The sequence below is a fragment of the Mobula birostris genome, chromosome 26 (genome assembly GCF_030028105.1).
Source record: "Mobula birostris isolate sMobBir1 chromosome 26, sMobBir1.hap1, whole genome shotgun sequence".
Classification (NCBI taxonomy): Eukaryota; Metazoa; Chordata; class Chondrichthyes; order Myliobatiformes; family Myliobatidae; genus Mobula; species Mobula birostris.
In genome coordinates this window covers 43,954,399-44,026,487 of record NC_092395.1, presented here as the reverse complement: position 1 = coordinate 44,026,487, position 72,089 = coordinate 43,954,399, and the positions used below count along the sequence as shown (strand labels likewise).

Genomic DNA, 72,089 nt, shown 5'->3' with positions numbered 1-72,089 from the left:
ATAATAAATGGTGGTGCAGGCTCAAAGGGCCGAATGGCCTACTCCTGCACCTATTTTCTATGTTTCTATGTTTCTATTAAACAGTCCTTACAGGTTTGTTTTCAGTTTTGCAACTCTTTTAATTTTAAACAATTTAAGTTGTCCAGCTTTTTATATCAAAATTTTCTATTTAAACCATCAATAACTGATCCCATTTTTCTCTTATGGAGAAATAACTGGATCTGTTCTTTTGCAGATTTATTTTGTGGTGGTCTATTGGTAACTTTTGAAGAGTTAATTAGCAAATATTCTCTCTCTTAGCCACACTTGCTGCGATATTTTCAGGTCAGACATTTTTTACAAAAATACTTATTTAAATTTCCATATATGCAAGAATCTGATTTTTTGGATACTATTTTAAATATGAATCCTTTAGTGAGAGGTTCCATTGGTAAAATTTATAATTTATTTTTTACTATATAAAGGTAACCTCTCACTAAAGATTAAACGGGATTGGGAGAGAGAACTTAACATGACCTTTTGTTAATGAAGATTGGTTGCGAGTTTTGATAATGATCAATTCTTCTTTGATATATGCCAATCACTGTTTAATTCAATTTAAAATTGTTCATCGTTATTACTTAACAAAGGAGAGACTATCCAATATATTTCCTAACATTGACAACTATTGTGATAGGTGTAAAACTGAAGTAGCCACTTTGTCACATACGTTATGGTCATGTTCTTCATTAAAATCTTTTTGCAAATCTTTATTTTCAACAATTTCTAAAGCTCTGATAATTAACTTACAACCTAATACATTGACTGTCTTATTTGGAATAGTTCCGCATCATTTTCAGAGTATTTCATCTTCAGACTAATATGTAATTGAAATTTGTCACATTGTTCGCAAGAAGGGCTATTTTACTGAAATGGAAAGATACGTCTGTCCCTACATTAATTCAATGGTTTTCTCAAGTAATGTTATGTACTAGCTTGGAAAAAATTAGAAGTAGGACTTTTGATCCTCGATTTGATTTTGAGAGAAGATGGGGCTCTTTTGCCAAATATTATCAATTAATTTGAATTAATTTATCTGGTTTCTGTCCAATCTTATTTTATATAAATGTGAATTGGCGGTTGATGATTTTTCTTCTTTATATATACAGGTGATTGTAAGATGTATTGCTCTGGGAATTGGTTCCCAATGGTTTTGTTTTTTTTTCTCTCTCTCTTTCTTCTATTTTTCTCTCTCTCTTTCTTCTTTTTTTTTCCTTTCTCTTGTAGTTACTGTTTTTTTTTCTTTTAGTAGTTGGGGTTCTCTTTTCCTTCTTTTCTTTATAAATATTTTTAAAATTATCATATATTACTCTTGATATTTTTTTCTTCAGCTTTATTAACTGTATATATGTCAATTTGCTGAAATCTTGTACCATTTTAAAGCTGTAGAAGATTATGTATCAATAAAAAGACTTCAAAAATGAATAATGGATGCTGTCTTTCAGAGGCATCGCTCCTTGAAGATGTTTTGTATACTACAAAGGCTGGATCCCATGATGGAGCTGACCAATTTCACAACTTTCTCTAGCTTCTTCTGATCCTGTGCAGAAGAACCCCACCCCCAATCCACAACCCCCACTCTTGACAATGATGCAGCCTTTCAGAATGCACTCCACAGAGCATCTGTAAGTGTTTTCAAGTGTTTTAGGTGACAAACCAAATCTCCTCAAACTCCCAGTAAAATACAGCCAATGTCTTGCATTCTTTATAGTTGAATCGATGTGTTGGGACCAGGTTAGATACCTAGGAACTTGAAATTGCTCAGTCTCTTCACTTCTAATCCCTCTATGAGGATTGGTTCATGTTCTATCGTCTTCCCCTTCTCGAAGTTCCAGAATCAGCTCTATTGTCTTACAAAGGTTGAGTGCCAGGTGACTGCTGCGACACCACTCATTTAGCTGGTATATCTTGTAATAGTACGCCCTCTCTTCTCCATCTGAGATTCTGCCAACAATGGTTGCATTATTAGCAAATGTATAGACGGCAGTTGAGCTATGCCCAGTCACACAGTCTGTGAGTCTGGAGAGAGCAGAGCAGTAGGCTAAGGATAAATCCCTGAGGTGTGCCAGACCTGATTGTCAATGAGGAGGAGATATTATTACCAATCTGCACAGATTGTGGCTTTCCAGTTATAAAGTCAAGGTTCCAATTGCAGAGGTAGGTACGTAGTCTGAGGTTCAGTAGCTTTTTGATGAGGGCAGTTGGAATAATAGTGTTAAACACTGAGCCATAGTCAATGAACAACATTGGTGCTTGTATCTTCCAGGTGATCTAAGGGTTCGTGCAGAATAATTGAGAATGTGCCAGCCATAGACCTATTGTCCAGGTCCTTACTGAGGCAGGAGTTGTTTTTGGCCATGACCAAGCTCACAACGCATTTCATCAGGTAGATGCCAGTGCTCCCGGCAGGGCTGATTCGAGATTCTGAGATTAAAGACAGATGGAAGACCATGATTGCCTACATCATACGACACATCATACATCGATGATAATGACACTAGTGGGAGATGTAGTCAATTGGTCCTGCTCCAATCAGTTTACATTATTTTAAATTAGCTTGCACTAAGTTATGAATGGAAGGGGAGAGTAACTAATACAGTGCAAAAGAATTGGCCATTTTCAGCCATGTTAACATGGGGGAAAGAAACCATTTTTATAACCTAATTTTAAATATAAAAATTACTTCATCATTTAAAAAAAGTAGCCTTAGTGCAGTTCACACGTGCAGCCATCTGGGTGAGAAAATAACAAACATCTGCTGCCCCAGGAGGAAATGAACTGTTATTTTGAGGAGCGGGACGGTCCAGAGCTGAGGCAAGATGTTTATGCCTGCGTTTTATATCACAATATCCAAATATCATAGTTTCTGTTCTACCTGATGTTACTTGAAGAATCTGTCAGACGCCTGACTGTTTAAAGGGACATTATCTCATGTGTTGTTCTGTTGTGGCAGACAGAGCAAGAATTTTCTCACAAATTATGCCCTGTTTAGTTTTCTGAGTCAACTCACCTTACAAAGTTTTCATTGAATACTGAGAAAAAGAAATGTTAAATAAATCTGATGGCTTAGCTTGCTGACTGTGAATTCAGTGATCTCTCCCCCCAACCCCCGCAACAATCCACTTTCTTTGCCAAAGCTTGGTTTCCTTTCCATTGAAATCAAAGTAATAGAAAGGTAAACTAAGATGTAGGGTTGGACTTCATTTCAATGTATTTTGGCAAATTAGTAAATTGTTTTATAGTCTATACGAACACATATACTTATATAGGAACTCATTGCACTTATCTGAATACCCTCCACTTACTGCATATTCTCCACTTCAGTTGTAACAACTCCCAAGAAGTTTAACATCATCCTTGGCACAACAACCCTCTTGATTACTACCATCTGGGATAATTCCTCTATTTACTCCCTCCACAACCACCTCACTACAGCTGCAGTGTGGAACATCTTCAAAATGCAGCTCAGTTATTTACTCACCCCTTCCGACTGCACCTCCCAGACCACCATCTTGACCACTAAAGCAGGGGTTCCAAACCTGGGGTCCACGTACCTCTCGGTTAAAGTAAGGGCATTCTGTAAAAAAGGCTGGGACAAGTGTCGAAGATTTACAGGAACACTACCACCTGCAGGCTCCACTCCAACTGGCAAACAATGTCGACCTGAAAATGTATTGCTGATCCTTCACCTAAGTACAGAAACATCCTCCTTGACATCACTGTGGGAGCACCTTCCCCAGAAGGACAGCAGCAGAGCAGTGCAAGACCACAGTTCAGAATCCCTCTCTCGAGGGATGGACAATTGATACTCTCCCTAGTGATGCACATATTCCAGAGATTAGTTTTAAAGAATCAGCAAACCTACTAAGATTTGTTTGAACATTTACTGAATCACTTTTCAATTTGTTTCCTAAGTTTATATCATAAAAGTAAGATATTGAAAGACTGACTTCTAAATATTGTACATATTTTTACATAGAACATAGAGAATAGAACAAGACAACAAAATACAGGCAGAAAAGCAAAGAGAGAGCAAATACGATTGCAAAAGTTAGCAGGAAGTTTGAAGATTTGTAGCTTTGAAAAACCAACAGCAGGCAATTAAAATAGACATAAAAGTTCAATGTACATTTATTATCGAAATATGTATACATTATACAACCTTGAGATGTGTCTCCAGCCACAAAGGAAGAAACCTAAAAGGACCTAATGAGAAAAACATGGAACAAACATTCAATATTCAGAGACAGAATTAAAAGTAAATTGTGCAAACAATTAAAGCAAGTAAACAGCATTAAGAAGGAAAGTGAGTCCATGGACACAAACCCACAGCCTCAGGTTCAGTTCATCACACACCAGAGCAAAATATTGCAGAGGCTGCAGTCATGAAGGCTGGAGCTGCTGTAGAAGGCCCACAGCCTCAGTCTTTGAGCAGCAATCAGAACAGGCCCAACCCATACCTCCAGTTTGATGATTAAATCTTCTTAACATTGGGGCATCCCTTGCTCGAGAATTCAGGTCCTGTCGCATCAATACACTCTGGGCCTGGGCCCCGCTGCCACATTCTATCCCATACCTAACCTTTCCATCGATTAAACCACACTCTCGATTTGGATGGACAGGCTTGGAAACTCCTCTGCATGGACTTTTCCTCACTGGCTCACTTCAATTCCCTATCTGACTCCAGCCACTACTCTTCAACATGTCTTGATCCTTGAGTCCTCTTCAGCCTCGCTCGCCTCTTTGCTGTTTGCAGAGATTGCTTACCATGATTTTACAAACATAAAGTGTTATTCGTAAATTATTTAGTTGTAAGTCTTCCTTTGAGAACCATCAGTAAGTTGTCGCCCAACTTCAGATGCACCATTTTTAAACAGAAGTTTTAACATTGGAGCAGAAAGATACATTGTGAATGTAAGCTAGCCAATAATATAAAATTGAACACAAAAAGTTGTTTCAGATATGTAAAGAGTAAAATAGAGGTGAAAGTGTATATCCATAAGACCATAGGACATAGAAGCATCATCATGGCTGATCCATTTCCCCTCAAGCCCATTCTCCTGCCTTCTCCTTCTTACCTTTCCTGCTCCAACTAATCAATAGCATATCAACCTTTGCCTAATGTACATCCAGTGACCAGGCTTCCACAGCCTCCTGTGAACAAATTCCGCAGATTCAAATCCATCTAGCAAAAGGAATTCCACCTCCTCTCCATTCTAAATAGGCATCTCTCTATTCTGAGGCTGTGCCCTCCCGTTCTAGACTCTGTCACCAGAGGAAACATCATCTGCACATCCACTGTTTCAAAGCCCTTCAGCATTCAAAAGGTTTCAATGATTCCCACCCCTCATTTCAACAAACAAGGTTCAGAGCCATCAAGCACTCCACTTCCTTTAAGCCTTTCATTCATGGGACCTTTCCCATGAACGTCCTCTGAATCCTCTCCAATGTCAGCACCAGTTTTCTTTAATAAGGGGCAAAAAACTGTTTGCAATACTCCAAGTGAGGCCTCATCAATACCTCATAAAGCCTCAGTATCACATCCTTGCCCTTATATTCTAGTTCTCTTGAAATCAATTCCCACATTGTGTTTGTCTTCCCCATCACTGTCTCTACCTGCAAATTAACCATTATGGAATCCTGTACGATGACACCCAAGCCACTTTGCACCTTGGATTTCTGAATTTTCTCCATGTTTAGAAAATAGTCTACACTGTTATTCCTTCGACCAAACTGCATGACCATACAATTCCCGACGCTATCCTCGATCGGCCATTTCTGGGTCCTTTTTCCTAATCTGTCTAAATCCTTCTGCAGCCCTCCCTGCTTCCAGAATGCTACCTGCTCCTCTACCCATTTTACCCATTTTTGTATTGTCCACAAACTTAGGCATAAACCCATCAATTCCATCATACAAATCGTCGACAAACAATGCTAAAAAGGAGCAGACCCAACACAAACCACTGCGGAAAACCATGAGTCAATGGCAGCCAATCAAAAGAGGTTCTGTTTTTTCACACTCTTTGCCTCTTGCCAATTAGCCAGTGCTCCATCAATGCTAATATCTTTTCTGTAATACCATGGGCTCTTATCTTGTTAATCAACCTCATGTGTGGCACCTTGTCAAAGGCTTTCTGTAAATCCGAGTACACAACATCCATCAATTCTCTTTTACCTATCCTGCTATTTCTTTCCTCAAAGAATTCCAACAGATTTGTGAGGCAAAATTTTCTCTTAAGGAAACAATGCTGACTTTGACCTATTTTTTCATGTGATTCCAAGTACCTGAATCTACATCCTTCACAAATTACTCCAGTCATCTTCCCAACAACTGAGGTTGGGCCAACAGGTCTGTAATTTCCTTTCTTTTATCTCCCTCCCTTCTTGAAGAGTGGAATAATATTTGCAATTTTCCAGTCCTACAAAAGCCTGTAGAATTTATTTTTTTTTCATGTAAAATCATTACTAAAGACTCCACAATGTCTTAGCTACTTCTTTTAGAACCGTGATGTGTAGTCTGGCTGGTGCAGGTGACTTACCTACCTTCTGATCTTTCTGTTTGCCAAGCACCTTCTCCCTATTAATCACAACGACACTCACTTCTGCCCCTGACTCTCAAATTTCTGGCATACTCCTAGTGCACTCCACAGTGAAAACTGAAGCAAAATACATATTCTATTCACCCACCATTTCCTTGTTCCCCCATTACTACCGCTCCAGCATCACTTTCCAGCAGTCAAATATCTGCTCTTTTCTCTCTTTTACACTTTAAATATCTGAAGAAAAACACTTTGCTATCCTCTTTAATACTACTGCTGAGCTTACGTTCAGATTTGATCTTTTCCCCCTTTTGTATTTTGAGTAACTTTTGTTGTTTTTTTTTAAAAGTTTACTAAATATCTTTATTCCCACTAACTTTTGCTCTATGATATGCCTTCACTGTAGCCTTTATGTTGGCTTTGTCTTCCTTATCAGCCATAGTTGTGTCATCATCCCTTTAGAATAACTTTGCATATTTGTGATGTGTCTGCCCTGTGCCTTCCAAATGGCTCCCAGAAACTTTTGTATTTTATGCTCTGCCGTTATCCCAGCAAGGTCATCTCCTCTTTGAGGCCTTTACTACACTGTAATACTGATTCATCTGACTTTTGCTACTACCTGTCAAGTTGCAGTGTGAATTCAATCGTATTATGATCACTGCTCCTAGGGGTTCATTTACCTTATGCTGCCTAATCAAATCCCGTTCATTACTCACCACCCAATGTGGAATAGCTGATCCCTTGGTGGGCTCAACAAGAAGCTGTTCCAAATAGCTGATTTGCAGGCATTCTACACAATCTCTCTTTTTGGATTCAGTACCAACCTGATTGTCCCAAGTTACCCACTTATTGAAATCCTCATTGACTGTCACAAAATTGTCCTTAGACATGTCTTTCCTATCACAGTAGAGGAGGCCATGTATGGACATATCTGAATGGGAATGGGAAGCAGAGTTGAAGTGGGTGGCTACCGGGAGATCCTGTCTGTTGTGGTGGATGGACTGAACGAAGCAACACCTCATATACCATCTAGGTAGTCTCCAGCCCCTTGGTATTAACATAGAATTCTCCAACTTCCGGTAATTCCCTTTCCCTCCCTTCCTCTATCCCTATTTCACATCACCTCCTTCATAGTTCTGCCTCCTTCTCCTATTGTTCTCCTGCCAGTCACCTCCCTGCTTCCCCTCCCCCACCCTTTGTCTTTCAAATTACTGCTTTTTTCAACTACCAGCATTATTCAAACCCTCCCCAAAGTTCTTCCTTCGGTCCTGACGAAGGGTTTCGGCCCAAAACATCGACTAATCTTTTCAACTGATGTTGACTGACCTGCTGAGTTCCTCCAGTGCATTGTGATTGTTCCTTTGACAGCAGCATTGGTAGATTATTTTGTGTTAACTATAATCTTCCTTCAGGCATGACTCAGTGATGCTAACAATGTCATATCTCTCAGTCTCTAATAACGGCATGACAAGATCATATACCTTATTCGTATACTGCCTGCATTCATATATAACACATTCAGTCCTGTATCCAGCACTCTTCTTGATTTTGTCCTTCTTTTACTCTACAACTGATCCCATTCACTGCAATCATGCCCTATCCTCTGCTCCTCCTTCATGACAGTCTCACTGCACACTGCTTTTGCTTGACGAACAATAGTCAATAACAGTCTGGTTCCCATACCCCTGCCAAATTAGCTTAAGCATACCCCTTTAGCTCTACCAAACCTTTCAGGAAGGATATTGGTCAACCTCAGGCTCAGTTACAAACCATCTCTTTTGTACAGGTAACACATTCCCTCGAAGAGATCCCAATGGTCTAGAAATCAGAAACCAGCTCCCCTCACGAGCATCTCAGCCATGCATCCATCTGCCAAATCATCCTATTCTTATCCTCACAGGTGCATTGCACAGGCAGCAATCTGGACATCTCTACCCTGAATGTCCTATATTTCAGTTTTCTACTGAGCTTTCTAAATTCTCTCTTTATGATATTCTCACTTTTCCTACCTCTGTCATTGGTACCAATATATACCAACACATATGGCTACTCACTTTTCCTCTTTAGAATGTCAAAGCCACAACCTGAGATATACCTGACCCTGGCACCCGGAAGCAAGGTATCATCTGGATGTCTCTATCGCATGCTCAAATTCTTGTGTCTATTCCTCTCACTAAGGAATCAACCTATTATTACTGTAGTTCTCCTCTCTCCATTTTGGTGCTGGGACTGCTTCCTTTCAGATTATTTGTCAGGGATTTGGATGAGGAATTGATTGCTATATGTTCAGGTTTGTGGATTATAAGAAGACTAGTAGAAGGGCAGGTCATCTTAAGGAAGCCGAGAGTCTACAGAAGAACACAGACAGAATAAGAGAATGGGCAAAGAAGTGGCAGAGGAAATATGGTGCAGGGAAGTGTATGGTCATGCACTTTGGTAGAAGGAGTAATGGTGTAGAATATTTTGTAAATGGGGAGATCATTCAAAAATCAGAGCTGCAATGGGGCTTGGGAGATCTCGTGCAGTATTTTGTAAAGTTAACTTGCAGGTTGAGTCAGTGGTATGCAAAGTAAAAGCAATGTTGGCATTCATCTTCGGAGGACTGGAATACAAACACAAGAATGCAATGCTGAGGTTTAAAAATCATTGGTCACCTGGTGCTTGGTGTATTATGAGCAGTTTTCGGCCTCTTATCTGGGAAAAGATGTGCTGTCATTGGAGAGGGTCCAGAGGAGGTTCACAGTTTTAGGAGCCGTGTATCTATTTATTGCCTGTCCGTGTTGTATTTGTGTTGTGCATCGTCACTCTGGGTTAAGGTACTTTGACGCGTGTGTTTGGGTAACAGTAGAAATGAATGAACCTGTGAATGAATGAACAGATGCACCTGTTCACCTGCATGGCAGCAGAGTGAGTTGGCTGAGTTGGGAATGCATATTTTTTTGTTGACCAGTCATCTTTGTTTGATTTGTTGTAATTACACTCATCTTGCTCATCGTTGTTTGAATTTGATATTACTACATTTGTCTTCTATGACTTTGTTTTACATAAATTAAAGAAGAGTCAAATATTTTTATTGTTGGTTTGTCAAAAAGGATTAAACTTGATTTTTTGAGGTGGTATTCAATTATCTGGAAACATAGGGTACAATACTCCCTCGTGTAGCCACTCAGCAACTTTCCAGTTTGTTTTCAAGCTGTCATAACAATGAAAATGATTCCAGGAATGAAAGGGTTAACATTTAAGGAGTGTTTGATGGCTCTATGCGTGTACTCGATGGAGTTTTGAGGAAGGAGTGGTGATCTCATTGAAATCTATCAAATATGCAAAAGACTGGAAAGAGTGGATTTTTAGAGGATGTTTCCTAAATTGGAGGAGTCGGTGACCATATGGCCCAGATTCAGATTAGAGTGACATCCATTGAGGACATGGATGAACAGGAATTTACTTAGTCAAAGGTAGCTGAATCTGTGGAATCATTGGAACAGAGTGTTGTTGAGGACCACTCATTGGGTATATTCAAGTCAAATATAGATAGATTCTTCGTCAGTTATGACGAAGGGTCTCAGCCCAAAATGTTGACTGTACCTCTTCCTATAGATGCTGCCTGGCCTGCTGCTTTCCACCAGCATTTTGCATGTGTTGCTCGAATTTCCAGCATCTGCAGATTTCCTCCTGTTTGCGGAGGCAGATTCTTGTTTGGTTAGAGCATAAACAGTTACAGGGACAAGGCAGGTTAAATCCTGCTCCAATATCTTATGGTCATGGTCTTATTTTGGCCCACAATGTTCTGCAAACCTTTTGAATTCACCTTCCAAAGTGGATCACCTCACATCTTCTGGGTTGAACTCCATCTGTCACTTCTCAGCCCAGTCAATGTCCTATTGCCAGCTGTGACAAAACACCACACTCTACACAAGTTCACTCACCTTTTTGTCCTCTGCAATCTTATTGCCCCACCATTTCACTTCCTGATCCAAGTCACTGATAACAATCACAAAGGGCAAGGATTCCTGAACAAAACCCTGTGAACCACCACGGTCACCTACATTCAGGCAGAAAACTCTCCATCTAAAACAACCTTCTGCACACCATGGGCAAGTCAATTCTATACACACATGGCCAGGTTTCCTTGGAACCTGTACCTCCTGACTTTCTGAATGAGCCTACCATGGAGAACCTTAACAAACACTTCACTATATTCCAGATATATTTTTACTAAAGTCCATCCCCACCACATCCATTGCTCTATCTTCAACAATATGCTTTGTCACAGCCTCAAATAATTCTTCCAAACTCATGAGAAGTGACTTGATCCTCAAAAAGCCATGCAGGCTATCCACAATCAGACTATGCTTCTCCAAATGCTGTCTTCAATGCTCATAAATCCCGATTCCAAGAATCTGACCAACGTGCAGAGTTCCTCTCAGTATACAGCAAAGTGCAGAAATGCAGTGACAAAAACTGCTTTAATGGCACCCAAATCAAAATAAATAACTTCAATGTTCAGAATTTAATTTTATAAATACTGATTTACAACTGCAGTTTTTAACTCATTCTGTTCAAAACTTCCCTTTGAAATATAAACTCTAAATGGCTTACACAAGCATTGAAGAACATCTTTTGGTCAATATACACAAAATGCTGGTGGAGCGCAGCAGGCCAGACAGCATCTACAGGAAGAGGTACAGTCGATGTTTCGGGCCGAGACCCTCCGTCAGGACTAACTGAAAGAAGAGATAGCGAGAGATTTGGAAGTGGGAAGAGGAGGGGGAGATCCGAAATGATAGGAGAAGACAGGAGGGGGAGGGATGGAGCTAAGAGCTGGAAAGTTAATTAGCAAAAGGGATACAAGGCTGGAGAAGGAAGAGGATCATGGGACAGGAGGCCTAGGGTGAAAGAAAGGGGGAGGGAAAGAAAAGAAAGAGAGAAAGAAAGGCAAAAACTAATAAATAAATAAATAAATAAATAAATAAATGGGGATAGTGTAAGAAGGGGAGGAGGGGCATTAATGGAAGTTAGAGAAGTCAATGTTCATGCCATCAGATCGGAGGCTATCCAGACCGAATATAAGGTGTTGTTCCTCCAACCTCTGTGTGGCTTCATCTTGACAGTAGAGGAGGCCATGGATAGACATATCAGAATGGGAATGGGACGTGGAATTAAAATGTGTGGCCACTGGGAGATCCTGCTTTCTCTGGTGGACAGAGCGTAGGTATTCAGTGAAATGGTCTCCCAGTCTGCGTCCTGTCTCGCCAATATATAGAAGGCCACACTGGGAGAACTGGATGCAGTATATCACCCCAGCCGACTCACAGGTGAAGTGTCGCCTCACCTGGAAGGCCCTTTCTGGGGACCCGACGCAGACTGGGAGACTGCTCGCTGAATTTCCAGCATCTGCAGATTTCCTCGTGTTCGCATTTTGGTCAATATTACATGTTGCATTTAATTCCAGTCACTTATAACCTATTAATCTTTTATTCTTCTTCTTGTGATCAAATAACTTTTTAAAACTGGATAACCCATTAGAGGTCCAATCAGAAACAAGAGAAAATCTGCAGATGCTGGAAAACAAAGCAACACACACAAAATGCTTGAGGAACTCAGCAGACCAGGCAGCATCCGTCTCTCATTCCTTCCTCCACCCCCTCTTTATCTCTCTCTCTCCCTCTCTCTCTCTCGCTCTCTCTCTCTCTCTCTCTCCCTTCCTCCATCCCCACCTTTCATTTGTTTAATTCAATCAGTTTGAACTCAAACTTTCCCAAATTTCTGCAAAATTTTAAAGCCACAAATCATCTTTGATTTCAATGGAAAACAAACAAACAGTACAATGGGGATGAATTCATTGTAACCCATTTAAACAATCAGCCATAATCAACATTTCCTTCCCCCAGATTTCAGCCTGTTTATGTATGGAGTGAAGTGATTCAGACAACTGACATGGCACAACTTGTAAGGCAATTGTTGTTCTGACTGCCACAGAACGAAAGCTCCAGAGATGATGTCCGTTTAACAAGCAAGTGTCTTAATGTAACATCGGCTAGAACAGAAACTGTGATATTTGAGCAGAAAGACAGATGTAAATGTCTTGTCTCAGTTCTGGGCCATTCCCCTCCTTAAAATAATATCTCATTTCCTGTTGAAGCAACAGATGTTTGTTAATTTCACACCCTGAACTACACAAAAAGGTCCTTTTTCAATTTTTGTTTTAAAATTGGAAAATTAAAATTATTTGCATCTCCTATTTTAACACGATTGAACAATTTCCAATTTCTCACGGAGGTCTTTCTCACTGGATTAGATTCTAGTCCTTTTCCATTCCTAATTTAATCCAAATTGATTAAATTGATGTGTATATTGTCAACTGATTGGGGCATGACCAAATCTTTGGACCCTTACACTAAAAATGTTTTTTCTGTACTAAAATGAGTGCAGCTGACCACTAACGTCCTTATTTTATTTGAAGTAGTCGATAATCTCAAGGTAAATTTTATCTATAGATAGGATATAAGCATATTATTATTCTACTGTTCATTGATAGGAAGTTTGAATGTGATAGTCAATGGCATCAATGCATCAGTACTATTGACAATGTCATGCCCACGACTGTGAGTAGCTTAATTCACAGCTGAAATACTGGAAATATACACATAATAGTTTTGTATAAAGTATAATTAAAGTGCTAATTGGCAATTTTGCATCATGTTTCTGTATTAAATATTTTGCAGACAGGACTCTGATGTAAAGGGTATTTATCAGCTGTTCCCCTTGTGAAAAAGTGTTTCTCTTGGGACTTCTCGTCTGTCATTGTATTCGAGTTTGAAAGGATTCGATACATTGACAGAGTCACAGTGTGAGGGTATTGGATCCCACTGTAGTGTAACAAAGACAGCTGTTCACCGATATTGGGAACTCCCATTTAATCCCAGTGACTCTATATAACAAAATCAAATGAGGATATTGGGAAATATTAGACAATTATCTACTTTATTAACAAAATCAAATCGAGGGGAATTTTACTTGGAAGGGGGTTGCCAGGTTTGAGTTCACCCTCAGAATTAGATGTTGACATTAGAGGTACCTGAACAATTCTGTGTTACAGAATGATTACCTGAGGAAATGAAGCCATTTGACCTGTTGACCTCAGACCAGCTTGATGTATGAACACTCCAGCAAATCAAATCCATCTGCCCTCTTTCCTTAACCCTCCAAATATAGACAATTATTTTGTTCCCCTCTAAGCATTACAAGTGAATCATTCTAATACACCTGGCAGTGCGATCCAATCACTTATCTCTCACTGTATGAGGAAGATTATCTTCATGTCATTTTTACCATTCCCTGTCATTTCATGTCTTCTAGTTCTTGAAACTCCTGTGATGAGAACAACCTCTCCCTTTCATTCTATTTGTCATTCTGTTATTTTAAATGCTACTATCAAATATTACAACCTTGCCTTAATATCCATATATCTAGATCCACGCATCCATACATCCGCACAGTTAAATTAATCATTCATTTCTCCATCAGTCCTTAATTGTCTGAACTGTCCTTGAGAAAGTGGTGATGTTGCCTCCTTGAACTTCTGTCGTGCGTTGATTGAAGTTATGACCATGGAGGTGTTGGATGGGGAGACACGTGACAATGAAGTTCCAACAATATATTATTCTGTCAGCATGATGGGTGACTCGGAAGTGAACCTGCATGTGTGGGTGCTCTCGGGCACATTCTGCCCATGTTATCTTGGTTGCAGAGCCCACAAATTTGGCAAATGATGTTAGAGTAACCTGTGTAAGTAACAACAGGACATTTTGTAAATGGACCACACTGCATTCAATGTTCACCAATGGTGGAGGGAATGAATGTTTACGGTGTCAAATGGAGAACCAGTCAATTGGTCTGCCTTTTCTTGGACAGGGTTGAGATTTTGAAATGTTGATGGAACTGTACTCACCTCCACTGGAGAAGAATATTCCATCCTGCACTTGTCTTAGACCATACAAATGGTGAAAAGGCTTTGTTAAAGTAGCTGAATCAGTCTTTGATTTTCCCTTGTAATATTTATATGGTGGTCTATTTGAATTTACAGTCAATGGTGATCCCCCAGACATTGTGTGTAGTTGGCTCAGAGATGGTGACGGCATTGAATGCAGAGGGTAGATTGTTATAGGCAGATTTGTTGACCATGATCCCAGTCCAGCATTCTGTGATGTGAAAATTACTTGCTATTTATCAGCCCATGTCAGATTGCTGTCTGAACATTCACTCTCTGAGTGAACGTAATCCTCACTCAGATTTTCTCTAAATATTCTACCGCTTAACTTATCCAAATGTCCTCCCATTGCCGACACTCATTCAATTGGAAAAATACTCTTAATATCTATCTATCTTACTGATAGTCATGTACACCTTTATTGTTTGAGACTTCAGCCTCTCCTAATCCACATTTAAAAAAAAACTATTTAAAGTTACAAATAAAATTACAGTGTTTCCAGTTAATTAGGCCATCAGTTAATTGGGGCAGCTGTTTCTTTGTCTCAACTTTTAAAGAATATAAGCCAAATTAAAAAAAAAAATAGCTGAATGACCCTTTGTTTAGTTGGGACACTGTTCCATTTAATTGGGGCAGGACACTGTGTCAGACCATTTCTAACTAGCGTCAGTCACATGCATGTCTTGTGGCCATTAAGCTCTAAACTATGCTGAGAGGATGCAATCATTAAAGCATTGTATGAAGGCAGTCCACTGTATATTAGGTATCTGTGCTGATTTTGCTCATATATAGTCAATCAAAAGAACATAGCAGCATACACTGCATTATTTTCTCCATCAATAACTATTACAAACTAATACACAGTTTAACATGACTGAAGTAATTTTGGTTGTCTTCAGATTTGTTCTGCATTTCATTTAAATACATAATGTTTCATACGGATAAATGATATCTGTCTCTTTTATACCTTTTTAACTATTTCCATGAAACATCGGCCAATTGCGGTAGCCATTTAATTAGGCCACTATGTACAGTTCCTGATACACCCTAATTAAGTAAGACCCACCGTATTTCTTTACTTACCGTAATTACAGTAAAAACAAATTTTATCAATAAGTTCAGAGAGACATGAGCAGTGCAACTAGTTAGTACTACAGAGATTTTTCACCTTTCAGTGGGATGGTTGGGCAGAGCAGTGATTATCGGTTTCTTAACATCAGACTCAATGTCACTCAGAAGCTGACTCAGAACCCCATGTTCAGTAATTTGCAGTCTATTTCTTTGCTTAGAAAGACATTGGGCGACTGCACTGAAACTACACTTTTCTCACTACGATGTTATAAAGGTAATAAAGAACATCTTGACTCTTTTCAACAGTACAGAATTGCATTCAGTGATTTCTTTCTGTAGCCAAAGGTTTTGCTATGATTTTTTAAACCTCAGATTCAGGTCAAAATTGTATAGTGAGATCAATTCTTCCTCCATCTTCCTCTTAATTCCGCACTGCTAGTGTTCAGGATTGGGCAATAAATCTACTTTGGAATTCGTATGAGAAGAATATACTGAAATCTTTATGCTATGTCTGCATGCAGTGGTATATATATATCTGGTCACCTCCTCAAAGAACCCTATCAGGCTTGTTAGACACGACCTGCCCTTCACAAAGCCATGCTGACTTTCCCTGATCAGACCATGATTCTCTAAATGCCCAGAGATCCTATCTAGTAGAATCTTTTCCAACAGCTTTCCCACCACAGACGTAAGACTCACTGGTCTATAATTACCCGGACTATCCCTACTAACTTTTTCGAACAAGGGGACAACATTCGACTCCCTCCAATCCTCCGGTACCATTCCCATGGACAATGTGGACATAAAGATCCTAGCTAGAGGCTCAGCAATCTCTTCCCTCACCTCGTGAAGCAGCCTGGGGAATATTCCGTCAGGCCCCGGAGACTTATCCGGCCTAATGTATTTTAACAACTCCAACTCCTCCTCTCCCTTAATATCAACATGCTCCAGAAAATCAACCTCACTCATATTGTTCTCACCTTCAAGTTCCCTCTCATTGGTGAATACCAAAGAGAAGTATTCATTGAGGACCTCTCTCACTTCCACAGCCTCCAGGCCCATCTTCCCACCTTTATCTCTAATCGGTTCTACCTTCACTCTTGTCATCCTTTTTTTCTTCACATAATTGAAGAATGCCTTGGGGTTTTCCTTTACCCTACTCGCCAAGGCCTTCTCATGCCCCCTTCTTGCTCTTCTCAGCCCCTTCTTAAGCTCCTTTCTTGCTTCCCTATATTCCTCAATAGACCCATCTGATTCTTGCTTCCTAAACCTAAATGCTGCCTTCTTCCACCTGAATAGATTTTCCACCTCACTTCTCACACATGGTTCCTTCACCCTACCATTCTTTATCTTCCTCACCGGGACAAAATTATCCCTAAGATCCTGCAGGAGATCTCTAAACATCGACCACATGTCCATAGTACATTTCCCTGCAAAAAACCTCATCCCAATTCACACCAGCAAGTTTTAGCCTTATAGCCTCATAATTTGCCCTTCCCCAATTAAAAATGTTCCCGTCCTCTCTGATTCTATCCTTTTCCATGATAATGCTAAAGGCCAGGGAGCAGTGGTCACTGTCCCCCAGATGCTCACCCACTGAGAGATCCGTGATCTGACCCGGTTCATTACCTATTACTAGATCTAGTATGGCATTCTCCCTAGCCGGCCTGTCCACATACTGTGACAGGAATCCGTCCTGGACACACATAACAAACTCTGCTCCATCTAAACCCTTGGAACTAGTCAGGTGCCAATCAATATCAGGGAAGTTAAAGTCACCTATGATAACAACCCTGTTATTTTTGCACCTTTCCAAAATCTGCTTCCCAATCTGCTCCTCTGTATCTCTGCTGCTACCAGGTGGTCTATAGAATACTCCCAATAGAGTAACTGCTCACTTCCCGTTCATGACTTCCACCCATACTGACTCAAAAGAGGATCCTGCTACATTACCTACCCTTTCTGTAGCTGTAATAGTGTCCTTGACCAGTAATGCCACCCCTCCTCCGCTTTTGGGATGATGCATCCCAATTAACTGGGAACCACTGTATTTCTTTATTTTCAGTAATTATAGTAAAAACAGTTTTCATCAATAAGTTCAGAGAGATACTAGCGAGGGCAAGAATAGTAGGATCAGGCAGATGAATGAGTGGCTGAGAGACTGCTTCAGGGGGCAGGGCTTCAGATTCTTGGATCATTGGGATCTCTTCTGGGGGAAGTATGATCTGTTCAAAACGGATAGGTTATACCTGAACCCGAAGGGGACCAATATCCTGGTGGGAATGTTTAATAGAGCTGTTAGGGAGGGTTTAATCTAATTTGGCAGGGGGTTGGGAACCAGAATGGTAGAGCAGAGGAAGGGGAAAACAGGAATAAATCTAAGATAGTGAGCAGTAAAGATGTCTGGAAAGACAGGCAGGTGATGGGGCAAATTTGTAGCCATTGGGATGAGTTGCAGTGCAATGAAGTTGATTAGAGAGGTGATTAGAGAGATTGAGGTGAAGGAACCCTTAGGAGGCAGTGATCATAACATGATCGAGTTCACTGTGAAATTTCAAAAAGAGAAGCCGAAATCCGATATGTCGGTATTTCAGTGGAGTAAAGGAAATTATAGTGGCCATGACTGAGGAACTGGCCAATGTTGACTGGAAAGGGACACTGGTGGGAATGACGGCAGAGCAGCAGTAGCTGGAGTTTATGCCAGAAGTGAGGAAGGTGCAAGACAGGTATATTCCAAAAAAGAAGAAATTTTCGAATGGAAAAAGGATGCCACTGTGGTTGAAAAGAGAAGTCAAAGCCAAAGTTAAAGCAAAGGAGAGGGCATACAAAGAAGCAAAAATCAGTGGGAAGACAGAGAATTAGGAAGTTTTTAAAAGCTTACAAAAGGAAACTAAGAAGGTCATTAAGAGGGAAAAGATGAAATATGAAAGGAAGCTAGATAATAATATTTAAGAGGATACTAAAACTTTTTCAAGTATATAACGAGTAAAAGATAGGGGAGAGTAGATATAGGACGGATAGAAAATGATGCTGAAGAAATTGTAATGGGAGATGAGGAGATGGCGGAGGAACTGAACGAGTATTTTGCATCAGTCTTTACTGAGGAAGGCATTAGCAGTATACTGGACACTCAAGGGTAGCAAGGAAGAGAAGTTTGCGCAGTCACAATTACAAAAGAAGAAGTACTCAGGAAGGTGAATAGTCTAAAGGTAGATAAATCTCCCAGACCAGATGGAATGCACCCTCGTATTCTGAAGGAAGTAGTTGTGGAGGTTGCGGAGGCATTAGCTATAATCTTTCAAAAGTTGATTGATTCTGGCCTGGTTCCAGAGGACTGGAAGATTGCAAATGTCACTTTGCTATTTAAGAAGGGGGCAAGGAAGCAAAAATGAAATGATAGACCTGTTTGCATGACATCGGTGGTTGGGAAGTTGTTGGAGTTGATTGTCAAGGATGAGGTTACAGAGTACCTGGAGTCATATGACAAGATAGACAGATCTCAGCATGGTTTCCTGAAAGGAAGATCCTGCCTGACAAACCTACAGGAAAGTACAAGTAGTCTAGACAAGGGAGATGCAGTGGATGTTGTATATTTGGATTTTCAGAAGGCCTTTGACAAGGTGCCGCACCTGAGGCTACTTAACAAGATAAGAGCCCATGGAATTACGAGAAAGTTACATACCTGGATAGGGTGTTGGCTGATTGGCAGGAAACAGAGAGTGGGAATAAAGGGATCCTATTCTGGTTGGCTGCTGGTTACCAGTGGTGTTCCACAGGGGTCCGTGTTGGGGCCGCTTATTTTTACTTTGTACATCAACGATTTGGATTATGGAATAGATGGCTTTGTGGCTAAGTTTGCTAATGATAGAAAGATAGGTGGAGGGGCCGGTACTGCTGAGGAAACAGAGAGCCTGCAGAGACCTTGGATAGATTTGAAGAATAGGCAAAGAAATGGCAAATGAAATAAAATATTGGAAAGTGTATGGTTATGCACTTTGGCAGAAGAAATAAACGGGTAGACTATTATTTAAATGGGGAGAGAATTCAAAGTTCTGAGATGCAACGGGACTTGGGAGTCCTCGTGCAGAAGACCCTTAAGGTTAACCTCCAGGTTGAGTCGGTGGTGAAGAAGGTGAATGCAAATTTGGCATTCATTTCTAGAGGAATAGAGTATAGGAACAGGTATGTGAAGTTGAGGCTCTATAAGACACTGGTAAGAACTCACTTGGAGTACTGTGGGCAGTTTTGGTCTCCTTATTTAAGAAAAGATGTGCTGATTTGGAAAGCGTACAGAGAAGATTCACTAGAATGAATCTGGCAATGAGAGGGTTAACATATGAGGAACGTTTGTCCGCTCTTGGACTGGATCCCTTGGAGCTTAGAAGAATGAAGGGTTACCTCATAGAAAGAATTTGAATGTTGAAAGGCATAGACAGATTGGATGTGGCAAACTTGTTTCCCATGATGGGGGAGTCTACTATGGGAGGGCATGACTTAAGAATTGAAGGGCGCCCATTCAGAACAGAAATGCGAAGAATTTCTTTTAGCCAGAGGGTAGTGAATCTATCGAATTTGTTGCCACGGGCAGCAGTGGAGGCCAAGTCATTGGGTGTATTTAAGGCAGAGATTGATAGGTATCTGAGTAGCCAGGGCATCAAAGGTTATGGTGAGAAGGTGGGGGAGTGGGACTAAATGGGAGAATGGATCAACCCATAATAAAATGGCGCAGCAGACTCTATGGGCCGAATGGCCAACTTCTGCTCCTTTGTCTTATGCTCTTATGGTCTTATGGACATTAGTAGTGCACCACTGATGTCATGCCTCCTGCATATTCCTTCAATTGCATAAGACCATAAGAACATAAGACATAGAAGCAGAATTAGGCCATTTGGCGCATCAAGTCCATTCCACTATTTCATCGTGGCTAATCCAATTTTGCTCTCTGCCCAATCTCCTGCCTTTTCTTCATATCCTTCATGCCCTCACAAATTAGCAATTCACCAACCCATGCCTTAAATATAGATAACAACTTGTCCTCCACAGATGCCTGTGGCAAAGAATCCCACAGATTCACCGATATCTAACTAAAGAAATTCCTTCCCATCTCCATGCTAAAAGGACACGCCTCTATTCTGAGGCTGTGTCCTCTGGTCTTTGACTCTCACATACACTATCAAGGCCTCTCACCATTCAATAGATTTCAATAAGGTCACTCCTCATTCTTCTGTATTCCAGTGAATGCAGGCGCAGAGCCATCAAATATTCTGCATATGACCTGACATCATTTTTGTGAACCCCTTTTAAACCTTCTCTAGTTCCAATGCATCGTTTCTAAGATAAGGGGCCCCAAACTGCTCACAATACGCTAAGTGAGGCCTCACCAGTGCTTTATAGAGTATCAAAATTGCATCCCTGATTTTAGATTGTAGTCCTTTTGAAATGAATGCTAACATTATCTTACATTCCTCACTGAAGATGTAACCTGCAAATTAACTTTCAGGGAATCTTGCTTATTGACTCCCAAGTATTTGTATTTTCTCTCCATTTAGAAAATAGTCAACAATTTCTTTTATTCCACCAAAGTGCGGGACCATACAGTTCCTGACAATTTATTCCAACTGCTATTTCTTTATCCATTCTCGGAATCAGTCTAAGTCCTTCTGTAGCTTTTGTACTTGTTCAAATATACATGACTCTCCACCTATCTTCATACTGTACGCTAATTTTACAACAACACCATCAATTTCACCATCCAAATCATTGAAATATATCGTAAAAAAGAATCAGTCGCAGTAGAGACACCTGTGGAATACCACTGTTCCCATTAGCCAGCCAGAAAATGCTCCTTTTAATGCCACTCTTAGCCTCCTGCCAACTGGCCACTGCTTTATCCATGCTAGCATCTTTCCTGTAATACCATGGCCTCAGAGATTTTTAAGAGCCTCACGTGAAGCACCTTGTCTAAGGCCTTCTGAAAATCCAATCACACACATTCAATTGATCCTCCATTGTTTAACCTACTTGTTATTTCTTCAAAGAATTCTAACATATGTGTCAGGCAAGATTTTCCCGTGAAGAAACCATTCTTACTACAACCAGTTTTATCACTTGCCTCCAAGTACACTGAACCCACTTCCTTAACAATCGACTCCAACATCTTCCCAACCACTGAAGTGAGACTAACTGGCCTACAATCTCTAGCCTTCTGCATCTCTTTCTTCTTGAGGAACGGAGTGGCATTAGCAGAATCTAGATATTGTTGAAAGATCATGACTATTCCCTCTCCTTTCAGAACTCTGGAATGTACACCCTCTGGTCTAGGTGACATATTTACCTTCAGACCTTTCACTTTCTCAAGAACCTTCTCTAGAGTTATGGTAACTTCTAAACCTGAAAGTGCCCTGACACCTGGAACTTTTACCATACTGCTAGTACCTTCCACAGTGAAGACTGATGCAAAACACTTATTCACTCCATCCGTCATTTCATTGACCCCATTACAACCTCTCCAGCATCATTCTCTGGAGGTCAACTGTCACCTCCCTTTTGCACTTTATGTATCTGAAGAAATTTTTGGTATCCTCTTTAACATTATCGGCTGGCTTAAATTCGTATTTTATCTTTACCTTAGTGACATTTTAATTGCCTTCCAATGATTTTTAAAAGCTTCCCAATCCTCTAACATCCCACTAACTTTTGCTTTATTTTATACCCACTCTTTAGCTTTTATGTTGTCTTTTACCTCTTTTGTTAGCCACAGTTATTTCATCTTTCGTGAAGAATAAATCTTCCTTTTTGGGATGTATAATTACTTTGCTTTCAAAATTTCTTTCAAAAATTTCAGCCATTGCTGCTCAGCTGACGCCCCTGCCAGCGTTCTGTTCCAAAGAGTTATGGCCTACTCCTCTCACATTCTTCTGGAATTCCTTTTACTCTACTGTAATACTGACACAACTGACGTAAGCTTCTCCTTTTCAAATTTCAGGGTGAATTCAATTATAATATGATTCCTTTCCCTTCAGGATTGTTTCACCTTAAGCTGTCTAATCAATTGTGATTCACTGCACAACACCCAATTCAGAATAACTGATCCACGAGTGGGCTTAACCTTGAGGTACTCTGAAAGGCAATATTGCAGGCAAACTAGAAATCCCCCCTCCTAGAATCCATCGCCAACTTAATTTTCCCAATACGGTATATCTGCATATGAAAGTTCCCCATTACTATTGTTACATTTCCTTTGCTGCATGCAGTTTCCATCTTCCATTATAATTTGTAAGCCACTTTATTACTATTGTTTGGAGTTTTGTATACAACTCCCATCAGTGTCTTTTAATCCTTACAGTTCCTTAGCTCTATCAACAATGATTCAATACCTTCCAACCCCATGCCATCTGTTCCTGATGATTTTATTTCTTTTCTTAACCAATAATGAGCACCACCTACTTTGCCTTCCAGCCTGTCTTTTTGATACAATGTGTATCCTCCGACATTAAGCTCTCAGCTGTAATCTTTTCTCAAACAGAATTCTGTGATGCCTACAGCATTGTTACTGCCAATCTGCAAGTGTGCTAAGTTTGCCTACCTTATTCTACATTCAAATACAACACCTTCAGTCCTGTATTCACCTCTTTCGATTCTGTCTGCCTTTTATGTTGCAACTCATTCTCTTGACTGCAATTTTGCCCCATCAGCATCCTCTCTTCACTACACATGGCCTCTATTTGTAAGCTTGTTCCGTCATCTCCAGCACTATTATCCATCTTTCCTATGAAACCTGTAGCATTAAAATATATGCAGCTTGGGACACGGGTTGCACCATCCTCAACATTTTGATTCCAAACTTTGTCTGAGGTTTCGCCAATATCTGCCCCCATAAACTCTCCACTAACTGTTCTGGTTCTCTGGTTCCCATCCGACTGGCCTCAATTCTGACTGCATTTATTCATAAAGCATGGTAAGGGGCTCTTCAGCATACTGTGTCTGTGCTTTCCATCAAACATCGATTTAGACCAGCCGTGAACCAATCCTTTTCCATTCTTCTCACATTCCCTTCAAAGCCTGACACTCCCCTGCAAACCTGGGCCAATTTACACTGGCCAGTTACACCACAAAGCCAAACATCTTGGAAATGTTCGAAGAAATTGGTACCCCTTTATCCCCCCGCCCCCCACCACCTTGGATTTTCCAGTGAAATTACTGAATGGGCTTTAGTGACAGGGGCACCATAGATACAACATACCTGCCCTGAGTCATGTCTGTGCCACAGTAAACTCAAATGCTCCTCAACTTGAAGAATCTTTTCTCTTGTTTTTCTGCAGATCATTCTACTCTCTCCCTGTAGAGGGGATCCACTTGCACAACGGACATAATGGACCACATGTCATCCTCTAGCCCAGGAGAAAACTCTCCCAATCAGTACTCTGAATGTTATACAGTCAGGGAGCAGTGTGCCCTCAGGGGAATCCTAGGGCCCATCTCCCTGCTCCTCTTGCTGTATGGCGGTCCCCCGGTCCCCCACTGTGTGCATTCGCTTGAGCTGCAGAAGTAGCACCGCCAGAAACCTGTTGTACACGAAACATTCAGCCTTGGGCAAGGACTACTGTTGCTTGAACTCCAAACACCAGAGACCAAGCTTCTCCAGATGGAGACACCGCCTGTTCCATTTATCAGACTGTCTCAAAGAACAGGTGCGGACTACACTCAAAACCAAATGACTATGCAATGACTTTTTGCCCGAATCCCTCTTCCACTGCTATACCCACCCATAAAAGTTGTTGATTCCCCTGGATATTTGTTGATCTCACGTGCGTATGTGAACTCAATAGGACCCATCACCCAAGTGTGTGATGTGGGATTGGAGACAGACATAGAAGGATAAAGATTTATTTATTTATTTATTTAAAAAACAAGAGACTAACCAGCCGCACAACCAACATATTTAACACTAGCCTAATCACAGGAACATTTATAATGACTTGTTAACCTACTAACCTGTGTGCGCTTGGAATGTGGGAGGAAACCGGAGCACCTGAAGGAAACGTCCGCCATCACGAAGAGAACGTACAAACTCTTTGCAGCCAATGTCAGAATTAAACGTCTTACCCCCGATCGCCTCAAGCTATAATTGCGTCGTGCTAACACTACACTACCATGGCGCCGATGATGAGAAGTTCCCTCTCCCAAAGGGTTAATAAGTCTGCCTCCGTTTCGGGTCACTGTGTGTCTGTAGTAATACCGGAGGATCCATCGTTGAGTTGTTCCCGCTGTCTGCTTGTAACGATGTACACAACAGCTTTTTGCACTTTATTGTTACTCAGAACAGATTTCATCCCAACATTTAGACTGAATTCAATCCCTCCAATAGTCAGGGTGGATTTGAACTCAACATCTGAATGACTTGTGTGGAAACAGGAAGTCTGTACTGTCTGCTCCGTTGTACCTGGATATGTGAGTGATGGAAAGTGGCAAGAACTGCAGCAGGGAAATAAGGGGGAAAGATTATTTAAAAATTTCAAACCAAGGGAAGGGACTGTGTAAACTTTCAGAATTATGGTTGTAATATTCGGTGAGGTAAACTTTAAAAAGCACACACAAATATGGCACGATATCCACTCACATGTCTCCCTATGGCGAGTCCCCTTTAATTGATCAAGAGGCATTCCAGCCTATGCAATCTTAACTTTGGCTGCACTGATTACAATGCATGTACTGCTGGACTGTGCTGTCGGCAGCATTCATCAGTCTTCCACAATCTTCCAGCAGCACCTCGTGTGTGTCCACAGCTTGTAGTTCTGAAGGTTGTCTGTTACACATTTGCTGGGGCAAACGAGGACACGGACCTTTGTATCTGCCTCCTTCTGTGCAAATTTGGGAGATATCAGACACAGAACAATCTGTTCCGACATTTTTTTTAATCAATTGATCTGCTCGTTGCCGCCAGTGACACCGCCTCATCCTGATGGTGTGAGACGGGGAATAGGAAGCTTTAAATCCTTTGCTCTAGTTGATCAGCAACAAGAGAAAATCCGCGGATGCTGGAATTCCGACAACACACACAAAATGCCGGAGGAACTCAGCAGGAAAGGCAGCAACTTGGGAAAGAGTGCACCGAGATTGAAAGCATAGATCCGGCTTAGGATAAAGAAGCACACAAATATTACCAAAGGGTTTCGGCCCGAAACAGCGATGGTACTCTTTTCCTAGATGTTGCCTGGCCTGCTGAGTTCCTCTAGAATTTAGTGTGTGTTGCTCTGGTTGGTCAGTGTGAGTCTCCCTGATTTGCATGGGTTTCCTCCCCGGTATGAATGGCTGTATAACTGGGTACATCGGAGAAGGCGGCCGCAGTCTGTCACGGATCCATCGGCTGAAGGGACGTAGGAAGCTGACGGACAGCAATGATACGGACGTTGTGCTTTTTCTGGTCTCTGGCAATGTGGTTAGGCTGTAAGTACAGGCAGCATGGCTGCACCGCCAGCGGTTGTTGATCTGGGCTTTGGGGGTCACATTAAAGAGTCAATGTTTAAAGTTGAATTCCTGTTTTTTACAGCTGGAGAATCCCAGACTCTGACGCAGCCTCCGGCCGTGTCGGCGAGTCCAGGGTCGTCGGCAACGCTGGAATGTAACACCAGAACAAATGATGGCTATTATGTGTCTTGGTACAAGCAGACACCGGGGACGGTTCCACAATGGATCCTGTACTACCATATCTCACTCAGCGCCCCGACCTACGGCTCTGGCTTTAACAGCGACCGCTTCACGTCGATAGCCAACAGCGCCGGCACTGTTTACCAGTTAATCATAAAAAATGTAGAGCTGAATGACGCTGCCGTCTATTACTGCTTCAAGTGGCTAGAATCGAGCAGTGTCTACTTGTTCGGACGAGGAACCAAGCTCTTTGTCACAGGTAAGTGTCTAGAAAATCCCTCCTGCACTTCCGAGCTGCATGAATATGGTCACCTGGCAATCAATAATTTATACATTATGATTTCTTGGCGAATTTGACAATGTAAGCACCGATGTACGATCCAGTTGTGCTACGTATCGTGTGTCTATGGAGTTGTGTTCAGTGAATATAGAGTTGTCTTGTGAATTGATATCGTCTTTTAAAAAGTTCTCTTTTCAGTTGTGTTTTCTTTCTGGTGCTGTAAGTTGTGTTCCTGGCATCTGCACATAATATTTCGTTTCTGAGATTGTAGGCCCAAGTCTACGGTGGCGCGGTTTCAGTCCGATTCGTTTGACCGCTTCCTCTTTGGTTTGTTGGAAGCCAGCGTGAGGAGTTCCAGCTTCTTAGAAAGCGGACCGAGGTATTACTGGGGATTTGACGTGGCCCACGGTTGTCAATACAACAGAACTACAAGTTTAGAGTTATTGTATGCGGATGCTCTATTGAAACCTTCCTTCAACTTTCACAGAACTTCCATTTCTCCCGGTTTGGGCAGAACACTCCTACAGACACCCATCCAATTGCTTCGTCCTTGCCCCGTCTCTCCTGCCACCTTTTCACTTGAGAACTGCTCCTTTTGGGGTACGGCCACTCAGTGATTCGGTCGCTACACAGAGTAAGGCCAGAGCTTCGGGTCTGGGGACAATCCCACCTTCCTTCACCCACAGTAATTGCTTCCGCATCGTCACAGTGTGACTTCCCTACACCAGCTCTGTGAAACTCCAGACCACACGCATGTTGCCCTGCGCTCTGGGTAAGCGCAGAAATAGGTTTACTCTCATTACAGCTCTGGGTGACACGGGTGGGAGGTGGCGGTTGGTGATGAGTGGATGGAGCAAAGGGAAGGAACGTGTCATTGTTGGCACAGGCCAAGGTGGATCCCAAGAGCTGGAGGTGATGTCACCGAGCTGGTGATGCTGTAATCCAGCTACTCTACAGGAAAATCCTCAAACAGCGATTTGACCACAGATGTCTAGTTCTTCAGTACTGACTAAAATGCACTGCCCTCCATCGGCACTGACGTGCACCCTAGCGAAACCCTGGGCCCCATTCTTGGAAGCTGGAATCTTTCACTCGCGCTTCCATCCAACTGTGAAATATCGCGAGATAATCCGTGACCTGAAACTTGTCTCCTCTTGTTCCCGATCCAGATCAGCAGCTGCCCGACCCTTCAGTAAAACTGCTTGGGCCGCCTGCCGAGGAGATCTCCGCTAAAGGAACCGGCACCTTAGTTTGCCTGGTCAGTAAGCTGTCGGTGGGCTTCCCTGTCGTCAGCTGGACAGTGGACGGGAGTCTGACCAGCCGTGAGGTGAAAACCAGCGCAACGAGGCGGGACACGGACAGCACTTTCAGTCTCAGCAGCTACCTGACGGTGCCGGGCGCAGACTGGAGCAGTGGGAAGAGGTACTCCTGCGTGGTTAACCAAGGAGCAGCTTCGTCAACATCCGCAACAGTCACACAGTCCAGCTGTTAAACAGAGCGTGATCTCGTACTTGTTTGCTCCCAACAACAGGAATTTTTTTTTTTTTTTTGCATTTTCACCCCCTCTACCTCTCCACTGTACTCTGAACTCTGATCAGAGCTCTGTGGTTTTCAATTGTATTGTTAGAATATTTGCACCCGAGACTGATTTTGTTCTGTTTCATTCGCTGAGAAACTACGTGGGGTAAAAGTGGCCTGACACTTGTCATCATTAGAAATATCAGCTAGTGAATTGTTTTCTCTGTTGCCAGGGATGGATCTAATTAAAGTTATTAATGAATGTGCTTATGATTTCTCATCAGTATCAGACTGACAGATGGTAACTGCCACAAACTGCTAATAAAGATGTTCAGTGCAGGAATGATTTCCGTGTGTTAAGTCTTGTTCTCTTGTATGCACTTCCCATTCTCATCTGGGTGGGAGGAGAGGTGGGGGGGGGAGGCGGGTGCAACTCGCGCGGGCGAGACGGCACCAACAAATGCAGTCTAGGAGTTCAAATAAGGTGAAAAATTCTGCAGTCTTGCAGTTGGTGGCGGAGGGAAAGAGGGGCGGGGCAGAGAGAGGAAGAGACAGAGAGACAGACAAACAGACAGACCTGGAGTGGCCAGAATTGATGAGGTGAGAAAAAGAGACCCATAAGCGAAGAAGTGCATGAGGTCGGAGTATGCCCTTGATCCGCGTATATACATGGAATTATCGTTATACGACTCGAATAGGTGTGAAGTCAACCACATTGTGCAAATATTTAAATCGTGGCTGCTCTGGCGGGGTTCTGATGGAATCGATCTGCCGTATCTGAGCAGGCCAGTTTCTTCCTATTGTTGGCAGCTAGTTTCTCCAGAAGGCTCTCCTTTTGACCTGTTGCTGAAAAGATGTCTCTGCGGCTGAGTTAAATGCAGCGACTTTCCACTCCATAACTCCGCCATGGACGCTCCCAAACATGTCAGGGGAAGGAGGAGGATTAGTCATGGAACCAATTGCTGTCAGTGGCCGATGCCCCAGTAAGTTTCCACCCGAGCAGGCCGGCTTTCCCGGGGCGGACAGGGTTGAAAACTTCTGTAAACCAGGTATAGTGTTTCTTAATACGTCAATCTCCATGTAATCGGTGGTGTGAGGTGGGGGAGGGAAGATAGCACTGGGACGGGCGGTTCGATAGATTCCGTGCATCCATCCACGGGCATGCTACATGCTGAAATCTTCCTAGTCCTCACTTGTTGTTTCTTTAATGTACCACTTCCGCTTTATAATTGAGATTTGCCCTTCCCTCTACGTTTTCTTAGTGGAGACCTTCGTGAGCACTCAGGTCATCATGTGGAGGTCGGGTCTCATAACGACCTCGTTCCTCCCTGTCAAAGCTTCTGTCTCCATTAAAGTCAATATGTCCAAGACGGCATAGATAATGGAGGAGTATGTTTATTTCATGCATACACACAAATACTGGAGGAAATCCAGGAGGCCAGACAGCATGAATATGACAAGAATTATCAGTTGATGTTTCGGGCCGGACCCTTCATCAGGACTGGAAAGGAAGGGAAACACGTCAGAATAAGGAAAGGTGATGGGGATGGATGGGAAGGACAGGTGTGTCCCCGTACATACACGATTCCACTATAGACCAACATCAGTCTATCTCAGCCGAATGCACTCAGTGCGGGAGCCTCCATATAGGGTGGAGAATACCAATGATTCAGTCCTCTGAGATTGAAAATCCTTCCCCAGCTCTGACATTACGAATTACTCTGAAACTGTGTCCCACAGGAGGAAATATAACCCAGATCCTGTCCGCATCTCTCTCCTCCTGCTCCGACATTATCTGCTCTTTTAAAATATCCAAGTTCCCTGTTTCCACCATGAATGTAACCTTTCTATGAGAATCTTAAATGTAGTTTTTCTTTAATATTTGCGTGGACTTCACGAAACGTTTCCCAAATCTACATATATATATACTCTTCAAAATGCTAGTTCTCCACTGGCAGCACGATAATATGGCAACAACTGAATAGTGAAACAGCTGGCACCAGTGGCACCCTTTGGTCACATATGTTGTGGCTCCAGTCCGTCGATGTAAGCACAATGTTGGCAGTTGAGTGGTAGGCTCCCGTCCAAAAAGATAAAAGGGAACTGTGATGTGATCTGTATCATAATGGTCAAGATGTATTCTTAGGAGACAGAGCTCCAGGAAACAATCCCACTTAGCCAGAGCTCTTCATATTTAGAAACGAGAGAAGTGCTGTCAGTACTGGCCATTCCAGTGGGAATTCACCTCTTGAGTATCATCCACATTACGCCAGACTCTTACTGCTCACACTCCACCTCGTCTGTACTGACCACTGTACAATTCACACAAATCTTTGTGGAAATATGTGAGGGTAAATCCTGATAAACTACCCACCAGCAAATTCAGTGACACAACAGAGGCAGTAGTTGCTGGAAATATTGAACATCTCACACAGCGCCACATCTCCAGATACATTTATTGACATTTTCTCAAGGCTCACCAACTCTCATAGTTACCTTCAACAGATGTTCCCCCATCCTTATTCATGTAAAATTGTTATTCCTTTTTCTCTGTTCCTATATCCATGCCATGTATGTTCCATTCCGGAACGCTTGAGATGTCCTCTTTTATTTATATAGAACAGGGGTTCTCTTTCAGCATTGATGCAGCCCCCACCCACATCTCCTCCATTTCCCACACATCTGCCGTTATCCCATCTTATCACCATTGTAACTGGGATAGATCATTCCCTGCCACTGCATTAGGCTCGAAACCCATAATATAATTCTTCACAAATCTGGCATCTCGTTCGAGATCCCATCACCAGACACATCACATTGATATCCATAAAGATTGCTCCTACGTTAATGTCTTGTCCACTCATCGCTCCCCACTGATCTTCCAGTTGGCACTTCTCCCTGACACTGTCACCTGCTTCACATCCATCATCACCATTCAGGGCCTCAAGCAGTCCTTCAAGGTGAGGCAATGCTTCACTGTAAGTCTGCCTAGCAGCGTAGAGCAGGAGTGCCCTGAGGTCATCTCCCTCCTGAACAGATATACTGTTTTGGATACTGTTGGGGGAGATGTCTCATCAGGGGAAGGCAGCAGCAGCCGAGATCACGGCACCATGAATGGCTCTGCGGCACAGGAGGGAAGGAAAAGGAGCGGGAGAGCTATAGTGATAGGGGATTCGATTGCAAGGGGAATAGATAGGCGTTTCTTCGGCCACAAACGACACTCCAGGACGGTATGTTGCCTCCCTGGTGCGAGGGTCAAGGCTGTCTCTGAGCGAATGCAGGACATTCTGGAGTGGGAGGGTGAACAGCCAGTGGTCGTGGTGCACACAGGTACCAACGATGTAGGTGAAAAACGGGATGAGGTCCTGCAAGGTGAACTTACGGAGTTAGGAGATAAACTAAAAAGTAGGACCACAAAGATGATTACTACCAGTGCAACGTGCTAGTCAGAGTAGAAATAGGAGGATATTTCAGATAAATACGTGGCTTGAAAAATTGTGCAAGGGGAAGGGATTCAAATTTCTGGGGCATTGGACCAGTTCTGGAGGAGGTGGGACCGGTACAAGCAGAACGGTCTGCACCTGGGCTGGACTGGAACCAATGTTCGAAGGGGAAGCGTTTGCTACTGTTGTTCAGGAGGATTTAAACTAATGTGGCAGGGGGGATGGAAGCAAGTACAGAGAGACAGAAGGGTGTAAAATGAGGGTAGAAGCAAAAAGTAGTAAGGTGAAAACTAATGGTCGCAGGCCGGCAAATCCAGGGGAAAAATCAAAAAAGGCCACTTTTCAACATAATTGTATAAGGGCTAAGAGTGTCGTAAAAGCAAGCCTCAAGGCTTTGTGTGTCAATGCAAGGAGCATTCGTAACAAGGTGGATGAATTGAATGTGCAGATAGTTATTAATGAATATGATATAGTTGGGATCACAGAGACATGGCTCCAAGGCGACCAACGATGGCAGCTCAACATTCGGGGATATTCAATATTCAGGAGGGATAGACATGAAAGAACAGGAGGTGGGGTGGCATTTCTGGTTAGAGAGGAGATTAACACAATAGAAAGGGAGGACATTAGCCGGGAGGATGTGCAATTGATATGGGTTGAACTGCATAACACTAAGGGGCAGAAAATGCTGGTGGGAGTTGTGTACAGGCCACCTAACAGTAGTAGTGAGGTTGGGGATGGCATTAAACAGGAAATTAGAAATGCGTGCAATAAAGGAACAACAGTTATAATGGATGATTTCAATCTACATATAGATTGGGTGAACCAAATTGGTAAGGGTGCTGAGGAAGAGGATTTCTTGGAATGTATGCGGGATAGTTTTCTGAACCAACATGTCAAGGAACCAACTAGAGAGCAGGCCATTCTAGACTGGGTATTGAGCAATGAAGAAGGGTTAATTAGCAATTCTGTTGTTAGGGGATCCTTGGGTAAGAGTGACCATAATATGGTGGGATTCTTCATTAAGATGGAAAGTGATATAGTCAATTCAGAAACAAAGGTTCTGAACTTAAAGAAGGGTAGCTTTGAATGTACGAGACGTGAATTAGCTAAGATGGACTGGCAAATGATACTTAAAGGGTTGACAGTGCATATGCAATGGCAAGCACTTAAAGATCGCATAGATGAACTACAACAATTCTTCATCCCAGTTTGGCAAAAGAATAAACCAGGGAAGGTAGTGCACCCGTGGCTGACAAGGGAAATTAGGGATAGTATCAATTTCGAAGAAGAAAGATACAAATTAGCCAGAAAAAGCGGCGCACCTGAGGACTGGGAGAAATTCAGAGTCCAGCAGAGGAGGACAAAGGGCTTAAATAGGAAAGGGAAAAATGATTATGAGAGAAAGTTGGCAGGGAACATAAAAACTGACTGTAAAAGCTTTTATAGATATGTGAAAAGAAAAATATTGCTTCAGACAAATGTAGGTCCCTTACAGTCAGAAAGAGGTGAATTGATTATGGGGAACAAGGACATGGCAGACCAATAGAATAACTACTTTGGTTCTGTCTTCACTAAGGAGGACATAAACAATCTTCCGTAAATAGTAGGGGACCGAGGGTCTAGTGAGATGGAGGAACTGAGGGATATACATGCTAGTAGGGAAGTGATGTTAGGTAAATTGAAGGGATTTAAAGGCAGATAAATCCACAGGGCCAGATGGTCTGCATCCCAGAGTGCTTAAGGAAGTAGCCCAAGAAATAGCAGATGCATTCGTGATAATTTTTCAAAACTCTTTAGATTCTGGATTGGTTCCTTAGGATTGGAGGGTGGCTAATGTAAATCCCCTTTTCGAAAAAGGAGGGAGAGAGAAACTGGGGAATTATAGACCGGTAAGCGTGACATCGGTGGTGGGTAAATGCTAGATTCAGTTATCAAAGATGTGATAACAGTACATTTGGAAAGCGGTGAAATCATCGGGCAAAGTCAGCATGGATTTGTGAAAGGAAAATCTTGTTTGACGAATCTCATAGAATTTTTTCAGGTTGTAACTAGCAGCGTGGATAGGGGAGAACCAGTGGATGTGGTATATTTGGATTTTCAAAAGGTTTTTGACAAGGTCCCACACATAAGATTAGTGTGCAAACTTAATGCACACAGTATTGTGGGTATGGTATTGATGTGGATAGAGAATTGGTTGGCAGACAGGAAGCAGAGAGTAGGAATAAATGGGACCTTTTAAGAATGGCAGGCAGTGACTAGTGGGGTACCGCAAGGCTCAGTGCTGGGACCCCAGTTGTTTACAATATATATTAATGACTTAGAGGAGGGAATTAAATGCAGCATCTCCAAGTTTGCGGATGACAGGAAGCTGGGCGGCAGTGTTAGCTGTGAGGAGGATTCTAAGAGGATGCAGGGTGACTTGGATAGTTTGGGTGAGAGGGCAATTTCATGGCAGATGCAATTCAATGTGGATAAATGTGAGGTTATCCACTTTGGTGGCAAGAACAGGAAAACAGATTATTATCTGAATGGTGGCCGATTAGGAAAAGGGGAGGTACAAAGAGATCTGGGTGTCATTATACACCAGTCATGAAAGTGGGCATGCAGGTACAGCAGGCGGTGAAAAAGACGAATGGTATGCTGGCATTCATAGCAAGAGGATTCGAGTACAGGAGCAGGGAGGTACTACTGCAGTTTTACAAGGCCTTGGTGAGAACACATCTGGGGTATTGTGGAACAATCTATGTTCCGTGCCTATTCTGGTATCTGTCCCCCACTTTTCCTTCGCTACATCGACGACTGCATTGGCGCTGCCCCCTGCACACATGCAGAACTCGTTGACTTTATTAACTTTGCCTCCAACTTTCACCCTGCCCTCAAGTTTACCTGGTCCATTTCCGACACCTCCATCCCCTTTCTAGATATTTCTGTCTCTGTCTCTGGAGACAGCTTATCCACTGATGTCTACTATAAGCCTACTGACTCTCACAGCTATCTGGACTATTCCTCTTCTCACCCTGTCTCTTGCAAAAACGCCATCCCCTTCTCGTAATTCCTCCGTCTCCGCCGCATCTGCTCTCAGGATGAGGCTTTTCATTCTAGGACGAGGGAGAATTCTTCATTTTTTAAAGAAAGGGGCTTCCCTTCCTCCACTATCAACTCTGCTCTTAAAAGCATCTCCCCCATTTCACGTACATCTGCTCTCACTCCATCCTCCCGCCACCTCACTAGGAATAGGGTTCACCTGGTCCTCACCTACCACCCCACCAGCCTGCGGGTCCCACATATTATTCTCCGTAACTGCTGCCACCTCCAACGGGATCCCACCACTAAGCACATCTTTCCCTCCCCCCCTCTCTCTGCATTCCGCAGGGATCGCTCCCTACACAACTCCCTTGTCCATTCGTCCCCCCCATCCCTCCCCACTGATCTCCCTCCTGGCACTTATCCGTGTAAGCGGAACAAGTGCTACACATGCCCTTACACTTCCTCCCTTACCACCATTCAGGGCCCCAAACAGTCCTTCCAGGTGAGGCAACACTTCACCTGTGAGTCGACGGGGGTGATATACTGCGTCCGGTGCTCCCGATGTGGCCTTTTATATATTGGCGAGACCCGACGCAGATTGGGAGACCGCTTTGCTGAAATCTACGCTCTGTCCGCCAGAGAAAGCAGGATCTCCTAGTGGCCACACATTTTAATTCCACATCCCATTCCCATTCTGACATGTCTATCCACGGCCTCCTCTACTGTAAAGATGAAGCCACACTCAGGTTGGAGGAACAACACCTTATATTCCGTCTGGGTAGCCTCCGACCTGATGGCATGAACATCGACTTCTCTAACTTCCGCTAGGCCCCACCTCACCCTCGTACCCCATCTGTTACCTATTTTTATGCACACATTCTTTCTCTCACTCTCCTTTTTCTTCCTCTGTCCCTCTGAATATACCTCTTGCCCATCCTCTGGGTCCCCCCCCCCTTGTCTTTCTTCCCGGACCTCTTGTCCCATGATCCCCTCGTATCCCCTTTTGCCAATCACCTGTCCAGCTCTTGGCTCCATCCCTCCCCCCCCTGTCTTCTCCTATCATTTTGGATCTCCCCCTTCCCCTCCAACTTTCAAATCCCTTACTCACTCTTCCTTCAGTTAGTCCTGACGAAGGGTCTCGGCCTGAAACGTCGACTGTACCTCTTGCTGGAGATGCTGCCTGGCCTGCTGCGTTCACCAGCAACTTTGATGTGTGTTCCTGGGGTATTGTGTGGAGTTTTGGTCCCCTAATCTGAGGAAAGACATTCTTGCCATAGAGGGAGTACAAAGAAGGTTCATCAGATTGATTCCTGTGATGGCAGGATTTTCATATGATGAAAGACTGGATCGACTAGGCTTATACTCTCTGGAATATAGAAGATTGAAGGGGGATATTATTGAAACGCATAAAATTCTAAAGGGATTGGGCAGGCTAGATGGGGAAGTGCAGAACGAGGGGTCACAGTTTGAGGATAAAGGGGAAGCCTTTTAGGACCGAGATGAGGAAAAACTTCTTCACACAGAGAATGGTGAATCTGTGGAATTCTCTGCCACAGGGAACAGTTGAGGCCAGTTCATTGGCTATATTTCAGAGGGATTTAGATACGGCCCTTGTGGCTAAAGGGATCAGAGGGTATGGAGAGAAGGCAGGTACAGGTTTCTGAGTAACATGATGATCCATGATCATACTGAATGGCGGTGCAGGCTCGAAGCACCGGATGATCTGCTCCTGCACCTATTTTCTATGTTTCTATGTTTCTATGCCTGGATCATCTATTGTACTGATGCTCTCGATATGGCCTCTTCGATATTAGCGAGAAATACGCATGGGGACCCCTTCATCAAGCATTTTCTCTCTGCTCTGTGCAGAAAGCAAGGATCTCTCTGTAGCTATCTATTCAAATTCAGCTTCTCTACTGCAAGCATGATTCATGCTATCAGGTGGAGGAGCAAAGCGTCATATTCCATCTGGATAGCCTCCAAACTAACAGCATGAATATCAATTCCTCTAATTTCCAGTAGTTTCCAAACTTTCCTTTTCCCTCCCCGTCCCTTTTTGCCATTTGCGTTCAAAGTACCTTCTATCCTTTTCTCTTCTCCTCCTCCGTCTCATGACCATCAACTCATTCTGTGATCCCCCTACCCCAACCCGCTCTTTGTTCCTTGGTCCACTGTCGTCTCCTATTAGAATGCTATTTTTTCAGTCCTTTCCCTATTCCACCGACCAACTCGTAGCTTCTTGTATCATCTACCCATACGACTAACCACCTCACCTGGTCTCACTTATCACCTGCCGGCCTGTACTCCCCACAATCAGTCCCACCCCAATTTTCTTATTCTGGCTGCTTATGATGAAGGATCGCGGCCTGTAACACCAACTGTTTATTTCCCTGTGCACATACGGCTTGAGTCACGACAGCATTTTTTGTTTGTTTGTGTGTGAGGATGACAGAATATCAATTGACCACTTCACAGTAGCGAAAAAATGTGAACTTGGAGATTCACAAAAACATGAAATGTGAGCTTATTTCAATAAGACTTCTTTTGAAAAAGAAGGGTACGGATTATTTTGTGTATGATCACAGGAAGCATAAAAATAAGGGTCATTTATTCAGTTCTTCTCCTCTCATTTGGGCCTGTAAGACACGAAGTAAATATCTGCCCGTTGAATATACAGAACAGCACAGTATATAAAACTGGAAATTGCACACTCTCTCTACATTACTTCTTGCAAGTTTATATGGAATTGGACCAAAATATTTATATGAAATAAGTTTTTCCCTCAGGTTAGCAACACTAAGTTTTGCTTCCCTTCCATTGCGCACTTTGTTGAGATCCAACGATTGTCCTCAGGACCTGGCTACACTGTGGTTTCGACACACCGTGATGTCTGACCCAAAACCTGGCTTCATGACAGTTGTTCAAGGGAAAAGCTCCGATTTAACCTTCAGCGCTAGTTGAATGATACAGAAAACAGCCTCCAATAACACATCAGTTCTGTTATAAATCACTATGGAATAACTTAATATTTCTCACTTTACACGTCTGTCCAGAGTTAAACCATGTAGTTTTATTCTTTGCGTGGTCCAACCTTCCCTTATTCCCTGAGGAGTTCAGCACCATCAGCTCCATTGACCAGTGATGACTCTTCCCTGGGGCTTCTCCCATAAATATTTCCTCGATGTTGCAGTTACTTTCTTGTTTGATATACAATCACAGGGAGTTATACATGCGTGTATTTGTTGACTCGGTTTCAGGGGGAAGCTTGTTAGATATAGGTTGAGCCCGACAGTTGAGGGAGTCAATCTCTTAGTTAAGTTGTTAACTGGTATAGACAGACACCGGGAACAGCCCCACAATGTATCCTGTACTATCATCACTCGTACAGCGCGTGGACCTATGGGTCTGAGGTTAGCAGCGACCGTTGGACGTCGACAATCACCAGCGCTGGCACCGTTCGCCAGTTAAACCTTAAAAAGAAATGTGGAGCTAAGTGACGGTGCCGTTTATTACTGCGGAAGTGTGGGATTCATGGGGCAGTTATTACTTGTTCAGCCCAGGGACCAAGCTCTTTTTTACAAGTGAGAGGGAAATCCCTTCTGCAATTACTAGCTGCATGAATACGGTCACCTGACAATTAATAATATTCACATTATTATTTCTTGGCTAATTTTACAATTAAAAAACAAATTTACAACCCAGTCGTGGTCCACTGAGATGTGTTCAGTGAGTATAGTGGCATGAACATTGACTTCTCAAACTTCCACTAATGCCCCACCTCCCCCTCGCACCCCATCTGTTATTTACTTATTTATTTATTTGTTCATTTATATACACACATTCTTTTTTTCTCGCTCCTTTTTCTCCCTCTGTTCCTCTCACTATACCCCTTGCCCATCCTCTGGGCTTCCCCCCTTCCGACTTCGCTCTCCCTAGGCCTCCTGTCCCATGATCCTCTCATATCTCTTTTGCCAATGAACTGTCCAGCTCTTGGCTCCATCCCTCCCCCTCCTGTCTTCTCCAATCATTTCGGAAATCGTCCTCCCCCTCCCACTTTCAAATCTCTCACTAGCTCTTCTTTCAGTTAGTCCTGACGAAGGGTCTCGGCCCGAAACGTTGACTGCATCTCTTCCTAGAGATGCTGCCTGGCCTGCTGCGTTCACCAGCAACTGTTAATGTGTTGCTTGAAATTCCAGCATCTGCAGATTTCCTCGTGTTTGCAGTGAGAATAGAGTTGTGTTTGAATTGTTATCATCTTTTTAAAATAATAAAAAAAATCCTTTCAGTTGTGTTTTCTTTCTGGTGCCGTATCTTGTGTCACAGGCATCAGCACTTTAATACTTCATTCCTAAAATTGACCTCTCAACTCTCTATTTTCGCGGTTGCAGTGTCATTAGTCTGGCTGCTTTTGCTGTGGTTTGTTAGAAGCCTGCGTGAGGAGTTCCAGTTTCCCAAAATGATGCTGAGGTATCACTGTGGACATGATGTAGACCATCGTTGCCAAGACAACAGAACGACATGTTTCATTTTATTGTATGAGGATGCTCCATTGAAACCTCTGTCGTACTTTCACTGAACTTCCGTTCCTCGGGGATTGGGTGGAACACTCCTGCAGACACCCAATCGATTATCTAGTCCTCTCCTCCTCTCTCCTGCCACGTTTTCACTTGGGAACTGCTCCGTTTTGGATACGGACTCTCAATGATTTCGGTTGGTGCACCGTCTAAGGCCGCAGCTGCAGGTCTGTAGAGAATTTCATATTCCTTCCAAATCGTCACAGATCACAGGTGACTTTCCCAAACCAGCTCTGTGAAACTCAGGACCGCGCACATGTCGCCTTACACACTGGGTAAACGCAGGCTATGTGATATGTTCTCATAACAGCTGCGTGTGGCACAGGTCGGAAGGAGCTCATTGGTGATGAGTGGATGGGTATGTGTCACTGGTAACACAGCCGGAGTAGACCCCGAGGACTGGAGGTGGTCAGTGAGCAGATGATGCTGCAACCAAGCGACGCAACGGGAAAATCCTCAAACAGGGATTTGATCGCAAATATCCAGTTCTTCAGTGTTGATTGAAATGTATTGCCCTCCGTGAGCACTGACCAGTTCCCCAGTGAAGCCTCGGGCTCCATTCTGGGAAGACGTAATCTTTCATTCGCGATTCTATCCAACTCTGAAATGTCGGTAGAATATTCTTGATCGGAAACATGTCTCCCCTTGCTCCCGATCCAGATCAACAGCTCCCGGACAAACTGCTTGGGTCGTCTGCCGAGGAGATCTCCGCTAAAGGAACCGGCACCTTAGTTTGCCTGATCAGTAAGCTGTCGGTAGGCTTCCCTGTCGTCAGCTGGACAGTGGACGCGAGTCCGACCAGCCGTGAGGTGCAAGCCAGCGCGGTGAGGCAGAACACAGACAACATGTTAATTCTCAGCCGCTCCCTGACGGTGCCAGGCACAGACTGGAGCAGTGGCAAGGTATTCTGCTACGTAGCTAAACCAGAGCAGCCTCGACAACATCCGCACAGACGGACAATCCAACTGTTAAACAGAACGCGGTTTCATACTTGTTTGCTCCGAACAGCAGTTCACTTTTTTTTCTTGTATTTTTCACCCTCTACCACTCTCTTCACTGCAAATCAAACTCTGATCAGCTCTCTGTGGTTACCATTGTGTGAGAATATTTGCACTCGAGGGTGATTTTGTTTCGTCTCATCCACCGGGAAGCTACGTAGGGTAAAAGTGGCCTTTTACTTGTCAGCATTAGAAATATCAGCGAGTGAATTGTTTTCTCTGTTACCAGGGATGGATCTAATTGAAGGTATTAATGAGTCTGTTAATGATTTCTCAGCAGTATCAGACTGACAGATGGCAACCGCCATAAATTGCTAATAAAGATATTCAGTGCAGGATTCATTTCTCTGTGTGAGTGTTTTACACTTGTATGCGCTTCCCATTCTCATCCGGGTGGGAGGAGGGAGGAGTTTCGCGCGGGCTGAACGGCACCGACCAAAGTAGTCCGGCTGTCAGAAATCCTACAGTCTTGTAGTTGGTGGAGAAGGGAGCGAGGGGGCGAGGGAGAGAGGAAGAGAATGAGAGACACCGACAGAAAAACAGAGTGTTCTGAGGTTCAACGGAATTGTTGAGGTAAGAAAAAGAGACTTCTAAGCGAACAGGGAAGGAGGTCGAAGTGGGGAGAGATTACTCTCTCTGGATGTCGTTGTACCTATTTCCAACTCCAGCAGGAGTCGTGACCCAGCATTAGAAAAGATCCCAACGTAGAAAACATTGCCCTGTTAATGCCCTTCAACTCCCCTTGCCCGAATCGTTTCCCTTGGGACAGTACTAGGCTGCTGAATCATTTCGTCTTCACAGACAAAGGGCTTTTCCACGATTACCTACTCTCGGGGATGTAGAATAGTGCTCACACTCATTTCTCCAAATATTGTTGTGAACAGGTCCCTTTGTCCTTTCACAAATTATTCCCACATTTCAGACTAATATCTTACAAACCCCCTGTTGTGTGTTACACATTTATCATATACTAAGAAGGAATCAATTTTAACTTTTTCGTTATACTCCACCCGTTGATTCCTCTTTGGTAGATTATACCAGAGCGAAATGTAGACTAAACACAGGTCGTCACGGTAATATAATCGTTAAAACAGTGCAATTATGACAATAGAGTTCATAAGGGGAGTCGGCTAAATTAACTGCTGAACAATCACAACTAATCGTGCAACTATAGCAATTTATGATGGGAGGCTAAGCCAAAAGTATATTTGAAAGTTTGTTCGTTAGCTTCCTCCAAAGCGTCGGGGCGAGGGGGGTTATCACATTGGAGGATGTCTTCTTCAATAGCGTGTCCTTTCCAAGCAGCCAGACTGTACACTCTATATCTCGATTCAAAGGAACTTGTGACGATGCTGTCACAAAGGAATTGCAATAGTTCCAGGACTTTCAATCTACCGAAAGCAGAACAACGGTTATTATCAGTTTTTTTAAGATTGTTAAAATTATTCCCTTTGTTATTCCCCCTGTTGAAACACATCAGATATTCTTTCCCTTGCACCAGTACTAAGTACAGTTGAAGTTAGAAGTTTACATACACCTTAGCTGAACACATTTAGCTCAGTTTTTCACAATTCCTGACATTTAATCCTGGAAAACATTCCCTTTCTTAGGTCAGCTAGAATAACTAATTTATTTTAAGAATGTGAAATGTCAGAGTAATATCAGAGTGAATGATTTATTTCAGCTTTTATTTCTTTCATCACTTTCCAAAGTTTACATACACTTTGTTAGTATTTCCTTGTTTTGCTTTAAATTTTTTAACTTGGGTCAAACGGTTTGGCTAACCTTCCGGAAGCTTCCACAAGCTTCCAAAACGACTCCTTTTACTGTGGATATAGATACTAGTGTACCCGTTTCCTCCAGCATCGTCACAAGTTCCGTTGCTGTTGTTCTAGGATCGATTTGCACTTTTCGTGCCAAAGTACGTTCATCTCTAGGAGACAGAATGCTTCTCCTTCCCGAGCGGTATGACGACTGCGTGGTCCAATGGTGTTTATACTTGCGTACTATTGTTTGTACAGATGAACGCGGTACCTTCAGGCGTTTGCAAATTGCTTCCACAAGCTTCTCACAGTAAGTTGCTGGAACTTTGTTCCATTCCTCCAGACAGAACTGGTGTAACTGAGTCAGGTTTGTAGGCCTCCTTGCTCGCACACGCTTTTTCTCTTAGGCCCACAAGTTTTCTATCGGATTGAGGTGAGAAAATGATGTCAAGTCTGGTTCATCTTTGGGAGCAATTTGCAAACGCCTGAAGGTACCGCGTTGATTTGTACAAACAATAGTAAGCAATTATAAACACCGTGGGACGACGCAGTCGTCATACCGCTCAGGAAGGAGACGCATTCTGTCTCCTAGAGATGAACGCACTTTGGTGCGAAAAGTACAAACCGATCCCAGAACAACAGCAAAGGACCTTGTGAAGACGCCAGAGGAAACAGGTAGACAAGTATCTATATCCACATTAAAACGAGTTCTATATCGACATAACTTGAAAGGCTGCTCAGCAAGGAAGACACCACTGCTTCAAAACCGCCATAAAAAAAAGCCAGACTACAGATTGCAAGTGCACATGGGGACAAAGATCTTACTTTTTGGAGAAATGCCCTCTGGTCTGATGAAACAATAAAATGAACTGTTTGACCATAATGACCATCGGTATGCTTGGAGGAAAAATGGTGAAGCTTGCAAGCCGAAGTACACCATCCCAACCGTGAAGCGTGGAAGTGGCAGCATCATGTTGTGGGGCTGCTTTACTTCAGGAGGGACTGGTGCACTTCACAAAATAGATGGCATCATGAGGAAAGAAATTACGTGGATATATTGAAGCAACATCTCAAGACATCAGCCAGGAAGTTAAAACGCGGTCGCTAATGGGTCTTCCAAATGGACAATGACCCCAAGCATACCTCCAAAGTGGTGGAAAAATTGCTTAAGGACAACGAAATCAAGGTATTGGAGTGGTCATTACAAAGCCCTGATCTCAATCCGATAGAAAATTTCTGGGCAGAACTGAAAAAGCGTGTGAGAGCAAGGAGCCCTACAAACCTGACTCAGTTACACCAGTTCTGTCTGGAGGAATGGAACAAAATTCCAGCAACTTGCTGTGAGAAGCTTGTGGAAGGCTACCCAAAACAATTGACCCAAGTTAATCAATTTAAAGGCAATGCAATTAAATACTAACAAAGTGTATGTAAACTTCTGACTCACTGAGAAAGTGATGACAGAAATAAAAAACTGCAATAAATCATTCTCTCTGCTATTATTCTGACATTTCCCATTCTTAAAATAAAGTAGTGATCCTAACTAACCTAAGACAGGGAATGTTTTCTGGGATTAAGTGTCAGGAATTGTGAAAAACTGAGTTTCAATATATTGGCCTAATATATATGTAAACTTCTGACTTCAACCGTATGTACCCTCATTTCCGTTTGCCACCACCTCCTCCTTGCAGAGTAGTTAAGTTGGAATATGCTCACATACTTTCCCTCCCGCACATCTCCTCCGTCACGTCCATACAGGATCCAAACATTCTTTCCGGGTGAGGCAAAACTTCACCCGCGAATCTGCTGGGGTCGTCTAATGTGGCCCGTGCTTTCGGAGCGGCCTCTCGTTCCTGTTCGTCTTCCAACGTGACGACCCATGCCCCCCGCACCTTGTGCCAAGAGCAGGCTACCCTGAGGGTGGAGGAGCAACAACTCATATTCCGTCTGAGTACAATCCAACCTGATGGCATAAATATCGATTTCTACTTCCGTTAAACAAAAAATGTCCCCTCCCCTTTATTAACCATTCAAAGTTTTTACCTGTCTATTAATTTACCCTGGGTCCCACCCTCCGTCCCTTTCTCTCACTGTCCGCTGTTCTCTCCTGTCAGATTCTTATTTCCCTATCCCTTGACCTTACCCATCCACCTGGCTTCAGCTATTACATTCCAGCTTACCTCCTTTCCCTCCCCCACCCCCACCCTTTAATTCAGGCATCTCGCTCCTTCTCTCTCAGTGATAAAGAACAGTCTCGGTCCGATTATATCATGTTTGCACTATCCTTCCCCTCTGTATGAGGCCCGTTGGCGCCCGCTTCTTCTTCCTGTCCTGAAGTATATTTGCGATCTTGGGGTAAGGATCCGTTGTTCAGGTTGTACAAGGCGCGGGATAATGCTTTCAGCAAGGAATGCACGAACAGTCCACGCATTCTTTAAATGCCTGGGGGTAATAGGATGTGCGATTCACCCAATGAATGCCTTTGCTGGCAGTCCAGTCTTCCAGTGCTTGCCCTGAAAAATGATACCAATTATATATTGTATTTCTTGCGGGGTCCCCTAACAAATAATTAACTTCTTCAATCCCTTTGGAGTGTGATCTGATCCGTCAATATACATGGAATTGTCATTATAATACTAAAATAGGCGACAACCATACTGTGCAAATATCTAAATCGTAGATGCCGTGGAGTGATTCTGCTGGAATCAATCTGCCGGATATGGACAGGCTATTCTCTTTTACAATATGGGCGGCTGGTCTCTCCGGAAAGCTTTGCTTTTTGAGCTGTTCCTGTAAAAATGTTCCTGCAGCCGAGTTAAATGCACCAATATTCTATTTCGGTAACCCCGCCGTGGACGGTCCCAAACAGGGCTTTGATAAGAAGTAGAACTGGGCATCGGGTTAGCAACCACATTCTGTGAAAGAAAAAACAGAGCTGTAGAAACGCCTGCAGAAGCTCCAAAGACCCTATCCCCGGAGAGAGGGAGGATCTTCCAAGATGCGCTGAACCTCGAAAGAATGGCTCGGCCTCGGGATAAAGGAATTTGTCACTGGCCTTCGCCTCAGGACGGCTTAACTAAGTTTCCACGCCTGTACGTCGGTTTTCCCGGGCGTACAAAAATGGAAACTTCTGTAAACCAGCTGTGTTTTTTCTTAATCTGGCAACACCCATATAATCGTTGGTGCGGGTGAAATGTCGGGGTTGAAGGAGTGTGACACTGAGACCGGAAGTTCGATAGTCTGTCTGCATCCACCATGGGCATGGAACAGGCTGACACCCTCTGAGTCCTCACTTGCTGATTGTGCAATGTATAACTTCCGCTTTACAACTGATCTTTGCCGTTGTTTTTTTTTAGTGGAGACCACCAAGAGCACCCACGTCATGATGAGGAGGTAGGGATTCATAACGATGTCGCCTCCCTCTGTAATAACTTCTGTGTCCCCTAACATCAATATGTTGAGGAAGGCAACACCTAACGCAGGATTCTATTTATTTAGTGCATAAGCGCAAAATCTGGAGGACCACCAGCAGGCCAGACAGCATGAATATGAAAATGAATAAACAGTCGATGTTTCAGGGCGACTTCCTTCATCCGGACGGGAATAGAATGGGGAACACGCGACATTAAATGTGGTGGGGAGGTACAGGAGGGGCAAGTGTGTCCCATGTTAGAAACAAAGGAACAGAGAAACATAGAAAACCTACAGCACAATACAGGCCTTTCGGCCCACAAAGCTGTGCCGAAAATGTCCTTACTTTAGAACTACCTAGGCTTATCCACAGCCCTATATTTTCCTAAGCTCCATGTATCCATCCAGGAGTCTCTTAAAAGATCTATCGGTTCCGCCTCCACCACTGCCGCCGGCAGCCCATTCCACGCACTCACCACTCACTGCGGAAAACAACTCACCCCTGACATCTCCACTATAACTCCTTCCAAGCACCTTAAAACTATGCTCCCTCGTCCTACTCATTTCAGCCTTAGGAAAAAGCCTTTGACTATCCACACGATCAATCCGCTCATTGTCTTGTACACATCTATTAGGTCACCTCTCATCCTCCGTCGCTCCAAGGAGAAAAGGCCGAGTTCACATAACCTGTTCTCATAAGGCATGCTCCACAATCCTGACAACATCCTTGTAAATCTCCTCTACATCCATTTTATGGTTTCCACGTCCTTCCTGTAGTGAGGCGATCAGAATTCAGCGCAGTACTCCAAGTGGGGTCTGAACAGGGTCCTATAAAGCTGTAACATTACCTCTCGGCTCTTAAACTCAATCCCAGGATTGATGAAGGCCAGTGCACCGTACGCCTTCTTAACCACAGAGTCAACCTACGTATCAGCTTTGATCGTCTTATGGGCTCGGACCCCAAGATCTCTCTGATCCTCCACACTGCGAAGAATCGTGCCATTAATGCCCTCCACACTATTCCAACCTTTGTGTCATCATCAAATTTACTAACCCATCCCTCCACTTCCTCATCCAGGTCGTTCATAAAAGCCACGAAGGGTACATTGTTCTAGAACAGATCCCTGACGCACACAACTGGTCAAAGATCTCCATGCAGAATATGACCCGTCTGCAACCACACTGTGCCTTCTGTGGGCAAGTCAGTTCTGGATCCAGAAAGCATTGTCCCCTTGGATCTGTCATAAGTGGGCGACGGGAGCGGACCCAAATGGAAGACACGGACACTGATGTACTAGGAACTGGAGTAAGAATAAACTTAGAATCCTAGGGAAGCCAAGGGGCGAGGACAAAAATATAACATGAACATAGTCACAGAGTGGCAAACCAGAAAACCTGCAACTGGATTTGGGGCTATAACTCTACAAGGAGCTTAAGTAATGACTAGGAACACGGGTCTTGGTAGGGACTCGGTACCTGGGTCTACAGTTGACTCTGGAATAGGACTCGGGGCTTGACGCGGGCTTGGCTTGGACTTGACGCGGGCTTGGCTTTGAACCTTTGTTCATAGAGCCGGGACTCCTCCTTGGACTTAGGTCATAGAGCCGGGACTATTCTTAGACAGAGCACATGGAACACTGTGTCGGGGCTTCTCCTTGGACAGAGGACACACAGCCGGACACAGAAGATGGAATACTGAGCCAGGGCTCCTCTTTGGACACAGGATAAAGCCGGGATTCTTCTTAGACACAGGACACAATGCACTGAGCCGGGGCACCTCCTTGGACACAGGACATGAAGAGACAGTTCCCAACTCAGAGTAGCAACGAAACGGCCGGACCTACCTACACAGCGGAGACGAGAACACGAATATTCAATCCCCACTCAGGGTAGTGGCAAAATGGCCGGACCTACCCAGCGCAGACGAGGTTACTGACGACGTTGCAGACGAGGTTACTGACGAGGACGATGCAGCCCGAAACGAGAATCAGGTGCCTCAATTAAGGCACCCAAATGAACAAGGGAAAAAGGGAATTGCCGGAGTACGGAATCCACAGACTGGATGGTGAACCGGAATGCAGACTTCACGGACCGGACCGTGACAGGAACCCCTGCCTCCTTATTTTCTCAATAAGCCTTCCAAGGCGTACATTATGAAATGCCTTGCTGAAATCCATATACACAGCATCTAGGGCTCTACTTTCATCGAAGTGTTTAGTCACATCCTCAAAAAATTCAATCAGGCCCATAAGGCACGACCTGCCTTTCACAAAGCCATGATGACTATTCTAGTCATATTATGCCTCGGCAAATATTCATAAATCATGTCTCTCAGGATCTTCTCCATCAACTTACCAACCACAGAAGTAAGACTACTGGTCTATAATTTCCTGGGCTATCTCTATTCCCTTTCGTGAATAAGGGAACAACATACGCAACCCACCAATCCTCTGGAACCTCTTCTGTCCTCCTTGATGATGCAAGGATCATCGCCAGAGGCTCTGCAATCTCCTTCCTCGCTCCCGGGGTACATCCCGTCCAGCCTCCGTAACTTATCCAACTTGATACTTTCCAGAAGCTCCAGCACGTCCTCTTTCTTAATATCTACATGCTCAAGCTTTTCAGTCCATTGTAAGTCATTCTTACAATCACCAAGATCCTTTTCCGTAGTGAATACTGACGCAAAGTATTCATTAAGTACCTCTGCTATCTCCTCCGGTTCCATACACACTTCTTCACTGTCACACTTGATTGGTCCTGTTCTCTCACGTCCTATCCTCTTGCTCTTCACATACATGTAGAATTTTATTTTATCACGTCCGTCAAGGCTTTCTGGCTCTCGTAATGTTATTCTTAAGCTTCTTCCCGCTAGCCATATTATCTTCTAGTTCTCTATCATTACCTAGTTTTTTGAACCTTTCGGAAGCTCTTCTCTTCTTCTTGACGAGACTTATAACAGCCTTTGTACATCACGGGTCCTGTACCCTACCATCTTTCCCATGTCACATCGGAATGTACCTATGCAGCCATGAACATTTGCCACATTTCTTCCGTACGTTTCCCTGAGAACATCTGTTTCTAATTTATGCTTCCAAGTTCCTGCCTGATGGCTTCATATTTCCCCTTACTCCAATTAAACGTTTCTCTAATTTGTCTGTTCCTATCCCTCTCCAGTGCTATGGTAGAGGAGATAGAATTGTGATCATTATCTCCGACATTTTCTCCCACTGAGAGATCTGACACATGACACGCTTCATTTCCCAATACCAGATCAAGTACAGCCTCTCCTCTTGTAGGCTTATCTACTAATTGTGTCAAGAATCCTTTAATGAACACATCAAACAAACTCCACCCCATTTAAGCCCCTCACTTTAGGGAGTTGCCAATCAATATTTGGGAAATTAAAATCACCAACCACAACAACCCTGTTATTATTACACCTTTGAAGAATCTGTTTTCCTATCTGCTCCTCGATGTCCTTCTTACTATTGAGTGGTCTATTAAAACACCCAGAACAGTTATTGAAACCTTCCTATTCCTAGCTTCCACTCACAGAAAATCTGTAGGAAACCCCTCCATAACTTCCTCATCTTCTGCAGCCGGGACACTATCTCTGATCAACGTCTCCACCTCTTTTCCCTCCCTCCCTGTCCTTTCTGAAATACCTAAAGCCTGGTACTTGAAGTAGCCATGCCTGCCTCTGCACCATCCCAGTCTCTGTAATGGCCACAACATCATAGCTCCTTTCTTTATTCGTATACATGTAAAAGTGTCGTTACTTTTTCTCAGTTCTTGCATTCATGCTGCAGCTGTTTTCAGACTTTCGATTCTAGAACATGGGAGATGTGAGATGACCTCATTTATTTATAAAAAAAAAAAGGGAATTTCCTTTATAATTGATGCTGCCCTCACCCACATCGCCTCCATTTTACACACATCTGCCCATGCCCCATTGTAACAGGGATAGGTCATTCTATCTATCTGGCCTCTACATCCAGCATAACATTTTTCGCAAATCTGCCATCTCGGGCGATTTCCCATCACCAGGCACATCTCAGTGTTTTCCTTAGAGTTTGCTCCTACATTTTACTCTTGTCCACACATCCCTGCCGACTAATCTTCCTTCTGGCACTTATCCCTGCCACTGTCATAAGTGCTACACCTCGATCCTCACCATTCAGGTCTTCAAACAGTCCTTCAAAGTGAGGAAATGCTTCAACTACGAATATGTCCGGGTTATCTATTATATTGGTGATCTTCTCTATATTGGTGAGAGCGCTTCATCAAGCATTCTCTCTCTGCTCTCCGAGAAAGCCAGGATTTCTCTGCAGCTACGGTCAACTGCTCTGCAGATATGACGAGGCCAAACTCAGTTTGAAAGAGCAGCATCTCATATCCGTTTGGTTAGCCTCGAATCGCAAAGCATGAACAAAAATTTCGCTAACTTTCAGTATTTCCTAACCCCTCCTATTCTTCTCCCCTTCTCTTTTTACCTTTCCCTTTCAGGTTTCCTTTTCACGTTTTGTCTCTTCCTGCTTCGCTCCAATGCCTTTGGACCCCTTGCCCTTTGATATTTGGTCCAATGTCACCTTCTATTAGATTGGTACCTCATTGGACCTTTGCCTAATCCACCTATCACCTCATAGCTTTATTGGGTTATCCACTCCTCCCCCAATTTACCACCTAACCTGGTCTCACTTATCAGCTGTTGGATTATCCTCCTGGCTATGACTCCCACCCAATTTGTCTAATTCTGGCAGCTTCTGATGAAGGCTCGCAGCCTTTAATGTTTATTGTTTATTTCCCTGCATACATTCTGCCTGAGGATATACAGCGTTTTCTGCGTACTTGCATGTCAGGTTCACAAAGATATGAAGTGAGTTTATTTCAATAAGACTTCTTAGGAAAAAGGAGGGCACTGATTATTTTGTGTATGGTCACAGGAAGCAATGATATGGATCATTGATTCAATTGTTGCCCTCTCAGATGAACCTGTAAAACACGAGGTAAACATCTATCAGCTGAGTATAAGAGAAGCAAAACATTTCAAAGCGGAAATCGCACACTCACCCCACACTACATTGACAATGGCACCTTCCCCCTTTGCTGATGAGTACGAGTACACAGTTCAGACACGAATTCGCTGAATAACATGTGACTGTTTTTGGTGAACAGAACAAACCTGAACAGTACCATGTTGGCAAAAGTTCAGCTTTTGCCTTGGACCCTGGGATTCCTACTCCCATGTACGTTCACAATCTATCTGCTGTAGATTTAGTGTGGCAGATTTGTCACCCAGATGGCAGACAATTTGTAGCCTTCTTGGGTCTCCTTAAAGTCTATTATCATCATCCTCTAAATTTATTGTTCCAGCTGTAAATCTCAAAGTTGTGCCCCATGAACCCAAGTGCAAATCATTCGTTTGGATGAAGGACCGACATCATACCGACACCTGGGTACTCACTCACACTTCTATCCAGTCTGATCAGTGACATATCAAGTTACGTTTTCTTTATTTTCTTACCGTATCCATGAATATAGATATCACTAGGCTTCCACCTTCTCGAACTTTCCACCAGTAATAAAAAAAAAATGTATCCCTGTGCTTACTTTCTGGAACTTTTATCAACTGCCAAATCCAATTATGATATAGATAGCCGTGAGTTGTTGACTGTGAAACTGACCTTAGATGAGTAGTAGCACTGGTTTGAAGGAGCTGAAAATCCATTTGTTATATGTACGGCTCAGATTAATTGAGTTTATAACTGAAATGCATTGCTTTTTGCTGACTTAATCCTGTCATTACTTATCGTCTGGGTTCCGAAAACCTAAAGCCTGACGCCTTATCTAGCCAATTTGATCCCCGCAACCTCTCAAGCCCTGAATGAATCCAGAGGCCGGAGTCGATACTTTTGGAAAATCAACGTATGACTCCTGTCTCTTCAGATATTTGTGCAACCCTTTGACATTTGCACCCATTCTAAATATTCCAACTCTTCCCCTAGGGTCTTCTCCAATCCCTCCCCATCCCCTGTAGCCCCGGTCCCATCTCTCTCTGTATTTTATCTCAGGTTTCCCTCCTTCGTGCTACTTTACCTTTATTTTAGTTGCTGTTGATCGATTTTGCAAGTTTTGTAATTTTTTCCCTCACTGCACTGCCCACAGCCCGTGGAATTATGGCCTTTTATTACAGAGCCTGTTCAGGGTACATGGATTTCCTTCTGATACTGTATCTCTCTAGAGTATGCAGTTTACTTGAATAAGTTCAATGGCTACATTTAATGTTAGAGAAATGTACACTATATACATCCTGAAATTCTTTTTCTTCGCAAACATCCACGAAAACAGAGGAGTGCCCCAAAGATTGAATGACAGTGAAATTGTGACAACACCAAAAAAACCCAGCACATGCAGCAGCAAGGCAACGACCCCCCGACATCACCCCACCAGCAATAGGTTATGAGCGCCCTCTACCGAGCAGTCGGGCATGCAGCAAGAAAAACTAAAGACACAGACCTGTAGTACCCCAAAGACTACTGCTTCACCCGGTTATTTGCAGACAGGCGTTGTCTCCCAAAAAAGGGAAAAGGAGGTGTTCAAGTTTTACAAGCATTCTGCAAACTTATTTAAGCTACTTCTAGTCTTTCTTCCAGTTTTCATCCATAGATGAATGGTCAGACTGAGGGGACTATTCAAGATTTGGATTTCACTTCTTTATTGCCTTCCTTCAGGAGACCAATCCTCTAGAAGTGACCATTGATCTTGGGTAAAGATAGCTCTTTACACACTTCCTCATTCTTCGCCTAACATGTGTTCTTCTAAAAGTCAATTTAGGTTTAAGCGTCCTCTCTCTCCTGAGCAGGATGTGGAAGTCAGCTTTCCGTTTGCTAAACAGTTTGTCGAGTGTTGTAAACAGCGCTGGCTTAAATCCAAGAGGACGTTTGCACACTTCGATAAGTCAGTAATTCCATGACAACAAGAGGAAATGACTGGATCCTACTTTTGTGTGGCACTACCCAAGCTGTTCCCCTTAATATAGAATCCTGGAAGCTAGTTCTTGGTTTTATTGGGCCCTGTTAATGGGGTTGTTAGGAGAATCAATCCAGTAATGTATAGATTACCGCTTCCCAGGTATCGCTGAAAGCATTCCATACTTCACAACTCTAAATTTAAACTCTGAATCTGCAATCTTCTGGCCCCTATCCCTAAGCCTCTCCCTCATAGATGGAACACCTGTTTACACTGACCAGAGATTGCTTGAATCCTAGTATATTAAGGGGTACTTCCAGTTTTAGTTGATTGGGAGGGATGTGACCTGGAGGACAGGAGTTGGGTTCCAGTCTGGGGTATTTTATCTCCTGGTCTGACTGCGGATTTTCATTGGCTTCACCCCAATCTCCCTAAGCGGCTAGAAGACGTATTTCCAAGGGGAGTTCTGTCACACCAGGAGTCATTTAAAAAGTATATATTTTTTCAGAGATGATGTGAATTGTATTTTCACAGTGTAACCTCATGAGTATGCAATGACCCTTGGGTTGTTTACTGTACATTTCTACATTGTTTGATATTGGATTAGCTCTGGGCTTTCGCTTTGTGATGCATATTCCCAGTTAGTATCTATCATGGGGATTGTTAAACACTCTTTGTATTCATCACTTCTTTCAATTTGCACTGATTCGATTTCCATTGGATTTTCAATGTGTTGCATTTTAGTTGTTGTCTTATCTACACCCCACTTAATTTTGTATACCTCCATCAAGTATCCTAGATATCATGAGTGATGCAGAACTTCAAGAGTCTGTATAGTTTGTCTGAGTTCTTCCTGCTTAATTTCTATGATTTTTTTTTCTGGTTTGAACTGCCGAACTTTCTGGGATTCCTGAAGTTGCAAGTGAACCTGAAACAGGTCTCTTCTAATTCTTTCTTTCACCATAAACCTATGCCCTTCAGTATTTAATCCACGTTACCTTGGTAACAACTGCCCGTATTCACACAGTCTATGCCTCTACCATTGTATATCACTCTCCTGCTGTTCAAGGAAAAGATCATCGCATGTCCAACATCTCCTATAACACAGGCTCTCAGTCATAGCAATATTCTGAAACATCTTTCTTTATGCTCCCTTTCGAGCTTAATGACCTTGTTCTTTCAACAGTGGGATGAAAACTACACAAATTTCTCAGATGCAGTGTCACTGTTATCTCATGCAACTGCATTATAATGCTTTGACACATATACTCATATGCTGACTGAAAAAGAATGGTGCTTAAATGACTTTGTCACCATTCTCTATATCTGTGACAACACATTCAGAGAACTCCTGCATCCATTTCTTCTAGAACACTCCCCAGGGACTTAACATTTGCTCTGATCCTATTACACTGTTTTGCCTTCCCAAGCTTCAACCCCTTGCACTTACCTAGACTGAATGCCATTTCCCATTTTCCACCCGCTTACCTCGCTGCTCTACATCCCCTTGGATTTCTTAATATATCCAACGACATTCAGTCCGGCATTGACCAAGGACATCCGCACCAGCAGTACAATATTTCCATTAATCAGAAAAACAAGCTTGACTCTGCTAACTAGAGACGGGTCTCCACCTCAGCGATAGTTAACGCAGGGTCCTTATCAGCCACCTTCATCAGTTGCCCCAAATGCTCCCCAGACGCAGTGTGAAATTTATTCATTCGTAGACCCAAAGGGACATGGTCTTCATTGTACAGAAATTCGTTTGACTCCATCCACCAGTCTATTGAACTATCTCCAAAAATTCGGTTTGCAGTGAAATTAATCTCCTTCTCACATTTGCTCCAGAAAATTTTGACAAGAAATTCATCCGGTATTCAACAAAGTTGCCATCTTATGTTTCTCAATCTGTCTTGTTCCTCTGTTGCATCTCTCTCCCAAAGATCTTCTTGAGGGAGTGAAGATGATCCCCAGAACAAACGGGAATCTCATCAACCGGCATGACTGCACTCTTGAACCAAAAACTCTCGAACCTCGCTGGTCAACCTGTTTTATGTGTTATGACACACACAGAATTGCACCAGTATCTGCGGTTTAGGCACTCTAACTTTCTGGAATATAAATAGCAGGCGCGGCCCAGTTAGAGATCCAGGCCGCCCCACAAATTACCGACATGCTTTGGCACCAGGAATTAATGTTTAAAGAACACGTGAACTGAGGTCGAGTGCTTAAACTTCGGCTAACATAGATTATCGGAAGTGCCTTGTTTTCTTAACAGGCACAAAAAATACTGGTGAACGCAGCAGGCCTGGCAGCATCTATAGGAAGAGGAACAATCGACGTTTCGGGCCGAGACCCTGCGTCAGGACTTTTTGTGTGTGTTGCTTTATTTCCAGCATCTGCAGATTTCCTCGTGTCCGTGCCTTGTTTTGTTCTCAGTTCTAGTTTCAGTCTTGTATCGTGTCTCGATCAAAGACTGGGATAATCCTCCTTGCTCTGCAAGGTCTCTCATCACAGTACGATTGAGGCAACATGGACCCAGAGTTGTATCATAGTCATTCGTCAGCTGTGGCCAACAACAGCGAGAAAATTTCAAGATCGTGCCAACTATCGTAGGGTGGATGCCAGAGCCCCTCGGGCGATGATGTCGGTTTCTCTGTGGAGCCAATTCATCTCCCTACGCTAGAGAATATTGGACGGTGCCCCGGGAACTTGCCATGGCCTCCTACTCTATATTTGTTGCTGTTCGATCTCCACCCGGCCTGGTTCCATGTGGAGAGCCGAAAGGTGGTCCTCATGATCTCTCTCTTCTGACCAGCAGGGCTCTGACATGGGTCACCGTGCACGGGGTGTGAAGGTCGGAGATTGGCTCCGATTCAGAGGAATTCATGGACGGCATGAGGAGCGTGTTCCGTTTATTCCGCCTCTGATGTTGGAGTGGGTGCATATTGTCCCAACGGACACCTTCGGGCAATAAACTGCTACCATGTGTGTTCTTTACAGGCGGCTACCCCAACAAAAGTGAACTACAACTTTGGATATAGAGTGCTGCATGAGGTCAAGTTGGCTCTGGAGAAATGGTGACACTAAATTGAAGGGGCCAAGAACCCTTAGAGTACTAACAGTGTGTAAAAAAAATGACAAATTCAAGAGGCCCAGAGACTGAATTCCCGATAGGCCAGGTGGTCTCTTTTCTTTAACTGCTTTCATTTTGTAAATTGTTTAATAAACTGAAAATTTGTAAATTTAAAAAATTGTAAATTGATTTTAATTAATGCTGCGTACAACATAAAAATGAATGAAAATATAACCTAACGCAACTTCATTCAAGCTATTGAAAAAAAAAATCTTATTAATGACATTATCAGGCTCAAATACAGGCCAAGCTTGTGAAACTTGTCCTTATGTTTTGCGCACAAACACTCAATTCTGTGTCGAACTTGAGATAAGCACACACAGATTTCAACTTGAACGGAAATGAGACGATCGCAATCCTTGTCCTTGATGCTTGACAAACAAGAAAAAGCTTGCTCAAACCTGTAAGAAGTTGAAAACTGCAGCAAAATGTTCACTGTTCCCCTATGACTGCGAGATACACTTCTTTCACTGAAATCCGGAACTTGTTCAGTGGCGAATCATCTCGACTGCACAAACGGACTGCATCTCACAAAGTTCTTCTCTCAACGTCAAGTTCTCAGGCTGAGCAGATGATTTGGAGAAAGGGCCCCTCACCCAGACATACACTTGTGTTGAAAGAGAGGGAAAGTACTGTTCATTTTTGCTCTGCAGTTCTTCCAGGAGGTTTTGAATAAGACTCGAGACTTTCTGATCCTTCCTTACTCTCGAACAGTGGAAACATTTCAAGCTTTCCTTTTGTAACGTGATTTTTCCCAAGATTCAGTTTCCTTTTCATTCCAAGAATCTTGTCACTTGATGTCAAAACATTTTAAACAGTGCCGTGCAGAGACTTGTTCAATTGGTTTATATGACAGAAACGTCTGTTAATTACGCTAGTTCGTGCGGCCATTCTTAATCTTTAAGGCACTCAGCAGAATCCGGCCGACTATTTTCTTGAAAGTACAGCTGCAATTCATCTTTCAGCTCAATCGTGGTGTTGATAACTCAAAGCCACCGGATTTCTATATGTAGCAGGAAATTGGTCTCCTCTTTGTCCATGTTTTCATACAGCATTTTAAACATTCTCCGGTGATCTGGTCTTCGTTCAATAAAGCTCACCATTTTTTCTTAATAAAGCTAACCAGTTTTGTAACATCATCTAGAATTTTCTTCATTTCATCTCAAGACTTTTTGATATCATTACCTCTTTGTGATGACATCACTGCATTTATGTTCTTGGACATGGGAAACAAAAACTCTCAAGGCGGGAGCCATTAATGGGGCACCATCAGTACTGACGCCAACACAGTTCCTCCAAGCCAGGACATTTAGTTCCAGATATGAAGAGAAAACTTTAAGCATATCTTGGCATTGGCTTGCTCCGGGCAGGTCTTTGCAACAGGATTTTTTTCTTGAATTTCACCATCATTTGCAGATCTTACAAATGCTACAACATGATATTTATTGATGAAATCTGTTGGCTCATCAACATGGATAGAGAAACTGTTGCTTTTCCCTTTATCACACAAAACCTCTTCAGCATCATGTGTCATGCAATCAATACTTTGAAATATCGTACTGTTTGAGAGTCGCCGCATTGTCGCCCGAACATAAAACTATTCAAGATCCCATTCTCAAGCTACTAAATGCGGACGACTGTGCTATTCTCACGCACACACAGAGGACGCGCTACAGGCTGCAGTGACTCAGTTCGCCAAGGCTGCAAGGGCTTTCGAGTGAACGGTCAGTCTGAAGAAAACAATGAACCTCCATCAGAAGCCCACTCGTGGCGTTCACAACGCAGTTGGGATCAACACTGACGACCACGTTGTCACCACCGTTGAGCAGTTCTCCTACCTAGACAGCGTCATTTCCAATGACGCTACAGCAGGAAGGGACAAAAACAATCGAATCGCCAGAGGTGCCAGTACCTTCGTGCGCCTCCAGGAAAGTGCGTGGAAGAACCACCAGATACTGCCGTCCACACAAACCCATGTGCATATGCGTGCGGTCGTCACAATACTGCTATACGGCTACCAAGCATGGGTCTTGTACCGCGAGCAGATCCGGGTGTTCGAGCGCTTCCATCAGCGCTGTCTACGCTCCATCATAAGTATCAGATGGCAAGATCCTGTCTCCAACAACGAGGTCCTGGAGAAGGCTCAACGTCTAATCATTGAAGTCACTTTGCTGCTCAGGCAGCTGCGGTGGCCAGGCCACAACACTCGCATGGAGAATTCCAGGTTACCGAAAGCAGGACTGTGTGGAGGCCTCTCTCAGGACAAGAGTGATCGTGGTTTCCATCAGAAGAGGTACAAAGAGCAACATAAGCAGCAAGCTCCCTCCGACAGCAGAAGGGTGGCTGCTGAAGAGAAGAGGAGACGCAGGAAGGATCCAACTACTCAACCGTCCGCATCCCCGCTGCTCTCGTGCCCCAACTGCTCCAGTCTGCAGATCCAGAATTCTACAGTCAACAACGATCGTGCCGTCGCTCCTGAGGAGTATTCTTCCCTTTTGATCTTCACAATTGTAGAAATAGCCAAAATCATCATCCAGCGTGAAACCTTTTCAATTTCTCGTACTGCATCCTGTCCTAGCATCAGACCCACGATAATTTTATATGCTGGCATTATTAGGTTCTCAGAAACTGTGTGGCTTTTTCTTTTCTGGATAATAAGCTTTTCTAATAAAAGACTTGCTTCTTGAGCCCTTTTAATGATTGTGAATTTATTAACAAAAGCTTTACTGTTTTTGTTTTGAAATTCCAATAGCCGTTTAAAATAAGCAGCACTTTTACGAGTCATACGACTGTAATTTGTAGTTAAGTGTCTTTTCAATTTTGCTGGACCCATTGCTGAACTTATAAGTTGTTTGCCACAGAGGAGGCACAATGGAATACGACAGCTTGGCTCATCAGGCCATGTAAAACCCATTAATAAATAGCTTTATAGTAAAGACGGACTTTTTTTGTGTCGGTGTTGCACGACTGCAATGAAGTTACTCAGAAGATTGTAATTCAAAAATAGCCACATTGGCCCGTCAGACATGTCTGTAAAACACAATAGTTAATAAAAAGTATAAACTTAGGCAAATCAGTTCTCGGAAAACGCTCTTCACGCCCCTCATTGGCCTACAGACCTTCCCTCCGTGCAATACAACGCTCACCAATTATCAATGGCCTCCCCTATCTTGCGTGAAAAACCGAGATTGGACTCAACCAAATAATCACGGTCCTACTGCGTACTGTCATTCCGGGCTGAGACCTCGAATGAGATTGTAAACGGGGCTGCTCGGTCACTGCTCACCACTGTAAGCACCAGCATCGCGCTTCCTGCGGTTCAAAAAACGGTGGTTTATTTTTCAGTTAATACCATCTCTCGCGGAAACCCGGTTGCAAGACCTTAATCTAGACCATTCTGGTCTACTTATCTTATTGATAGAATTCCTTCCCCTCTTAAAATAGAGGTATTGCGTGGGCACAACCATTGTTAGTTATGAGTCTCAATGCGGATCTATGAAAGAGATGACAGTACAATTTGAAAATACATAACCTAATATTACCCATGGAAGTGTATTATTGAAAACAAGATGGAAATTGAAAACACCCCCTCCTTGACTCACTGCCGTTGCATAATCCAAACATTGTAACATTTAATTTCAAAGAGCCGATGCTCTCACCTGGACAGAGTGCGTTTCTGAACAGCAAGGGAGTTTCCAACACCAAGCTTTGGAAAGTTCTCGTTTACTTAAAATCAACACAATTTTCAGAACCATCCAACATGCCACTCGATCAATTCTGAATTAATATTAATGCCTGTCACTCTTGTCTTACCACCGGAATTCAGCAATTTATCCATATTTCGACCAAGTTGCTCATGACTACATTTGTACACATTTCGCCCCAGGCACTGGTACATTATTTAAGGGAGCTGGGGATGAACACCTCAATGCTTGTGCTGATAATGAGTTTTTTTGTTATTGGACTGTGTTCCGTATCATAAGTTTCTCCCCAATTTTTTGTCAGGCAATACTGACACAAGAAAATCTGCAGATACTGAAAATCCAAAGCAACACACACAAAATGCTGCTGGAACTCAGCAGGTCAGATAGTAACAATGGAAAAAGTAAACAGTCAACGTTTTGGACTGAGACCCTTCATTGGAACCAGAAGACAAAGGGAGAAGTCAGATAAGCGGTTAGGGGAACTGATGAAGAAGTACAAGCTGACAGGTGATAGGTGAATCAGGGAGAGCGGGAAGAGGCAAAGAGGTGGATGTTGTCTGGACAAAGAGATATAGGGTCAGAGAAGGGGACCTGCAGACTGTAACATCATAGCAGCGTGATATTGGTCTCCCTCTCACTGTGCCAGGAATGAAACACTTCACTATCTCGTTAGTTAGAGAAAGAACCTGTGGATGTTATATAGAGGGAGGAACAATGTTTTTCTGATGCGCTCTGGATCGTGGTCTCATTGGTGGCTTTGTGATGAATTGCATGGCCTGTGGTGGGGATGACGCTTTTACTGAGGCAGGTGGGGCATCGGTTCATGCTTTTGCAGTTGCATATGCGTGGGGTTCTAACGTTTTCCTGTCATATATTCTTTCTGGATTTTCTTCTGTTTCGTAGATGTCTGCAAAGAGTAAGAATTTCAGGTTCTATACATTCTCTGATATCAAATAGAGCTATTAAACCATTGATTCTGATTGGAGATGACAAAATATCATGGAAGAATGGGAAGGGGTGGAGCACTAGAGGGAGGTGATGGGCATGTCAGAAGATGCTGCGAGCGAGAAGTCGGAATGGGGAAATGTGAAGGTGAGGAAGAAGGCAAGTAGCAGAGGTTAGAGAAATTGATGTTTGTTCTGACAGGTTAGAGGCTGATCAGATGGATTAAATGCGTTGCTTGTCCCACCTGAGTATGGCCTCACTGTAGAAGTCGGAGAGGCGATGGGATCACTTGCAGGATAAGAATGGAGAAGGAGAGTTGAAGTGGGTGGTCACTGGGAGGTCCCGCTTTTTGTGGCAGACAGAGTGAAGGTGCTCATCTCACCTGCATTCAGGAGGCCACACTCGTAGTAGTCTATACAGTGGAGACCCCAACAAACTCGTATCTGAAGTGCTACCTCACCGTTAGGAATTGCTTGGGGCCTTGAATGGTAGTGAGGGTGGTAGTGTAGGGGCAGACGTGGCACTTGTTCCGCTTCCAAGAGTAAGTACTCGGAGGGAGATCGGTAGGGATGAATGAGTAGACAAGGGATTCATGCAGGGAGCAATTCCTGTGGAAACTGGAACGTGGGGAGGGGAGCGCGTGTCGAAGGAAACATCTGCTTGGTGGTGCGATCACACTGGATATGCTGTAATTCACGGAGAATTATGTGTTGGACGTAGAGGTGTGGAAGGCACGGATAAAAGGAACAGTACCCCTGCTCTGCGGTGGGTACAAGCGGTGCTCGGAGCGGTGGAGCTTAATGTCAATGCAAAGATCAAGAGCGTGTGAAATGTCACTAATGTGGGTATGAAGGGACTGAAGCAGGAGCCATAAAACAGTGTTGAGATATGCAGACACAATTTCAGCGGGCATGAGCTGACAGAAACAATGGGTCTACCTCGACAGTCAGGATTATGGATCTCCGGTAGATGTTACAAACTGGAGATGTGGAGTAAGGTAATTTTGAGGATGGTAACAGTGAATGGGAGATCCTTGGATTCGATAAGGACGGTGCAGGAGACAATGGCCTGGTGCTCCATAGTTGTGTCCTGTTTGAAGGATGAGTAAAGGGAATTGTCTGAGAGTTGCGTCTGGAATAAGGAGGGTAGAGATCAGTTGGCCAGACTTCTCCAGCACCACCCTTCCACCCTTTATCTGCCAGTTTGATGATGTTGGGATATGTGCGGAGAGTGGAGAGCAGTGCCTTGAAAAGGAGTGAGGTTAGAATTGAGGAGTGAATTTAACACTCTAAAAGGTTCATATTCAATCAGCAGTAAGCAATAAAATGATCCAGAGCAGGCGGAAGACCAGAGCGTGGTGTTTAGGAAGAAGATATGCGTTGGAGGTGGAAGAAGGGGGCCGTCGGTGTGGTCTGGGAGTCTTTGCCAAAGAAGAAGGCACGGAGGCTGAGGCGAAGGTGACGGAAGGGAAGGTCGACATCATGGTAGCGCGGAATTCACTGATGTGCGGGCGTAGGGATACTGAGCTGAGTCCCTTACTGAGGACAGAACGTTCTGACTCAGAGAGGAGATGGTCGGAGGGAATTGTGATGACCCGGCCGTGATTAAAGTTGAAACCGGGCAAAAGGTGCATACAAAGATGAGCACTTGGGTTGAAAGTATTTCTTTGTTAGGCCAAAATAATCCTGGAATTCTTTACGCAGACTCAGCTGCTCATACCCAAAAAGGACTGCAGTGTTTTAAGGAGGTGGCTCACTACCTTAGCAGCATTCATCTTCCACTGCTTGACGCTGGTTTATCTTACTGAATTGGAGCGTTAGCTTCAGGAGTGCTTGGAGCTAATCCAGAAAAACAGATTGGACCAAAATGTTCCTTGGACAAATGGGGAACCATCAAGATGTATCACAATGGGATATGATTAGTGTAAGGAGCTGTCTGAGTTCTCAATCAAGTTCAACAGAGCTCCATTATACTGAAAAACAATCTGCATCATGGTCTTGCAAGTAGCTTTCACATTACTTCCTAGGTAATGTGGATAAATTGGAAATTATGCTTGGACATGGCAAATTTAAGGAAGATACCTCTGAATAATAAATGACACATTTCACCCCACCTGAATGTGTAAATGGAACATTTGTACAGGAAGTGATTCACAGCTCATCTCTTTTTTTCACCATTTCACACCTCAGCAACAGTGCCCACAAATTTTAAATACACATGATGGAGATGCAGGAAATTTGTAAAAAAAAAAGTCTGAAAATGGTAAAAGAATACACTTTCAAGGGTCATTGGTTCCAACATGGGCGGCCCTGAGTTGGCATCGCCTGGTGCAGTCCTTGAAGTACACAAGTCAGCACACGGCTTCAACAGTTTGATCCAGATTGAAGAGACGTTCTAAGGTTATAGGTATGCAGTGGGAAGCTTTTTATTGGTCTGCTTTATACTGTGTTCAAGTTGAGACCAGGTTGAGATTAGTTGGAAGTGGGTGCAGTAAAATGGAGAGGCAATGGGCAGAGAGTAATATAATAGATGTATACATCTGAAGTTACTGATAATATCATTAGAATTAATTGGTTTATTTGGAGAGCACTGGAAAGAGCTATAGGGCCATAAATATGTGCATCAGTTCCATTGTCACGTTTCAGTATCAATAGCATGTGAGATACACTTTATATTCGTTTATCATGTGGCAAAGTTTCTTTTTTTTTGCAGTGATTAGCTTGACCATTCAAGCCAAATGTCATATCTGCTGCTCTTACGAAGGAGGTGTCTAGTGGATGCAACCACTGGTAGACATCAAAAGTGCCGATTCATGAACGATATGATGATACATTACTGTGAGTGGAAAATGTGGCAAAACATAGAAAAATACAGCACAGCAACAGGCCGTTTGTCTGAACTAATTAAGTTAATGATACCAAATTCCTTCTCCCTGCACTTAGTCTTAAGACTCATATCTCTGCATGCTCATTTGCCTATCTAAGAGCACTTTGAATATCATATCTTCTTCCACCATCACCTTTGGCAGCACATTCCAGACATAACATCTCTGAATCAAAACAACTTTCCTGCTCCTCTCTTTTGAAACTTTCCTCTCACCCACACAGCAGTGTAGAATTAGTGTAATACTATTATGGTGCCAGTGACCTGGGTTAAATTCTGCCACTCTGTAAAGAACTTGTAGATCTCTGCATGACCACCGGGTGGTACAGTTTCCAAAGACATGCAGGATGGCAGGTTAATTTGGCACATGGGTGTAATTGGGCAGCGAGGCTCATTGGGCCAGAATAGCCTGGTACAATGCTGTGCCTAGAAATTAAAAAAAAAAATACTTGTTGTTCAGTGCAGTACATTTCAAAACTGGGAAAATGATATTGGCTCTGTATTTATGCTATAGCTTAAATTTATAAACTTTTTTTTTGCTCTCTCTCCATAGCCTCTGCTGTTCGAATGAAAAAAAAAACATAGTTTGTCCAAGCATTCCTTATAGTTCATACCCTATAATCCAGGCAGCATCCTGATAAACATCCTCTGTACCTATCCATCGTCTGCATATCCTCGCTACAGCAGAGCAAAAAGAATTGATGTTATACATAAAGCTATGGAGCTACCAGGCAACAAACTGAAGAGAAAGAGCAAAGACCAGTACCTTTTCATATTCCATCAGAATTTAATGCCTTTTCTGCTCACAATGCTTGGCAAAACATGAAGGTATCTTCACAAATCCCACAGCGCCAATGATTCTGTCATCTTATTTTTTGAGGCTGAGGTGAGTGATCCTACAGGAGGGTGAATCAGAAGAAACTATCTGGTCCGGATGGCTTACCTGGCTGAATATTGTGCTGATCAACTGGTTGGAGTGTTCATGGACATTTTCAACCTTGTGTTTTTGGCATTCCGAGACAATCAAACATAATTTACACAAGTGTGCAAGAAGGACATTGTATCCTGGCTCAATGACTATTTTCCAGTTATGCTTACATCCACTGTCATGAAGTGATTGAAGAGGTTAGTCATGAAGCATATCACCTCCTACCTGAGGATCAAACAGGATCCACTCCACTTGACCAACCATCACAACAGTTCAACAGTGAATGCCATTTTATTGGCCTTTTACTCATCTCTGGAACACCTGTATATTGAAGGAGTGTTCATGAGGATGTTCTTCATTGAACACAGCTCAGTATTGAACACTATCACCCCGTCAAATGTCATCACTTATCTCCAAGACCTGGGCCTAGGTACCTCCTTATCTAACTGACCCATCCATTTCTGAACTGGTAGATCCCATTTAGTACATATTGACAACACTCACTGTCACCATCAGCACATGAGCCCCATAAGATGATGTGTTTTGTCCCCTGCTTTTGAAAATTGTTAATGACATGAATATTTCGAGTCAAAGCAAAAGTGATGATAAATTGACATTTGAGATAAATTGAAAATCTGAGTGTTGCCACAAAAAATCTCTCCCTTTTCGTCAGAAAAGCCAAAGAGATGATTATCATCAACAGGAGAAAGAAATCAGACGTTCATGAGCCAGTCATTAGCAGGTAACTGGTTGAATGGGTCCACAGCTTTAAATAGCGTGATGGTTACATATCCGTAGAACTGTGCAAGGACTAGTACATGAGACACATTTCAAAGAGGATACAACAGCACTTTTACATTTTTACAAGTCTGCACACATTTGACATTTCACTAAAAACTTTAACAAACTTCTATAGATGCACAGTGGGGAACATTGTAACTGGTTGCATCACGGCATGGTATGGGAACACCAATGCCCAGGAGTAGATAAAACTACAGAATGTGGTGTACCACATTGAGTACATTTACTTGGAAGGCTGCCACAAATAGTAGCATCCATTATCAAAGACGTGCACTTTCCAGGCTCTGCCTTCCTTTCATGGCCACTATCAGGCAGGAGGTACAAATCTAAAACCACCAGTTGCAAGAACGGTTATTACCCTACTGATTCAATGACTTATAAAGTCACTTTGAAGGGCTCCTAAAAACTCAAATTCTCAATATTATTTTAATTTGCATGGTGTATCCTCCTTTGTACAATTGTTGTTTGTAAGTTTTTGTTTACAGTGCCACGTAACTAACAACTATGAATATATAATTGAGCCAGGTTAAAAAAAAACAAACATTTATTAAACTCTGCTCAACAACAGCGGAATTTATTCAAACGACTAACTTTACAGGAAGTTAACGGCTGTACGGCAAGTCTGGAACAGTTCTTAAAATGGTAAATAGGAAAACAGTTCTTAAAGCGGTAAATTCGAACACAGTCTTAAAATGATAAATTCGAAAGTCTAAGTGATTTACCCAGTCAATAAGGAGAGACTTCTCTGGAAACGGATTTCTTCGATGTCCTGACGTTACTGCTGATTCTCCAAAGGATTCACGACGAAGGAAATAAACCGGCTTAAAGGAACTAACCTTTTCCTGGCGAGTGAACACTGCACAAACTTCCCTGCTCTTGCAGGATTTATCTCAGATGCATGTCACTATTTCTGAATGAAGAATCAATAAGGGCGATCCTTTATAAAACCGCCGAACGACTCCAACTTTATTTACTTATTCTGTCACTCTCCAATCCTGGACTGTAAAGTAAAAATTATAGATGCAACAAACAAAACTGGCAGCGATTGGCGAAACTGCCAGCACCAATCTCTGCACGTTAAAATAGAAAGTAAAACTCCGCTTTAAAACAAAACTGCATCATGATATGAATACGCAGCATAACGGAGTAACTGTCGAATTAACTGACGAACTAAACTGAAACTAATTGTGTCACAGCAGGGTTTCCCTTTATATACCTGCTGAGAACATGTCATCACGTGACCTCACACTGGCGGGAAAATCGCATCACCGACCACCACAAGACAATTACATCAGGCTCACAAGATACTCAATTACATCATGGTCATAAGACAGTCACAAGATACCCACGAGGTATGTGACAATGGAATTTTTCAAAAACTTCTCCTGTACTTTTTTTCCAATGAAGACTAGCGAGAAAATGAAGTTTAGGATAGTCTTTGTTTTGTGTACAAACTTTGACAATGAATGCACTTTGAACTTTATATGGGAACATATGTTGACTTTGAAAATAAATATACTTTTAAATATGAATCAAGTGTTCAATAACACAGAAGAGTGTTGAACACTGGATGGTAAGTAAAAGCTCCTCATCTTTATCTTGCAATGACTATATTACAACCTTACATCATATCATTTCATATAATGATCTGCTCCCATCTGGCCAAATCATCTAGTGTCTTGAATTGACTCTCACACCAACCAGAATATAAATGATCACGTTCTGTATCATGCATATTTGCTTGGACCTGCATGTCCAGCAGCCACAATAGAAGTGGAGGGTAACCCAAGTGCAAGTTTCAAAGAGGAGAACCTGTACATGAGGCATCAGGAGATTTTTTTGAAGGAGTACCATGCAAACCTTCGTTGGTGATATGACAACCTACGATGTTTGGTATGGAGGCTGGTGCATGCACTGTGTGCATATGTCAAAAGAATGGAAAAATCTACTTGTCACTCCAGACATATCTTTGTGGTGTCTGAATACGTCCATTCCAGCTCTATTCCAACAATAATGAATTAGATGGCTCATATTCCATTTTTCATTGAAGCACATGCAGAAACCACGAAGTGGGTGGGTGATGATGATCAGACTCCTGCTGTGAATGCTCGTCAGTTTGTATATCAGAGGTCACAGTATTTCAACAGACTCTCATTCCACCCTTGCTAGAATTCTAATGGTACTGCCTCCAGTAAAGACAACTCGGTGTAAATCTCCTGCCGTCTTCAAGAATTACACTGTTATTCTCACACCAGTACCTATTCAACCAGTCAGATCAGATTGCTGATGAAAGTATACAGAAGATACTGCACGAAGTCAAAAATGCATCTCCAATGCTGCTGAAACAAGCAAATCACACTCATGTGCAAAGTGCAGTATTCACAACTGGGGCAGATAGTAAAAATGAGAGGGATTTGTAAGGTGGTCGACTTCTTCTGCTCTGAAAACAGGGCCTTTGTGTGTTTCTGATGCAAGACCTTGTGACTCTCAATACAATCCCGAAGGCTCCTTCTCCACTTTGGCAGGACATGGACTAGACATGCCCAGGAGTCAGTGTGGAGATTGGATCTCTTCTGATTGCATCTTCTGTCTGTCCTTGATTATATTTTCATTAACAACCAGGAAATCTCTTTGCATAATGCCCTGAAAATAGCAGGGTTGAACCACACAGCTGACACTCTGCTCAATGTCGATAACTGAGAGTAATTAAGAATTTGGTGCAAGGGATGACAATCTGGCCGATAATGATGACACTGATTCAATAGTCCTTGCAGTGAATGGCCAGTGACAGCTCTGGTATTCTTTTTCCAATTCTTCGTGATACCCACTGTCGATATCTAAAGAGTAAGATGACACATGACAAAAGCCTCCTGAAGCGGTATCTATTTGTTGTCAATTCATAGAGGATGGGCACATACCAAATGAGAAACATTGAGCAGAAAGAGAGCTACCTTGTTAAGATGCTGCAATCCTCTGAAGCTACCAGAGACAGCTTGTGATTAAGAAATTCTAAGATATTGATTCAGTAAAAAGGGAAATGAGAAATACTACTGAATTGGAATGACTTGGAATATTGCACATCCTGCTATTTCTAATCACACTGTCTTTATAATTGTCTTTGAGACCGGTTATCGACATTTTATCATTCCGGCGGTCAATCAGTGGCAGGAGAACGCCACAGCAGGTTTATCGCAGGTTGGGGACGCTTGCTTAAATATACAGAAGGGACAAGCGGCGTGGCTACTTGGGAATAGGCTACTGGTGAGATTAGGAGTGTCAGACACTGGCTCAAAAGAGGCTTCGACCCAAAAGAGATGTGGGCTCCCAGTAAAGTTTCCTAATTTTTTCTCTCTCACTGTACCTAGTGAATCTTGTTTGTTCTTCATGCCGGATATTGGAGGTCGGGATGACCCTGTGTCTCCCAGGGAACAACATCTGCATGAAGTGCATCCAACATCAATTCAGCATCTGGAGCAGCAGCTGGATGACCTTCGGTTTGTATTGGATAGTGAGGAGATTATTGATCAGAGTTAGAAGGAAGTGGACACTCTTAAATTACAGTATGTGAGTAGCTGAGTTACCGTCAGGAAAACTGGAAATGTGAGTCGCAGTTAGCACAGAGAAACAATGTGGCCATTCATCTCAATAATAAGTATACCGCTTTGGATACTGTTCTGTGGAATGACCTCCCATGGGAATTCCATGGAGACTGGGTTTCTTGCGCTGAGCATAGGTCCATGGTGCAGAAGGGAAAGAGGGAGAATAGGTGGACGGTAGTAACAGGGGACTCAATAGTCAGGGGATGAGACAGGAGATTATCTGCAGGTGAACGGGACACATGAATGGTATGTTGCCTCCCTGGTGCCAGTGTTAAGCACGTCTTGGATTGCACCACAGCATTTCAGAGAGGGAGGGAGTGCAGCCAGATGTCTTGGTACATACTGGTACCGACACATGAAGGTAAAGCAAAGAGGTCCTGATAGGAGAATTTAGACAGCTAGGTAGAATGCTGAGAAGCAGGTCATCCAGGGTAGTAATTTGTGGTTTGCTAACCATGCCTCCTTATAATCTTCTAGATCTCTAACATTACCTAGCTCTCTGAACCTTCTGTAATCTTTTCATTTCAGCTTGACTAGATTTATTACAGCCTTTGTACACCACGGTTCCTGTACCCTACAATTACTACCCGGTCTCATTGGAACGTACCAATGCAGAATTCCACACAAATATCCCTTGAACATTTGCACATTTCTTCCGTACTTTTCCCTGACAACATCTGTTCCCAATTTAAGCTTTAAATTTCCTGCCTGATAGCCTCATAATTCCCTTTATTCCAATTAAACGAGTTTCTAACTTGTTTGCTCCTGTCTCTTTCCAGTGCTATGGTAAAGAGATAGAATTATGATTATTATCTTCAAAATGCTCTCCCACTGAGAGATCCGACACCTGACTAAGTTCATGTCCAAATACTAAATCAAGTACAGCCTCTCCTTTTGTAGGCTTATCTTCATATTGTGTCAAGATACTTTCCTCAACACACCTAACAAACTCTACCCCATCTAAACCCTTTGCTCTAGTGAGATGCTAATCGATATCTGGTAAATTAAAATCTCCAATCACGAGAACTCTGTTGTTATTACACGTTTACAGGAGATGTTTCTCTATCTGCTCCTCGATGTCCCTGTTGCTGTTGGGCGGCCTATAAAAAACACCCAGTAAATTTATTGACCCCTTCCTGTTCCTAACCTTCACCCACAGAGAGTCTGTCGACAATCCCTCCATGATGTCCACCTTCTCTGCAGCCGTGAAACTATCTCTGATAAAAAGTGCCATGCCCCCACCTATTTTGCCTTCCTCCCCGTTCTTTCTGAAAAATCTAAAACCCGGTACTTGAAGTAACTATTCCTGTCCCTAACCCATCCAAGTCTCTGTAATGGCTTCTACATCATATATCATCATAGATGTGACATAGGATTAGAAGACGTTGAATCCTTGTGGGATGAGTTAAGAAACTGCAATGGTAAAAGCAGCCTGTTGGTAGCTATATACAGGCTTCCAAGCAGTAGATGGGATGTGGACTACAGATTACAACAGGAAGTAGTAAAGGCGTATTAAGTGGTTAACATACGATATTCATTGCAGATTTGAACAGGCAGGATAATTGAAAAAAAAGAGCTTAGTAATGGATTTCAAGAGAGTGAGTTGTTGAATGCCTATGAATGGCTTTTTAGAGCAGTGTGTCATTGATCCTTCGAGGGGATCAGTTATACTGGATTGGGTGTTATGTAGTGAACTGGGGGCAATTAGGGAACTTAGGGTAAAAGAAACTTTACAGGAATTGATCACAATATGACTGAGTTCAACTTGAAATTGGATAGAGAGAAAGTAAAGTCTGACATATCAGTATTTCAGAGGAGTAAAGGAAATTACAGTAGTATGAGAGAGGAATTGGCTGAATTAAATTGGATGGAGCTGCTGGCAGGGTGACAACAGAGCAGCAATGGTTCGGTTTCGAGGAAGAATGAGGAAGGGGAAGGACAGATGTATTCCAAAAAACAAACAAATACTTAAATGGCCAAATGGTACAATCATAGCAGACAAAGGAAGTCGAAGTTATTGTAAGAGCAAACGAGAGGCCATGCCACAATATAAAAATGACTGGTAACACGGAGGATTGGGAAACTTTTAAAAACCTACAAACAGCAACTAAAAGAAGAGAAGGATGAAACATGAAATCAAACAAGCAAACAATATCCAAGTGGATAGCAAAAGCTTTTTCAAGTATGTAAAAAAATAAAAGGGAGATGATAGTGGATATAGAACCAACAGAAAATGAGGCCGAAGTAATAATGGGGGATGAGAAGATAGCAGAGGAACTAAAGCAGTATTTTGCATCAGTCTTCACTGTGCCAGCTGCTGAAGGGTGTGAAGGAAGAGAAGTAAGAACAGTTACTCTTATGTGGGAGAAGGTGCTCAAAAAGCTGAAAGACCTAAGGGTACATAAGTCACCCGGACCTGATCAACTGCACACTTGGGTTCTGAAAGAGGTTGTGATAGAGATTGTGAAGGCATCAGTAATGATCTTTCAAAATCACTGGAGCCTGGCATGGTTCCAGAGGACTAAAAAAGATTAAATGTCACCCCACTCTTTAAGAAAGGAGGAAGGCAAAAGAAAGGAAATTATAGAGCAGTTAACCTGACCTTAGTGTTTGGGAAGATGTTGGTGTCTATTGTTAGGGATGCAGTTATGGAATACTTGATGACACAGGACAAGATAGGACTAAGTCAGGATGGTTTCCTTGAGGTAAAATCTTGCCTGACGAACTGGTAGGAATTCTTTGAGGAGATTTCAAATAGGATAGACAAAGGGGATGCAGTAGATGTTACATGTTTGGACTTTGAGAAGGCTTTGACAAGATGCCACACACGAGGTTGCTTAGTAAGTTACTAAACCCTGGTATTGCATGAGAATTACTGGCATGGTTAAAGCTTTGGCTTATTGATAAAGGCAAAGAGTTGGAATAAATGTATAGCTTTCTGGTTGGCTGTCAGTGACCAGTGGTGTTTCTCAGGGGTTGGTGTTGGCAACTCAGCTGTTCATGCTGTATATCAATGATTTAGATGATGGAGTAGACGGCTTTATTGTCAAGCTCCCAGGTGATATGAAGATTGGTTGTGGGACGGGTAGTGTTGAGGAAACAGTTCGGCTGTAGAAAGAGAGATTTGCTACAAATTTGTAATGAAATATGCAAATGTTTCGATAATGTGATGGTAGTGAGTCAAGGAGGAGGAGATGTCACATTCCACCTAGTCTTCAATAATGCATTTCTGTGGGTGCAGGACCTTGCTCGTTCTCACCCGTATGTTGTACATAATTTTCTCAATTTTACATGTAATATTTGGTTCTATATTCACAATCTTTTTCATGCATCAGCTGAGACAGTGAGACTAATATCTACTAATAGCTGAATCCACAAAACACCTCCCGTTAAAGAAGGGAATTGAAATATTAGCTAACTGGAAGGATCTGGATCAGCCTTTCTCATCCTTTTGCCCTGGGGGAACCTTTGAAATAATTTCCAGGTCTCAGGGAACCCCTGCTTATTATATGTACAGCTCACAGTACATGAGTTTGATCAGTAAGTTGTAAATATAATAATCCAAAAGATATTGCTAATGCCCTTTCGAGTAGAAAATGATTTTAGCCAACCTTTCTTGATGAAAACAAGTATTAAAAGTACTATGCTCAGTTTACTTGTCTTAAAATTAATCCCTTTGTTCCCTTCCACAAATTTTAGAAACATAATAAATTTCTGCTATATAATTGGCTTTATCCACAGTGGGATTTAATTTTTCAAAATGCTGGCTCAGTATATTTAATGTAAATAAAGTTTGTAAATTGATTTTAATTAACTATTTGCAA

General features: G+C 42.9%; 1 protein-coding gene and 1 pseudogene across 1 annotated transcript; both read left to right on the top strand.

Annotated features, from left to right (window-relative positions):
* The first annotated feature begins 25,993 nt into the window (after nt 1-25,993).
* Nucleotides 25,994-28,420, top strand: LOC140188071 (immunoglobulin lambda-1 light chain-like). Its single transcript, XM_072244014.1, has 3 exons — nt 25,994-26,085; nt 26,189-26,545; nt 27,736-28,420. Exons 1-3 carry the CDS (start codon nt 26,037-26,039, stop codon nt 28,056-28,058), a joined length of 729 nt encoding a protein of 242 aa, XP_072100115.1. The 5' UTR covers nt 25,994-26,036; the 3' UTR covers nt 28,059-28,420.
* Nucleotides 28,421-29,033: 613 nt separating this feature from the next.
* On the top strand, nt 29,034-49,658 carry LOC140188263 (immunoglobulin kappa light chain-like; annotated as a pseudogene).
* Nucleotides 49,659-72,089: the final 22,431 nt, after the last annotated feature.

Bases quoted from the DNA above. Each gene is read 5' to 3' on its own strand.
- LOC140188071 (XM_072244014.1), top strand. From the start codon at position 26,037: ATGATACGGACGTTGTGCTTTTTCTGGTCTCTGGCAATGTGGTTAGGC. The intron at 26,086-26,188 runs GTAAGTACAGGC...TGTTTTTTACAG, and splicing joins TCTGGCAATGTGGTTAGGCT to CTGGAGAATCCCAGACTCTG. The intron at 26,546-27,735 runs GTAAGTGTCTAG...TTCCCGATCCAG, and splicing joins AACCAAGCTCTTTGTCACAG to ATCAGCAGCTGCCCGACCCT.